This window comes from Equus caballus, chromosome 20, assembly GCF_041296265.1.
Source record: "Equus caballus isolate H_3958 breed thoroughbred chromosome 20, TB-T2T, whole genome shotgun sequence".
Taxonomy (NCBI): Eukaryota; Metazoa; Chordata; class Mammalia; order Perissodactyla; family Equidae; genus Equus; species Equus caballus.
The window spans coordinates 51,126,896-51,198,984 of record NC_091703.1 but is presented as its reverse complement, the minus strand read 5'-3'; the positions used below and the strand labels follow the sequence as shown (position 1 = coordinate 51,198,984).

The window sequence follows — 72,089 nt, the reverse complement described above, 5'->3', positions numbered from 1 at the left end:
GCATATATAAATCACTGGTCAGAAAATCTTCAGGTCTTAGACCAAGCCATTAGCAAATAAAGGCTTTGGGTGCACTGTGGAGAGATGGTTTGTCTTACCAGGAGGGAGAAGATAATATAGCCTTGCCTGGTGAGAAATGCCTAGTAGTTGAGTTCTGAGAAGCTGGGGATTAAGAATATTTACATCACACAGACTAGAGGCCTCAAGATGATGCCGTAGAACAAGGTTCTCAATGTCTTCTTCCCAAACCAGCACCACCCAGACTTGTTAGAAATGCAGATTGTTGGGCCATGCACATGACCTGCTGAACCACAAACTCTGGGGGTGCAACCCAGCAATCTGTGTTTTAACAAGCTATCTGGTGTTTCTATTTCAGTTAAAATTTGGGAAGCACTGGTACAGAATAAGACCACTTTGAAGGGAAACAGGAATTAGTTCTGGTGACAGTCATGTCACTATCTATATGTTTTCACAGAAGCAAATCATTTCATTTCTCTGAGCTCCTTATCTGAAAAATGATATATTATCCATATGTTATCCGAGGTTCCTTCTAGCTCTTGATTATATGGCTCTGAAACCCTGATGGGTATACTTGAGACTACTAGCTGCAATTTCCATCTAAGACTTGACAAATAGGAAAAAATGACCAAGAACTAATAGGCACATGGCATAGTGATGTAAACTGAAAGAAGGAAAAAACATCAGAACTTTGGCTCTCCAGCTATAAATTCCTTTTGTAATCTGGACTCTTACTTCTTATATTTGAAAGTAAATTTCTCCCTAATTACAATGTCTGAGGATGTAACGAAATATAAATAGAATAAAATATAATGAAATAGATTCAATTACTCTTTGCCTTATTTGAGTCATTTATATAAGAAGAAGTGAGTCTGAAGTTCATATCTCTAAGAGAAAATTGATAGTTCAGAAAATACCTGTACATGTAAGGTTTTGGTTTGTTTTTGTTTGCTGTTTAAAGCCATGATTTGGTTGTTCGTACAGACAGCAAATATTAGAGTGAGAAAGAGGCTTAGTTTTCATTGTAGACTCTCTTACATAGTTTAAATTGGTGCATTGATCATCTTTTCAATTAGGAAAAATCATCTAAAACTGGGAAGAAAATGGATTTAATTGGATAGGCTCAGAGATGACCCTTGGGAGAAGCTGAGCTTGAACTTCCCCCTGCCCAATCTACATGCCCAGATGAATGGATCACACCTTGGGGTATTTTGTTGTTTATGCAAACCTCTTGTTTTACTCTTGAAGATTATTGGGACTTTTTGTTTACCTACCCATCTCCCCTGGCTCCTGAAGGTCAGAGACTATATCTTACTCAATGCCCTACTCCAGGGCCTAGCACAGTATTTCGCATATAGGAGGATTTGTTGATGATGCAGTGTTTTATAAACTGAAAGTATAATGCACACGATATTCAAGGGTCGATGGCAAAATGCAAGCTACACAATGAGAGCAGGAATGTAACAATGTCCACGGTGCTGCATAACAGGAACTTCATTCTCACAACCAGAAAGTCTCTTTTCCTGTCAAAAGAAACTGAATATTCCATTTAACATAGTATGTTACGGAAAAGAAAGCAAGCTGGCTAGGATACAGGATAATCAATCATTAACGAAAAGCAGAAAGCTGAATTCCTACATAACCAGCAAGAAGTCATTACTGAAAGTCACAAGAAGTTCATAATAAATGTTCTGCATACTTTAGCAGAGGGAAGACAAATGCATCTTCAATTTCTTGTCTACAAAATGGAAAAGATACAGTAGGGATGTGTGTGTGTGTGTGTGTGTGTGTGTGTGAAACCATAGGAAACAGTCTTTCTAAAGGGCTCACCACAATGTTTGGCTGTGAAACTTCTAAATATGTAAGCACTTATACTAGGAGAATAGTTTATTTATACTACCACTCTGAAGGGTTAAGAATATTTTCAAAAGATCAGAGTTCCCTTGGAAAGATCAAGTATTTATAGGAAACTGTATATATTAAGCAAATATATGGGCCAAATTCATAAACTGCCTGTCAATCCCCTTGTTCACCTGCAGACTTTCACTGTCCTTGGCAAAGTTAGGTTGGATATATTCTGAAAGACTGAAGCATGCTCTCCTTGAGCTCGAGTCATTTCCTCCGTGTTTAAAGCCTGCTTGGAATGTAGAAGTTTTAATGTGTCTCGTTACTTAATGACAAAACAGACCAATGTATCACTACTGAAGTTTTGACATGCACGATTTTCCTGTCTTTTACATGCTATCTTGTAGGAACAGTACAAGTTTCATTATTCTGTAGCCATGGAAGAGCAAGGGCAACTCTTGTTCAGTACACAGCCGCTTAAGTGATATCTTGCTGTGCACTTAGTCTGTTTTTATCTGATTTTGTATATATTCCACACTGCACTTTTTGAAGAGGAGAACTATGTCTTATTCCTTTTGGCATCTGCAACAAATAAAAAAAAATTATCTTGGGGGCCGGCCCTGTGGCTGAGTGGTTAAGTTCGCGTGCTCTGCTTCAGTGGCCCAGGGTTTCACTGGTTTGGATCGTGGGCGCGGACATGGCACCACTCATCAGGCCATGTTGAGGCGGCGCCCCACGTGCCACAACTAGAAGGACCCACAACTAAAAGTATACAACTATCTACTGGGGGGGATTTGGGGAGAAAAGGCAAAAAAAAAAAAAAAAGGAAGAGAGAGAGATTGGCAAATTGTCAGCTCAGGTGCCAATCTTTAAAAAACAAAAAAAATCATCTGACACATTATAGGAGCTCAAAAAGTTTTTATTAAATGAATCAACTAATTAAATGAAAAATTATAGCTGCTCTTCCTTTTCACATGGGATAGAAACAGATGCCATTTATTAAGAACTTACTTTAACCCCTGGACTAAGCATTTTACCACTGGTATGTCATTTAATCCTTATGACTATGCTATAAGGTAGAGTTATCCTATTTTACAAATAAAACACCTAAAGCAGAGAGAGAATGAGCACCTTGTCCAAGGTTGAGTAATGGAGTTTCTTTACAGTGTGTTCTAACCATTAGAGAGCACTGTTCCGTTGGATCCTTTCTGAATTCAGGCAGACTAGAACAATACTTCAGAAAGTATTTCAAAGACGTCATCAGAGAAAAAATTAAGAAGCTGTTTTCTTAGATGTGCATACTTTGGTTTTCCAATACTGTGCTATTAGTTTTAGTAATAATTGATCACTTTTGTTTGTATGGATCCATTGAAAGAAAGATTTTATTTTTTATTCTGGAAGAAAAAAGGGAAAACACCACCTAGAGATTGCTGGTACATTAATAATTTTTGAGGATGGAAGCTTTGTCTATGAAAAATATGTTGCCTATTAAAAAGAACTTCACAGACTCATCCCCTTTAGGCTAACAACTTTTTTTTTATATGACTACATAACTGTGGTCAAGAAACTTATGCCTGAAATTTTTGAAAATGTAATGATGAGGATCAAGGCTGCTCCAGGGAGAGAAGTCCAAGGCATCCTGCCCTACATACCGATCTATATCATCCTGGGGCAGGGAGGTGGGGGGGGAAGCACAGGACGTCCTGACTTAATCCGATCTGACTCCTATCTAAAGTTATAGGACCATCCGATAACCAGACCTCACCTATACTACTACCATTTTAATGATTTTTTTCATGATCTTTCCTTTGTTTTCTAAAGAAATAACTCACATACCTATGCCCTATAAATTTAGCTCTAACCCTCAACACATTGCAGCTCTTCACTGTCCATGGGTCCTGTCCCCATGCCAGCAGCTCTTACTGCCCTTAAGGCCTGTCCCCATGCTACTCCATGCTATTCTCTGAATAAAAGAGCACTACTGTCAGACCTTGAGAGTCCATGAAATATTTCTTTCTACTCTTTGACTCACCGAGCCCACATTATTTCTTCTGGTGGCCTGTACGGGGATCTTGCTTCATTGGCTTGTGACCTTAAAGTTCTGGTAAGTGCTCTTTTCTTCCTTGTGCCTTCCTCTTTTTCAAGGATAGATCTAAAATCATTTCTCCATCGGGAACTTTCTCAGACAGCTGTATGAATCCACCTTTGCTGTCCATGGCTACTCTATGGGGCAAATCATGGCATTCAGCTTGAAGAAAATCAGTACCTTAAGCCTCAGGGTGATGAAGAATGAATTAATCCATTCCTTCCTGACTCTGTCTCTAATATATAAATTTTACATGGGCGCAGGTCGACCACTTAAGTCATTAGGACAGTCGCCAATATCCAAAACTCCCGTGGCAGGTTTCTTTTCCTAAGGCTGGATTGGTGTCCCTCCCTATAGCTCCTGACCATGCTCTGAACCTCGGGAAAGTCCCAATTGGGACTCTGGTTCAAGGAAAGTACCAAACTCTAACTTTTGGTTGAGTATGGGAACCCCTTCTTGGGAGAATGGCTCCAGGATGCAATTGAATAGAATGTCCCCCAGACCGGTAGAAAAGTCCTCACTGTTTTTCTCTATTCTTTTACCTCTGGGGCCAGTCACCAGGCACCTATTACTGCCAGGCATAATAGGGAAGGTACACAAGGGATGCACTGCAGGGGGATGCCCCCATCACCCCTTGCTATAGGAACCCCACAGGAGGAACAAGGGGTAGGATGCTGCCCTAGGTTCGGGGGGATTTTCAAGGTAACGCACCCTTTTCTTTCATCTCTCTTAGAGTTACAGTGGTCATTTTGATCTCCTTTCCAGCTTTGCAATGGAGAAACAAAGAAATCTTTAAAGAGTCAAAGGCTCCAGCCCTGGGAGCCCCAGCTTTGTGTTTCTGGGCCTGATCACCATGACAACCCCAATTGGGATGCCCTCTCTTGGTGGTTGACTCGTTGAGTATTTTAGTCACCTACTGAGTCAGTTATGAAGATAGGAGACCTGTACTCATTCTGTGAACTGTCCTACTGGGGTTGTGTGCCCTGGCATGGGAACTGTTGTGTGACTCTTATCTTGATAACCCTCTGGATGAGACCATGAGGGTGATGCCTGATCTCTTCTTTTCCTTTCTTTGTCTGTTGCATTCATCACCTTTTCTGTTGTCACTAAGTTGAAGTTAAGTTCAGGCTGGACCTGAGCAAAACCTGGACCTTCTGTAAAATCAAAAACTTGAAAACCTTTTGCCAGGGACTTAACTCTCAACCCCAGCACTGGGAGTCTCAGCCACCAGCCAGTTCCAGGCCTTTGCTTCCTGCTTCCCTGGCTCCCCTTGTGCTGGCTCAGGGACTAAGTGTCCCAGGCTGAGCAGGACTTGACTACATCTTATAACCATATTGACACCTGCAATAGGGCTCTGTACCCTTCTCTGGTCCACTATCAGTTGGACACTGGATTTACTGCCATGGGGAACACCCTAAGCATCCCCAGAGACTCACTGCTTGGGTGCATTCTAACTAATTAGAAACATTTTCAATTGGATGGGCTATGTCCTAGAAACTCCATCTTGTAGAAATCTTGAGGGGTTTCTTTGTGCCTTTATGATGCAGTTGGACAGGTAGATCAACTTATAATGTCATTTGAGTTACAACCCAGTTTCTGAGAAATCAAGAGCAACTGTCCTTGGAAAATCCTTGTAAGGCTAGGAAAGCAGCTCTAGAGGCATTCAGGTTCCACCCATTCCCCTTATCTCAAAGAGCTTGCAAGTCCTCTGGGGACTATCCAGCACATCACTAATTCCTAGACTGAAGAAAAAAAAAGAGGGAAAAAGAGAAAAACGGCCATAAGTGTGCCCTTGCCAAAAAATCTAGCATCTTGAGTGTTTTCTCCACAAATATTGGTAAAAAAGGCTCAAAACAAAATTTGGATTCATAACTGGTGAGTTTTGACAGCAATTTTTAGAACAACAGCTCTGGAGATTCTGTGTATGTGTGTCTATATGTATGTTATATGTGTGTGGTATTTTACCTCCAGATGGTATGGCCAAAATGAAGAGCTCTGTTTAATTGGCTTAAAGTAAGCACTTACACAAATTCTAAATGTAGTATAAATTAACCCAGTGTCTTTCAAAGTTAATGTGATATGAATTAGCCTTTGGTAAGTGAACGCTTGTTTAAGTTTGTTGGTTTGATTAAAATAGTCTTGTTGTCAGAGTTGTCGGTACTTGGATGTGATGCATGGAGCCTGGGTTTTCGAGTCAAATAAACTCATGTTATCTGTTAGAAATTCATCAGCAAAATGATAGCCTTAAATGATAGCTAATTTTGTCTAATATCTCATGAGGCTTTCGTGGGTAATCTGAGCGTAGTTGTTGGAAACAAATGGTTTAAATAGATAAAAATGGATAAGAGTCTGTGGGTGCAATAACTGTTTTATGGTCTGTATATTTGGGAAAAAACAGCTTCCAAATTCTTTTTGGTAACAATCTTGAGTTTTGCCAAGTTAAGTTAAATGATAAAAATCTGAGTATCTGGGTCATTTTTGGGTTGGATAGAACACTGAAACGTTATTGCTAAACATATCTCAGTTATCTTCTTTTGGCTTCTTATTGCAGCAAGGCTAAAAGTGTTTGGATCTATTGCTGTAAAGTGGCATGTTTCTAGAAATTATGAAGTGTTTAAAATGCTGAGATAAAAGACAATTTATAATTGTTTACCTTTTTAGTATTTACTAGGGTGTGTTAAGGGTTAAAAGTTCTAATTAACATATATAATTAAAGTCACCGGAAATTAATAAAGAAAACAGCTCTGTATACAAGGAATTAAAATGTATAGTCTTCAGTAAAGAGAGTATAAAGAATGGAAGTACTTTTGTTCGTTGGGTTAAGAAAGACAAATTTGTCCTAATGTACTAGAAGGGAAGAAAGCAAGCATGGGACAAATTCTGAATATAAAAAGAAAGTTGTAGAAGGTTTGTGTAAGAAATTCAGAAAGGAGTTTTATGCCTGGTCAAGTAGACTAAGATTAAAGTAAATGAGTTTTAATATTAAAAATAAGCTGGTGTAGAATTAAAATTTAGTTTTCTCTCAAAGGATAATTTTCTTGAACTTTTGGCCTGCTCTAACTCTACCTAAAAGACAGAAAATCTATGTTTTGTTAAAATAATTTCCTATATTCAGAAAGAAAGAAGTCTCTTCTAAAATTTTTTGACTGTTTCTGTAGTCACTTTGAATGGATACCTAAGCATTGTTTCACAGTGAGTGTTGTTTCCTATATGAACAAGTGTTTTAAAAACTTTTGATATTTTTGACAAGCTTCTCCCTCAAAAATATTCAAATCCTGAATGAAGGCATTCTTTTGACCTGGTAGAAGGAAGAAAAATTTCTCTGAGGATTTTCAGAGGGCCCCTGAGACTTCTCAAAGAATTTGCTCTCTCTTCCTATAAGGAGGAAAATACTAAACTAATTAGGCTTATTCGGTCTATTAAACTATATGGGAAGCATTGTCAAATAAGTGGTGATAAACTTTATTATGTAGGTAAATGATATAGGTGTCTTAAAATTATATAACATCCCTAAAATTTTTATCTGTCCTGGTTATCAGTCATAATTCTAGTTATTATCTAGAAGTGTTGTATGTTACAGAAGTAGCCAAGTTTCTTTGTCAATTGCCCTTTTGAGTCTTTTGTCCATTTGCAGATAGTTGCTATTTTACTCTGATGCTTTTTGCTTTTGCAAATATATTTTGTCTTCAGAGAAATTTCTGGAAAGGATTCTGACACAGGATTCTAGAATACAGGTTTCTGACAAACTTTCAGATTGTAAAACTGAACTGGATAAGAAATTACAGGATTCTAACAGAGAAACTGAGCTCATAAAACTGCTAACAGAAGATTAAGATCAAGAATCGATTATACAAGACTGTGTGAACTGATGAGGATGATTACAATTTTTATGACTTTTGTTTGAAATATTATTGAGTTTTTGGTGTTTTGCTTTGTTTTGTCAGAATTAAGGAAATCTTTTTCTCTTTTCTATTTTGCTAACTATGACCTATAGCAATTTGGTGAAATTATATCTTTATGAGCAAAACTGAAACATTTATCTTTTTCTCCCTACCTGATCCGTCCAGAATTTGGAAATTCTTTGTGAGCGAGTATGGTTATTTCATGGCAATATAGTTATTTGGATAAGTTCAATAAGAATCTGTTCTCCTTATAACAGGACACATTGGTTATATTACCAAGGGTTTGATTGGAATGTCATATTTGAGAGAAACATACAGGCTCAGATGTGACAAGACAGCTTTTCAGGAACAAAGATTGGACTTTCTAGAATAAAGCCACTTGGAAATACTGGCCTGGTACCCTGTTTACAGAGATTCTGGCAATCTTACCCAGTAAGTAAGGAAGCTCGCTTATCTTGCGGGTGCAAGAAACCTTGAAATATTTTGGGGGGCCTCTAGAAGAAAGGAATCTACCCAAATCTGTAGGTATTGCAGGCAAAATCTGATGGCAAGTCCTTGGTTTGGCTTTTCTGGCCTCAAGAGGCTGTAAAGTTCAATCTGAGATTCCTCACAAAAATTCCAGCAAAGCAGATTGAAGAGCCTGTATGATCAATTGCTATTCTTGTTGCGCTTATGTTGGACCAAGTTTTATTGAAACTACACTTATTTGGCAAACCAGTTAATCTTAATTTGGCTATCTTTTGTAAAAATGAGGGTGATTTTAGAGAGAAAAGTTGTTTCAGCAGAAACTATAGTACACATTCATGGATATTAGATTCTAACTTTTCTCTTCTATGAGATACATCTCTTACTAATCATAATGTCTCCTTGTGGCCATCCGTCTCTGATACCTCAGAGCTCCCTGGCCACACCAAACCTTTTCCTTCAACTCTACTGCCCAAATACTAACTAGATTTGCCTTGTCACAGGTGGATCATAAACAACGAGTTCCTAAGGTGAAGTCCCCAACCTACCAATACACACAGGATGGACTATAGCAAATTTGGGATGAATATATTTGGCTCACTCCTACTAGTGCTCAACTCAGTCAAAAGGCCACCCGATATTGGGTAACAAATCGATCATACCTGTGATACTTGGCCTAATAGCACCTGACCTATGGGACAAATTCCCTGTAACATGTGTTCTCATATCATAGCCTTAAGAAATACTGATTGGTTTGGGACTGCCTGGGATAGACAGCTCAGCATACGTTGGTTAGCCCCTAACAGCACTCAATGGCTATATGGCTCCAACTTAGGGCCTTGGCTGCCACCTGGATGGCTTGGACGATGCACCCTAGGCTTTGAATACAAGGTAGAACTACATTTACTATATCTCCTCACACTAACCTACCCAACCTAAGACAACGCTGAACCCGTTCTGTCTTCCACTGGTATGATCACCTTGCCCCAATTTTCCTTCCCCAATTAGGAATCGAAAGTGTCATCTGGCACATAGAAGTCCTAAACAAATTTACCATATGGCATTAAATGATATAAAACATAGCCTTTCACTCCTCGATTTAGAAGTATCCCAAATGCGTAAGGCAGTCCTCAAAAACCGAATGTTGTGTCTATGTTCCTGACTACCATCAAAATATCTCTGGCTTCCTATCTGATATGAACTATCAAATTAAATCTGACCCTACCCCATCCCTAAATGATTGGTTGGACTCCTGGTCAGGTCTTGATCTCCTGAGTGCTATCAAAGCCTTATTCATTGGGTTAATCATGTTGCTTATATTTCTTATTATAACTTATTTATTTTGTTGTTTGTCTTCTGCATGTCAACAAAGTTTCACCTCCGAATCACTTCTCATCAAATGATTCTCTCATCTCCAGAGGGTCTGTGTACCTTGTCAGTCTTGGATTTTGTGGGCACAGGCTTTCAGTCCACTGAACTTCCTACTTGTACTCTTATGGCCCCATTTAGGGACAGCTCTATGACCTTGTATAGCCAGAAGTAGTTACAGAAGATTGACCAGCGTCCAAAAGATTGACCCAAAGATTGACCCAAAAGATTTCAGGGCTAAATGGGTTGGGGGGGGGGGTTATGATTAGGATCAAGGTTTCCTCAGGGAGAGAAGCCCAAGGCGTCCTGCCCTACATGCTGATATATATCATCCTCCGGGAGGCATAGGACGTCCTGACTTAATCCGATCTGATTTCTTATCTAAAGTTATAGGACCACACAATAACCAGACCCCACCTATACTACTACCATTTTAATGATTTTTTTTCATGATCTTTCCTTTGTTTTGTAAAGAAATAACTCACATACCTATGCCTTATAAATTTAGCTCTAACCCTCAACACATTGCAGCTCTTCACTGCCCATGGATCCTGTCCCAATGCCAGCAACTCTTCACTGCCCATGGGTCCTGTCCCCATACCAGCAGCTCTTACTGCCCATGGGTCCTGTTCCCATGCTACTCCATGCTATTCTCTGAATAAAAGAACACTACTGCCAGACCTTGAGAGTCCAAGAAATCTTTCTTTCGACTCCTTGACTCACTGAGCTCGCATCATGTAGTATTTTTAAACAATATTTACAAGTATTTAATACTTGAGTATAAATATTTAAGAATATATAAAACTCTACTTCCATATAGATTTCCTTTACTCTAAGATATATAGATCTTTTTACCTCTTCCTAATTGAAACCATGCAAAACATGCTATTGAGACATCAATGAATGAGCATGCCCCCAAAGCTCTTCCCCGTGAAAGTGGTAAAAATGGAGAAGGGACAAATTCATTGCAAATCAGTAATTCACAGCAGGATTTTCTATGAATATTTTTTCTTTAATTCTAAGATCACCATGTAGATGAGTAGAGAAATCTAGGAGACTTGCTGTACTTTTTCACCTAGATTTCAATATTTCTTACCAAAACTTTCTTTCATTGTTCTTCAAGGACTCTCCTACAACAGCAATGCATTTTTTGACAATAGCTGAAGGATAGAAGTCACAAAAGATTGTTGGAAAATTGCCATCATTCTCACTACCTCCACTCCACAATATATCAGAATTCAGAACACTGCAACATAGCCTAAATAGCTGTTTCTAGTACTATGGTTTACTCTCAACAGAATATGTATATGACAAGGACAGATTTAAACACCTACCTAGGATTTTGGTGCCTTCTTTAAAGAAAGCTTCCCCTGATACCTTTAATTCAGATTGACCCTTCATTGAGGCCTTAAAAGTTTTACATCCTGAGGCAACACATCATTCAAGATATGCGAGAGGTGCTTTTCTTTCATAAGGGGAAGGATGCAGCGGTAAATGGAAAGTCAAGAAAGAAAAATCAGCGTGAAGTTTCAGTCAACACAAACTCAAACTATAGATACATTTTCTGAAAGACCATTTTCAGGAAAGAGTACACACATGAAATTGGAGGATTCCCATAAAACTACCCGGCTCACATTTCCCTCAAAATTATTCATGTAGTCTTGTTACGTTTAATGCAGTTGAGAAAACACCACTGTAATGAAACGAATTGATCTATTTCTATTTCATTCATATGATTATATTCATGTGTATCAGTGAATGTTAATAAACTGCTTATTTAGTTTTAAGAATTTAGATGCAGAAATGACTGCGAAATGGTAGAGGAAAAACTATTAAACAGAAGAGTCTTGGACTTAGCACTTAGTGAGGAAGCTGAAAATCTATAGAGCACTTCTAAGTGGAACTAACCAAACAAAACATTGTGTTCCTCCCTCAAAGTAAATAAAGCAAAGGATTGCAGGAAGTACTGTTAGAACTAGCCTAAAAGTGGTAATCAGAGAAAAAGCACAACTCTTCTCAGGAGAAGGTGAAGATCGCCTGAGAAATTAGAATTATTCCCTAAAAACTGAAATAAGCTATTGCTACTTAAAGTTTTTGGAGAGTGATAAAGTGCCTAACGTAAATAATTAGTTGTACCCTAAGTGTACCTCCTGTGGTCTTGAGAATTTTATGGTGATTGAGGTTTCCAAGGTAGGAAAGAACACTAGTGCTAATACAGGCTAGATTAGAGGTTTAAGAGGACTGAGAATTTTAAATCTGGAGGTGAGACTTCCTAGAAAACCTTGCCAACAAGACGGAAACAGTTTGAAGGAATGTGATCTAGAATTATTGTTTTGCAAAAATCCATACTTATCCCTTACCCCACACAGGGAGAGTGGTCAAACTGAGAAGGTGAATCAAACTTCATTAGCTATACTGGGGCACTGCAGACAGAGCAAAGATGTCAGTGGAAAAAACATAAAAAATATCTAGGAAACTGGAACAATATGTCTAAGAATGAAATCAGAGCATTTACTCCTAACTTTTCAATATTTGGGTTGTGAACGCCCAGTAGTATTTCGGAAACTATTCTTGCAGTGGCTTATAATAATATAAGCAATTGCTTCTTAGTTTGTATTCCAACTGTTGATACATACATATCCATTACACTGTAATGACAGTAATACACACATATAAAGTCATTAATGCTGGCACCATTTCATCCCATTTCTTAGGTATGGAGATAGTCTACATTTCAGCAGTAGAATCCAAGTGGAACTAACTAAAGAAAACACTGTTCCTTCCTGAATCAACCACACTGGTTAAGTACTTGCACAATGATTTTACAGAACCACAATATTACTCAAATCTGAAAATATGGTTATGCTAAACAAAGAAACGCCACGTATACTTCCTTTCCTTCCTTCCATATGATCTGCATTACATACCCAAGGCTGGAATGAACTAGATGGCGTAATGTCAGTTCCATAGTTTGAGCCAACATTTCTGTCTGCAGAAATGCAGCTTACTTAGAATTGTAGGTATTTTCACCCGCTATACTTCTATCTCAACAGAAACAAAATAATCTACAGAAGGAATCCCAATAGTTATTTAGAGAGGACATCAAACTTGAACAGTCCCAAAACACCTGTAAAATTCAGCCAGATTCACTAACACATGGGAAAAGCCAGAAGGATTTATAAAATTGTATTTTTGCAAGAATAACACAAACTGTTATGCATGGCCAATAATTAATGCTTGTGATCCAAGAAATCACGAGGATGCCAGGCTGAAGGACATCCTCAACAAGTGGAACATGAATGAGGCTAGGGCCCTATTTACCCTAAATAGAGACACAAATCAGGCAATTTGTCCAGGTCTTTAGATTGACATACACCAACTACCCTTTATTTCATTTATTTCCCCACAGAACTTTCAATAACTAGAAATTACATTTATCCAATAAGTAAAATAATTAATGTCATGAAGATAACTATGTCCTGAAGAAAAAAATATCTTCATTTCTCTTTTGTGCTCTCCCACTGGTTCTTAAGATATTTTCATTTGGATGAGAACAAATCATGCAAACAAAAGCAGCTTTTTTCTCATTATAAAAATAATGCGTGTTCTTTTCAAAATGTGGAATGAGCACTATACCTTAATAACATGCTACTTATTAAACAGTACCCAGGAAAGCTCAGGATTTAACAGCAAAATATAGAATGGTTTAGTAAACTAACTCTGCGTTGGGCATTTCTTCACTAAATCTCTGATTCTACTATCCAAAAATGACAGACTGAGCAAGAAAATTGGAGATATTTGTAACTTTGTGCCATACTACTGTAACCGAAAGTTCGGTGTCTGAACCCAGTGCTGCTCCAAATAACAAGAATAGAGTCTTGAGTGGAGAGGAAAGACAGCTTTACTTTCTTTGCCAGGCAGAGGGAGCAAAGCAACGGCTAGTGCCTAAAAAGAATTGCTAGCTCCCCATTAAGAAATGACTAAAGGTTTTAAGGGTTTGTGAGGAATGTGGAGAGGGAGAGATAAGGAATTTCTTCCTTGGCTGTTTGTCTCTGTGGTAGACTCTGGCGTCAGGAAGCCGAGGAGTGGGGCCTGGAAAGCTTCAGCTTTCTGGTAGTCTCTGCACATCAATTTCCCTGTAGTAGTCTTCAAGGATGTGAACTAAAGCTAAAACTTTAATGTGAGCCCAGCACAAGACCACTTGGGCTTTGACAATTTGTAACTTCTATTTGGTTGTAAAGCGCAGGGAGTCAAAGGTTAAAGAAACAGATATTTACATAGGAGTGTAGCTAAAGAAGCAGGAAACTGGGAATGCCTGCTTTTAGCTTTTAAACCCATACATGCTGGGTTCACTGTAGGGGAACTGATATCAGGGCTGATATTAATTAAGAGCTGGTAACACTACCTCGACTTTGAAATTATCAGCCCCTTCCAACTTCCTTATCCCACAGCACAAGCAGTCTTCTGGGGTCAGGGATCATATTCAACCTGATTTGGGTACTGTGTTAAGCAGTGTATCACACGAGTCTTCTATAGCCTCCTGAATAGCTGTTTATTTTTCTGGCCTGTCCTATAGTCCCCATCACCTCTTCAAGAATATGGTCTCCATGGTTGTTTTAATTACCAGAGACTAAAAACATGCCTGGATATGTGCTGGGATTTCAAGATAAAGTATATACTTACTGTGATTATTCATTAATTCCACTCCATATGTAGAGGATTGGAGAGCAACCCAAAGAATTCAAATGAGTACTGGGACCCATGGAGGTCTGGCTTAAGCACTTTTCCTGGATGGCACTGTGGACTCTAGTTCATCCCAGACACAGGAAGGGGTCTTAGAAATCTTCATTCCAAAGCACAAGGACCCTGTGAGACCCATATGATAACACGAGGAATTATTTTGACAATGAATTTATAAATATTGCTGAGCTCATTTACAAAAAGTTCTTACTTCCTTATTCCTTCAATTCATCAGTCTTTAATTTGCCTTACCATGTAATGCTAAATTCCTTTAAGCTTATTTTCCACTTTCTCTTATTATACACAAATATGTCAGGTCCCTAATTAACTATCCTAATCTTATTTTTTTCTAGTGTCCATCTGTACCTCTGTTCTTTCACTTTCCTGTACTTCCTGTACAGAATGGCTTATGATTTTCATATTCTTTTATTTAGTTTTTTCTACCCATATGAGCCCTTTATTTTTTTATTCTTCTATTCTTTTATTCTTAATGAATACAAATGTACTCATTAAAAGAGGCTGCAATCATCTGACAATTTCATTGAGTCTTCTGGCATAGTCACGCACCAAAATTTTTGTATTGAAATATATGCACTTTATTATGAATCACTTTCATTTTATTTCCTTATTACATTATACATAGGCTTTATAAATATCAATCTTTTAAAAACTATGTGTACATATAAGCTATGTTCGATACTGTCCTTAAACATGGGCAAGCAGTGTCCCAGTCCTTTTCCTGAGTCTCAAGAGACTCCTGTGTTTTGAAGTAAGATCCTTGAAAATATCTAAGACCCCCCAAAGGCTACCCCAACCCTATGTGTGTGGGCCTGAGTCCCTGCTACTCTTCTATGGGCTGCTCTCCAACCCTCTGCCCCATACATGGGGTCTAGATGCCCCTAAAAGCATCCCAATTGAACCTATAGGGTGCCTCAGGCTTTGTGGCAAGGCCTTAATTCCAGGTGGGCTGCCTCATGAATGGATTGCTTTCACTGGTCTGTGTTTTTTTTCTTTTTTTTTTTTTTTGATGAAGACTGGCCCTGAGCTAACATCCATGCCCATCTTTCTCTATTTTGTACATGGGACACCTACCACAGCATGGCTTTTTGTCAAGCGGTGCCATGTCCACACCCAGGATCCGAACCCATGAACCCTGGGCCACCAGGAAGTGGAACGTGCAAACTTAACTGCTGCACCACTGGGCCAGCCCATCTTTATATTTTTACAGAATCAAATGATATTGGGCCACCAGAATGGTGTTTACATGCTGATTTTAGGTGACCTAAATGTTTTACACAGAAAGAGGTCCAACAAAAAGTATTTTCTCAGGGCTTTGCAAATTATTCCCTGAATTTCTTTTCAGAATAGTAATGGAGGTGTTAAAAACTTTTACGATAAAAAGTAAGCATTAGGTATAAAAGGTACAAACTTCTAATCATAAAACAAATAAATCTTGGGGATATAATGTAGAAAAAAAAGAAGCATTGGGTTTGATAGGGTTGAGAACCACTATACCAGACTAAGCGTTGCTGAAATTTTTGTAGGGAGGCATTGCTTCTTATTTCTGCAAGCTTATTAAGGATTTCAGGAGAGGTCAGAGAGTGAGGAAGAAGTTTCTGAGTGTAAAGTCTCTAAAGAAAACATAATCACTACTCTTCCCTTCACACCAGGAATCCTAGTAATTCTTTTACAAATGGGGCTGAGTCTTGGAAACAGACCAAGAGTTCTCTCTACTACGTACAACATTGACATCTGCCAGTAGACTTTAATATCCTGGTTGGGGACCACAATATTCAAAATATAATTTGCATGTTAGTAAAATCCATGAGTGAGATCTACTTTGGAGCAATATGAAGAGAGAAAAGTAAACACATCCCTACTAAAATAAATTATCAGGAGTTACAAAGCCCACACTGTATCAAATAATTCCAAATGCAGAATCTTTCTCAAGTTTCTGTGATTACCATAAAGGAATACAAAGGACTGTGTGTTTACCCATGCTAATGGATTGCGCTAGAAATCAGATCATATTTAATGTCCTTCCAATCATTGAAATATTATGATTTTACTTAAGTTCTAACGTATTTCACAGTGAGGCCTTATTCTTTTGTAATTTATAGTTTCATATCAAATCCAAGATCAATTAGATACATCCATACTTGGAATTCCTGTTTAGGGCTGGCTGGAACCTCAGAAGAAAAGTGCCAAGGATGAAGCCACATTCAACCAGAGGTCTAAAGATTAAAAATAAGGAAGAACCCTCCCTCCGTGCAATTAATGATGGAAGTCCTAAAAAATTATTTACAAATAAAAGTCATGTATTTTTTGCTTTTAGTATTCTCTTGAGGAGAGAGAAGTTCTTTAGTAAACATGTAAAATAATGATACTGGCCCTGATATCATTTCCCCCACATTAAACCCAGCATGTTTGGGGTTAAAACCAAAACACTCTTTCCCGGCTTCCTCTCTGGCTCCCTGGCTCCAGCATCCACTATCTGCCATGGAGACAAACAGCCAAGGACAACCACCTGGATTCCATATCATCTCCTCCTCCTTCCTGCGAGCAGTGCCCCAAGGCCTAATGCAGGCTTGGTAGGAAAGCTCCGACCAGCAAGGCCACTGACTCCCCCTGCCTCTCTACAAGCAGCCACATTCCTCACAAACCTTTAAAACTCTTCACTGCCCCTGTTTCCTGGAGACGAGATGAAACGAGACAAATTTGAGGGCTCACTCTCATCTCCCAGCTGATATCACCCGAAATAAAACCTCTTTCCTTGTCATAAACCTGGTGTTCCAGTTTTTATTTGACCCCTCTTGTGTGGTGAGTAAAGAATCTATGTTTGTAGGTGGTAACAATAACACTAACAGCAACAATGGCAATGATCATGATGACAGTTTTCATGTATTAACCATTAGTCTGTGATGGGCAGTATTCTAAAGCTTTACACATATAAATTACTTTAATTCTCACTACCACCCTATGGAATATATACTATAATTATCCTCATTTATAGGAGAGAAAATTAAAGCATAGAGTTGTCAGCTGGTGATACAACTAGGAAAAAGAAGGTAAGCCAGAGGCAGCACATAAAGCTGTACATAAGGTTTTTTTGCAGCAGGAAGGATATTTGAATATTCACAAAAGTGTTCTACTTGTGATAATTGTTATTCACATAATGTTGCTGATATTTCACCTAGAAACTTTCTCTCAAATCTCAAATTTAAGTCAGGGGACTCCAACATGTCATGGAGGACAAAACATTAAATTTGGAGATGAGAATATAGTTTAACTTCAAACTTCTCCTATTTACTAGCAGTGTGATCTTGAGATATTATTTTACTTTTCTAAGCCTCCATTCTTGCAAAATGGAGATAGTAATAGTTTTCTATAACAGAATTCAAAAATTCAAGTGATGTGCGAAGTTGCTTTTTACTATAAAGTGCTAAACAAATATGGATAGCCAATATCTATTTCTGGCCCTCTCATCTCATCTGTACATTTCCAATACTGTCAGAATCTTTTCATTTCTTCAAATATGACATGTGTAATATCAGATTCATCTAGCTATTTATTTAACAAATTTGTATTGAGTCTATATGTGCAGCACAGTCTAAGGGAGTGAAGAAAGGCCTATTTAAAAAAAAAAATATTTGAGCTAAAATCTGAAAGATGTGAGAAAGCTAGCCATGAAGCTATTAGGGTGGGGGTGTGGAATAGAGCAATCCAGACAGAGTCCAGAAATACAAAGTCCCTAGAGTGGGAATGAGATGTCAATGAGAAGTGGTAGAATTCCCGTGTGGCTGGAGCACCAACATCCAAGTTTGGAGCTGGTACAGGGAAAGCCTAAAAGAAATTGGCAAGAAAGTGAAGAGGAGCAATGGGTGAGTTGAAAGCTCTCTCAGAACTAATCTTGAGACCCATACATATAAAACTAGTATTCTACTTTCAAATATGTCCCTAGGCTGAGGGGGAGCGTACCCTTCTAGCAGCAGAAACACTTGGATAAATAACCGAGAATAGCTAGAGACTCAACTCAAGACAGAGAAAAATTTTGAAAACTGGAGGACAGCATGTGGTAAGTACATCTGAAAATTTTCCAGCAGGCAGAAGAGAAGTTTCTTGACCCCATATAAGAAAGAAATTTGCCAAGGACAATATCACTTGACTAAATAACGTGATCTGACACCACACAAAGAGATCAGCACTAGTTATTCACATGGACTAATCTATAATTCTAATCTGTTTTCTATCCCAAGCAGGGATCCCAATATCAGAAAACTTTACTTTTGCTTTAGATTACAATAAAGTGAACATAGGTCATTTTCAATTTTGTGTAACCTGGAAGAAATAATAAAACCCCACGCTATAATTTAACCTGATGATGGCTAGATTGCTTTCACCCTATAAGTTTTCTAGAGATAACTGTTAACCTTAAAAAGGTAGAAATAGTAATAGACAACTTTCAGTTAATCTGCAAATTTCATATTAAAGGCAGATAAGATGTTTTCCTGAGTGAGAGGCAAGAAATACAGTTTTATAGCCACAAGGATTGGCTTCTATGGAGTCACAGATGACCTTTGAACGCCAGTGAATTATTAAAACTCACATAAAAAGGTCACATACCAAAAAGCAAGGAACCCCCGGTGCCAGGTGTAGCAACATCCACAGAAATCACTAAATGGATTTCTTTATTCCTTTGGCCTTAATTTAAGGGGGATTAACATTAGAAAAAGAGCCACATGCGTAAAGGACAATGAGCCAGCAGGCCCAAGCAGCCATCAGTTGACCTTTGAGAGAAGAACATGATGAGCTCAGGGAAGGTACATGCACAGGAAGATTAGTGAATGCTTAACATAGATTTGCATCTTTCTGAGACACAGATAGTGATATTGTATGAAGTTGGAACCAAGCCCCAGGGAAGAACAAACTGCCAATTGTTACAAACCCTAGGCTATTGTGAGGAGGTAAAGCTCTGGATTTACTGGTTCCAGTAGCATAGCTCTAAACCCCTCAAACTGGCATAATATGTGTTTAGTTCCCTTCCTTCTATATCATTCACTTACTAATCCAATATTGCTGTTCTTCATTCACCTATGCTCTCCTTTCTCTTCCTGAGCTTTGTTTTTGTTATTGGTTTCATTAGGAATGTGAATCGCTCTATTTTCAGTCCACCGGGCCCATTATTCCTTCAAAGTTCAGCTCAAAACTATCACATTCTTTAACCCCTCTCTGGCTAATTTCAACCAACTTTCTAAAAAAATTTATTTACTCTTTCAAATAAACATCCTTTATTCATTTTATTCTTTATTTGTCTCATGTCAATATACAATGACATATACTACATGCAGGAAAAATGCTAAGGACTGGGGATGAATATACGTGAAAATCTAGGAATCAAGAATATTAGTGTTTAGAAGTGCTAAAAAACCAAAATTTAACTGAGCAAATATAAAGGTATAATTGGCTTTATTCAATGATTCATGAGTCTGGCAACATTCCATCTAGCAAAAAGAAAGGAGCTCCGAGGAGCTGTGCAAAATGGAAGACTTTAATAAGCAGAGGAGGCAAGAGAAGGAAGTTATTCTAGCAAAGAGCGGATTGTTTCAGACAAGATCACCTTCCTTTGTGGGACAGCAGAAGGCTTTCAGGCAGCTTTCCTTGCTAGTGTTTATCAGGAAATTCCAGACTGATCAGTTAAGATTACACTCCTGGGAGACACTGAAACTGCGGTTACGTTAGGTATTAAGCCTTGGTTTGGCGACGTGGGCCTTAGCACAAGTGACTCCATTTGGGGCCTGTTGTCTCTTTTTTAAAACAATTCCTTCTGTTTGATCAGACTCCAAGCTTATCTGAGAAATGTGAACAAAATTTGAGGCATTAGCAGTACTCCCAGCTACCACTCTGAAGTTCTCCAGTTTTTGCTGATCCTCTGTGTGGTCATGGGACTTTAGGTTTATAATTTTTAATTTGATTATTCTCTTCATTCCTTTTCTGATGTTCTAGTCTAAGGGAGATCATTTGCTTGGTGGTTAGCAGCTGCAAACTTGCATTTAGAGCCTCTGAGAGAATACAGTGTGCCAAGGAGACTACTATGATTATTACAAGTGGGATAATTCCCAATGTTTAAAGTATACTTCTGAGGCATGGTTCCCAAGACCCAAACCAATCAAATTAAATCAGGGTCAAAGAAAAACCCATTGAAGGATTCACTTTCTTAAGCCAACCAGCTTATTCAGTGATTTTATGTAGCTGAGTTTCAACCACCCTGGAAGTGTTAATCCAGGTACAGCGAATGGTGTTGACCACAGCACAGACACTTCCTTGTTTGGCTAAAGATAATCAAGGGCTATCCTGTTATCAAGAAAAATATTTGCTAGAGAGTTGAAGGATTTTTCTTTTCTAACTCAATGATGTAAATTCAGAGGAGTTGACCAATGAGGTGTCACAGTTTGTGAACACTTAGGGGTACAGTTACGTAACCTAAGAGACATTGCCTTGATATGCACCAGCCATCTAGGCATTCACAGGCCCAAGAGAATGATAACCACCGCAGGGAAAGATAAACCCTGTTGAGGCACAAACTGCTCCCACTAAGATGGCACTGTTGATGGATTCATTCACAGGGATTGTTGCATTTGTCCATTTAAGCCAGAGGTCAGTTAGGTTTTTAGCACACTTGGGAAGTAAAGCTCCTATCCTGAAATAAAAAGTTGTTCTAAATTCCTTGCAAAGATAGGTGCTCCTGGTGAGATCTTTTTGTGACTGAGGGCAGATCTGATTTAAATAATTATAATTGGGCAAGTACAGTTATAATCAGAGAAAGGTAAGAAAAAAGAAACTCAATGTTCTGGCCATAAAAGTTGGCCTCTGTAAGTGACTTCTAAGGGGAGATGATTGTAGTTTATGGTGACATTGGGAATAGAATAAAAATTGATTATAGGGAGGACAAGAGGTTTTCTAACATCATGGACCGATCAGAGTTTTTGATGACAAATCCAGCAATCTGAACGGTTACCATTCTTAGCAATGGCCTGGGAGACACAGATGATAGTATTATCTTTGCAGGCCAGTGCTAGAGTAAAGGAAAGAAAGAGAAGAAGAAACAGTTTCGTTTCAGTTAAAGTTTGAAGTCTTGATCTGGCATCTTGGGTGGAAGCTCTCCACATCAATATCAGCTACTTCTCTTCATCATCAATTTAATTTGAAGGTCTCCAGCATCTGGACAGGACCAAATTTTAGCTGGCGCGTTCTTTAGCTGTGAGATGTGTACCAAGGCTCAATGCCTTCTAACTCTGCAGCAGTGTCAGTGATCAGGAGAACTTGGTAAGCTCTCTTAAACGGGCTTTGAGGACTGTCTTCTGCTGATAACGTTTCCAGAATACTCAGTTACCACACTCCAGGGTGTGACCAACAGGATCCTTTGAATTGGGATCTGGGAAAGCTTTCTTAACCTGTTGATGATAGGCTTTAGCATAAGACATTAAAGAATTAGAGTAGCTGGTTATATTAGTGTGAGATAACAAGGAAGGCATCAGCAGAAAGTTTTATACCAATAAACATTGGTCTACTGGTGACTATCTCACGTGGAGTGAGTTTATGTTTCCCAAAGCTGGTGCTGCAAATAGTCAGCAAGACCAGAGGCAATACTTTAGGACAGGGAAGTCCAGTAGTTTCAGCAAGTTTAGATATTTAAGTTCAAGGGTCCAATTGTCCTTTCAACCTTGCCTGTTGATTGAGGGTGATAGGGACAGGAATAATTCCAGGAAGTTTGAAAAGCTTTTATTAAGGCTTGTATGATTTTCCCGGTGAAGGGGGTGCCTCAACCACTGTAGACTGTGAAAGGTATACTCCAAGTGGGAAACACGTTTTCCAACAATTTCTTTGTCACTATGAGGGCATCAGCCTTGAAGCAGGGGAAGTCTTCAACCTCTCCGGAAAACACACACAACAGCAAAAACATATTGATAACCTATGCTAGGTGGTAGTTGAATGAAGTCCAGTTGCAGGTGCTCAAAGGGTCCAGCGGGAGGAGCTTTGAGGCTTCTGGGGACAAAAATAATTTTTCTAGGATTATAGACCTGACAGGTCAGACAGTGGTGGTAAACTGTTTTTGCAATTTTATAGAAATCTCTCCATCGATGTTTATTCATAATTTGAGTCATCTTAAATGCACCATGATGAGTGAAAGAATGCAAAAACTGAAAAAGGGTTTGTCAGGGAGCTGGGAAGAACCAATTAGCCATCTTGAGTTTTCTGTAGCCCTGACTGTTTATTGAATTGGCACCCACTGTTTGCCCATCTTAATTTCTCTGATTCAGGAGAAGACTGCTGCCATGTAGCAAGGACATCGGGATGGCAAAAGTCTGGCAAGAGAGGACCATTTTTTGTTGAAGCAAAATGAACCTCATTCACATGCCACAACCTTGATAGATTTTGCTGTTTCTGCCTTTGCATGAAAATCAGCTGGGGAATTTCCTCATTTTCGGATTCAATCTTTTGGGTGTGAGGCTCAGTTTTGATGACAGCAATTTCAGAAGGTAAGAGAAGAGCGGTAAGAAGGCCATTTACTCGTCCATTTTTCATTGGGGTCCCAGTGGATGTAAGAAAACCCCTTTTTTTTCCACAATATCCCTGAGTCATGGATGATCCCAAAGACATACTGGCTTTCAGTATAAATATTGACAATTTGTTCTTTTCATAACCGGTATGCTCTGGTACAGAGCTTAGAGTTATGCTTATTGGGCTGATTTAGCATCGGGGAGATTTCCCCTCTCAAATAGTTCATATTTGGTAGCAACAGCATAGCCAGCTTAGAAATTTCCTTTTCATCTTTATAGTATGACCTATCAACAGACAAAATTAGATCAGGATTAGTCAAAGGGGTGTCTCATAAATCAGGATGCCATGTTACAACGTGGGACATTATTACCTCATAGTCATGGGGCTCGCCTTTGTCAGTCAGGAGCAGTAACGTAGCAGGATTAAGAATGTTGCAACGTTTAAGATGTAGATTAGTTGGTGACAGCAGAAGGATCTTATAAGAGGTTAGTCTGCTTGCAGAGAAATGTTGAGTCAGTTTAGAGATAAGACGACTTTGGACAGCATGTAGAGTCTGTAAACTTTGTGGAGCTTGCTAATTTTGCAGCTGCAGCTATAACCTTAAGACAGTTGGATAGACACAAGTTACTGAATCGACATGTAGGCTATAATAGGCAATAGGCCTATGTTTATTGCCATATTCCTGTGTGAGCATTCCCAGGGCTTAGGGCTTTTTCATGCACAGTGTATTCCTAGAAATTCTTTCATGCACAAGTAAGGTGAAAGGTTCTGAATAGCTAGGTAGCCCTAAGGCACGCATTTTTTTCAGCACTTGTTTTAGTCTTAGAATGCCTGCTCACGTTTATTTTCTCAAGGAAGGAGTTCAGAAACTGAAATTTTGTAAGTTCATAGAGTGGGGAAGCCAAGCGAGAAAAATTAGGAACCCATAGTCCACAACAACCAGCCAGGCCTAGGAATCCACAAATCTATCACTTATTTGCAGGCCTAGGAAATTCTTGGATTAGCTTAATTCTTTTTGGAGATAGCTGGATTTCTGAAGAGCTTAGATTATGACGTAGGTAATGAACAGTGTCTAAAGATAATTGTAATTTTTCCTTAGAGACGTACTGTCCTTTTCCAGCTAACTATTGCAGCAAATGAATGGAATCTTTTATGGATGCTACTTTGGTAACCAAGCACTGCACAGGTTGTCTACATATTGCAAAAGGTTGATTGCCCAGGGAACTGGAGGATGCTTGAATCTTGGTGGAGTACTTAAAGAAATTAAGAAGGGTCCTCAGTGAACCCCCGAGGCATGACTATCCAGGTATATTGTTGATAAACATTGGCTGTTGGGGTCTACAGAGATGCTGAAAAAGGCTGAACAAAGATCTACAACAATGAACCATTTTAAGTTTGATAGAAGTTGTTTGAAAACAGTGTTCAAGTTTGGAACACCTGGAAATGGGGAATAACTATCTTGTTAATAGCTCTCAAGTCCTGGACAAATCGCCATCCTCGCCCATTAGGAGTTACTTCAGTCTCAGTGTTTTTTGTTTTAGGTACATCTTGTGTCTTTAATTTTTCATCAGCTTTTTGTAACAAATTTTTTTTGTAACAAATTTTTTAATGAAGTAATTTTGTAATCTTGAAGCCTTTTAGAAGCTTCTGTATACCAATTAAAATAGGTGTCCCATTCCAGTTGTTCAATTTGGGAACGTTTAAGTGCACTTCTTAAATAAACAATCTTGTCTAACTGGAATGTTCCCCATAATGGCCATTGTAATTCTAGGTAGTTTTTAGTAGGATTTTGCCATTTTTATACATATTTATAGCTTCTGGGACCATAGTTCTTAGACATAAAATAAGCAGATATGCAGGAAGGTGCTACTCTCAACTCTTTGGAATTTAAGAATCCTGTTCTTTTTTATTAACTAAGCCTTCGTATCTCTTGGAGTTAAACTAATACCTAAGGGGTATGTGCCACTGGGTTGGAGATTGTGTGGTGTTTTACAGTGTACCTTGTTGCACAGAAATTTTCCTGAGGTTGGCAGGTGGCTAGTGTCAATCTAACCCATTCCATGACCAACTTATCTTAACACAGGAGTTTTAGAGTTAGGTGGAGAGTACTCGAACAGCTTTTAAGTGCTCAACTCAAGCCCACCAGTTTTTTTGGCTTTTTGGCTTCCAAGGTTCCCATTCACAAAAGCCTTTACTTCATGTGCACCTTAATACACCAGCAGTAACCAAAGATATGTTACCTCAGACTGGCCAAGACAAGGCGCTGTGCACAGCACCAGCAATTCTTATGGAACTGAGGACTGGGGAAAGGACTGAACCAGTGACCTCAACAAATGAGGAGTATGAAATGTGGTTCCATACCAGTGGGGAACTTCAGACCAAACTACCAACAGTTCTGAATGTGGAATCTGTGGATTAAACTAAGGGTTGAGGTTCCCAGTTAAATGGGGAATTGCAAACTGGAAAGCTTATTAGATCAGGAGCTCACCACAAAGAGAGTGGAGCTCAGACTGAGAGGAACTTAGCCACAGCCCTCAGAAATGGCAAGAATGACAGAAAACTCAAAGGTACCATGCCTGTTTCTCATTGTCTCCGAAGGCATCAGAAGTCTACTTTGGTCCCACCACTGCCACCAAATCTGTTGAAAATATAAAATTCACCTGAGTAAATTTAAAGATCTAATTGACTTTATTTAATGATTTGTGAATCCAGCAGCATCCCATCTAGCAAATATAAAGGAGCTCCAAGGAGCTGTACAAACTGGAGGACTTTTATAGGCAGAAGGGGGTGGGGCAAGGAAGTTATTCTAGCAAAAAGTGCATTGGTTCATGTAAAGTCATCTTTCTTTGGGGAATGGTGTGGGTCTGTTATGCAAATTTCCTTGCTGGTGTTGATCAGGAAATTCCAGACTGACCACTTAAGATCACATTCCTGAGAGAGGCTGAAACTCCAATTAGGTTAGGTATCAGGTAACTCCTGGTCTGGGGACATGGGCCTTAGCAAAAGTGACTCCATTTTGGGCCTATTTTCTTTCTTTTTAACAAAGGCAAATGAACACAGATATAAAAGGCCACGTTTTAAAGTTACTGAGTTAGAGATATGTACCAAATAAAATGTGAGCATAGGAAAAGTATTCAAATCTACCTACAGGGAATAAGGAAGATCATCATGAAAAAAATACATTAATTCAGCCAAGATATAAACAATAGTTAAGAGTCTAGGAGGAAGGAAAGTAGGGAAAGAGAGTAGTCAGGGAAGCAGGTACAAAAGCATGAAGACGTGGGAGAAGAAGTCATTTTTCAGAGCCATGAAGCATAGAGTGGGAGGAGTCAGACCAAGGAACAGATGACATATGAAAGAGCCAAATAAAGAAAAATCTTGTATACCGTGAAAAGCAGATTATTTATTCCAAGGGTGTATACTAAAAGTATCTCATAACCGGTACAACACAGGACTGACCTATTAGAACATTTTCAAGTGATACCACTGGTGCTGGGTCCAGGATGACACTGCCACGCCAGGCTTAGCTTTGTTTGTTGTTGGATTGTGGGAATGTCCATGCCAGTCCTGAAGGCAGGGGCCAGGGTGGTTCTGCACTGGGGCAAAGAGCCCTTGAAAGGGTAGGAGCGGTGGCAATTTGCCAACTGGTTTTTTAATCTACCAATGCACACCAAATAAATAAGAACTCTGTTCTTTTTATCACTATTTTCTTGTTTATATCAATACTATCATGATAGGCATTTATTCTGTTGTTTATTCTGTTCATTATAGAGTTTAAATCATATAGAAACATTAAATTTCAAGCATGGTAATAGAGTAATAACTTATGCATCATTCCTCTGGCATCAGTAGGGAAGAAAGACAAAAATGGAGAGAGCAAGAGCAATTATAAGGACAGCATTATAATCTAGAAGATTTATGATGAGGGTTCCATCTAGGACAATAGTGCTAGGAATGTAAAAGCTGAGTTGGTGAGGGACCAACCCGTGGCTGAGTGGCTAAGTACACGTGCTTCCCTTTGGTGGCCCCAGGTTTTGCCAGTTGGGATCCTGGGCGCAGACCCAGCATCTCTCATCAAGCCATGCTGAGGTAGCATCCCACACAGCACAACCAGAAGGACCTCCAACTTGAATATACAACTATGTACTGGGGGGCTTTGGGGAGAAGAAAAACAAAAAAGATTGGCAATAGATGTTAGGTAAGGGCCAATGTTAAAAAAAAAAAGATGAGTTGGTGTTAGCAGTAACTTGGAGGGATAATCTGCGGTACTAATTGGATATGAGTAGGGATAATATGGAGCCAAAAGTCTAGGATACATCCCAAAACTTTTAGTCTGTCCTGGATTTTGTATTCAAAAGATGTGTCCTAGTATTCTGCTCTTACTAAAATAACAATACTTTTTGGATTATCTGGGAAGTCCCTGATATACATAGGTTATCCTTAGCAATAATTTTTTAATAGTGTCCTGTTTCACTTTCAAAGTATCACAAATTAGCTGGTCATTCTAACCAGCTTCAGAAAACTTTTCAAGTGTCTCCACACATGCATGGCTTTCAAAAGAGTTCCCAAAATGTAGGAATCACTTGGGAAGCTTAATGAAAATGCTGAAGTCTGAGCTCCACTTCTAGAGTTTCTAGTTCAGTATGTTTAGGATGAGACAACACAAATAACATAAAAACAGTACAAAAAATAATTACGTTTTTTAAAATAAATCAAGTATCCTTGCTGATTAAATCATTAAATATTATATCATTAGGGGTACTATACGAAAATATCCAAATGAATTGTATACCACCTCTTCTCTTTCTCTCCACAGGAGACAGAGTAATTTATATGTACAATAAGTGCTCACTAAATCATATATTGCTTCTGTGTGTATGTGTGTGTGTGTGTGCATGTTCAGCAAAATAACCTAGAGTATTTACTCGAGAGTGTCCCAAGGGAAACTGCTAAGACCTGACCCACCATATAACTCCACACAGAAAACCTCAAGGACATTGCAATCATTCTCTTCTTACAGCCTGGGAAGATACATTGGGACAACAGAAACAATACAAGATGGGGTGGGGAAAACTCTAGGAGATGGGGAAATTTATAGACAAAGTGTGAATTACAGGCAATTCCACATGCACATCTCTTCTAGCTGACTTGGAGAAATTGGCTAGAAAAAGAAGTTCCCCTTGGGAAACTATTGGAAATTATTTTCGTGTAATTGTTGTTATAGAAATCTCCGTGGCTATAATTGTTCGTTGATCTTTGTGAACAGACTAAATCATTGGAAGAACCCAACATGTCAGGTCACCTGAGGGTATGCCTACCATGACCACTCTTCTCCAGGAAATATAATCAAGTAATGTACATCAGAGTGGAAGGACCCAAGCAGAGGAAAAGAGGAACATAAGAGTGTCCTTGACTGAAATCATGGAGGAGGCACTAATGCGACTGAGGCAGTCTGAGAGTTTAAACAGCATTAGAGAGACCCTGGGAACTCTTACTCATTGCTGTCTAAATCTCTCTATCTTAACCTAGAATGACTAGGATCTAACTGCATCTAAGAAGGATAAAATGTGGATAAATGTGGGGCCATTCAGCCAGAAGTAACCGAAAGAGGAAACACTCTCATGTCAGGATTCCACATTATTTTAATATAAATAAAGAGAATCACCTCTAGACAAAAGAGTACTCTCTGTAGGGTTTGCCTTTGATGCTTCTTTTCTCCTTTTAGGAAAAATTAATTATTTGTAATTTTTACTCTGATGGAATAGTTTCTTCTTGTGTAATATTTCCCTGAGGTGTCTACATTTTCTGACTTGAAATTACATTTTTTTGAAACATCTTTTTTCAAACATCTTTTTTCTTAGTCTGATGATAACCTGTGAAATTAGTAATACGATTCATAAACAAGTGACTTAACTACTCAAGATCAAAGGACGAGCATGGACTTAAATCCAAAAATTTGACCCATTTTTCCATGCTACACTAGTCTGAACCCAGTAGGATGATGAACAGTTTTGCTCTCTCTTAAGGGAATTTGAAACATAAGGCATGTCAAGCATCAATAAGTCAATGTATGAGATACTGTAGAGGCCCAGTTAGCTTTTATGAGTACTCCTGAAATCTCATCATATAAGAGGTTTACTACAGAATTAGGAATGGACAATCATGAAAGTCTTTATAAAGTGTTTGATTATTATGACCTACGAATTTTTAAAGATTTTATTTTTTTCCTTTTTCTCCCCAAGGTCCCCCGGTACATAGTTGTATATTCTTAGTTGTGGGTCCTTCTAGTTGTGGCATGTGGGATACCGCCTCATCATGGCTTGATGAGCGGTGCCATGTCTGCACCCAGGATTCGAACCGACAAAACACTGGGCCGCTGCAGCGGAGCGGGCAAACTTAACCACTCGGCCACGGGGCTGGCCCCAACCTATGAATTTTTATTAAGAGAAGTATGCACTCAGCAATAGGGAACCCAGATATGCTAGTGAAGGGAGAGAGGATGAACAAGCTATTTTCCTCCCCCCCTTCACTCTCTTTCTCTTCTTGGACACATAGAAATCCTCCCTCGGTATTCAGCTTGTTTATCTCTGTCTTCCTCAATATCTTCTAAAATAAGGAAAAGAGTCACTATGTTAGAAATAGATAATTATCTGGTTCCTATTTGCAACACGTCTTTATTTGTGAGATATTAAAAGCATTTTCCTAACTAGAACTAGAGAAATTCTAGTAGCTTGAAGCCCAGAAAATTAATCGCAATAATTATGTCACGGGATTTCTGCTGAGGTCTACCTTGATAACATTATTATGGCCATAACTATTAATTGAACAAAATTATGTTATTTTAAAAAAGCAAATGTCTGGTGACATATATGTGTATGTATTCCTACATAAATAAATAATCTATATTCTTTTTCAGCATTAATCATCTTCATATTAGTCCTCACCAAACTTCAAGATGAAAGGATTAGGGAAATGAAGTAAACGAAATATATTTGAGCAACCAGGAAATGGAGTGTAATTTGTGGTTTAAGGGACAGAAAGAAATCATAGAGATAAAGAACTGAAAGGAATTAAATGAGTTTAAAAGGAAACAGTCTTGACTCAGACGTATCTATCCCTCATCAAAAGAAATAATTTAGCTTTTCACAATTGTTCTTAATAGAAAACATATTAGCTTGTGTCATCAAGGCTGACTATCTAAAAATCTCACCTATTCCCATTCACATAGCACCACACTTAATACTTAAGGGCTTGCAGTATAATTGTTTAAAAATGTTTGCAATGATATGTAACGGCTCAAGAAAGTTCTCAACATTTTCAACATAATATTGGTTCTTTTCATTTGATATATTTTTTTTTTTTTCCCAGGGGGAGATTCTCCCTAAGCTAATATCTGTTGCCAATCTTCCTCCTTTTCTTCCCCACCCCCCCCCCCCCCCCCCCCCCGCACAAAGCCCCAGTACATAGTGGTGTATAGTTGTAAATTCCTCTAGTTCTCCTATGTGAGCCGCCACCACGGCATGGCTCCTGACAGACAAGTGGTGTGGTTCCACTCCTGGGGACCAAACCTGGGCTGCCAAAGGGGAGCACACTGAACTTTAACCACTAGGCCATCAGGGCTGGCTTGGTATTTAATTTTTTTGATGGAATTAGTCATGAGCAATTAAGATGTGTGCAATGACATACATCCAGACACATTTTATCAAATCTTCTACCTTACAGGTACAACTCTCATGACAATAAAATTATAGCATGTAAGGTTTCCTGTGACAGTTTTTTCTTATATCATAGTAATAGGGTCTGGTTGATAAAATATAAAACAATCCTTATAAATAATTCACTATAGCAATCATGTTATCCTGTTCCTACTAATTTTTCTGTAACTGATAATGCATATTAGTCATAATTTTCAACGCTCTCGTGAATTAAGCAGCATGTACCATTCAATTCCACTTCATATTCTACACCCCTCCCACTGAAAACCAACCTTAAGTTCCAAACAATCTACTAAAATCAAATATCTGAACAGCACATTCCCTGAAAAGGAAGAGGCAGGAGGTAAAGAAATGGCATGGCAATTCTTCCCACTGTTTTCAAGTATATTAACTCACTAATTTTTTATGGAGAAACAGAATATGAAGTTTCATATCCAGCATCTATAGACTAAGAATGTGGTCTTTAAGGACATACTTAAATCTATTAGGATATTTCCATGTTTTTCCTATGAGCATAGGTTTTTGCAAACTCCCTGTTTCAGTTAAACCTGATAAGAGATTCACAATAGCTTAACATGTGTCAAATCCTCCCCACTTCAGGACGTGTGGGACAAGCCTCTCATGAATTTGACAGTAATTAAAGAAACTTTCCCATGCCTTGACACTTGAAGAACAGGAAACGTATTACTTTTAAGAAAAAAGCATGCAAGATTTTGCTATCATAAAAGATTTATTTGTTTCCATCTATCCACCCACACTTCCCAAAAATACCAGAAAACCAAAAGGAGCCTCCTTACAAATTGACCACTTGATGGATGGAAGGCCCAGCTCCACAGCAGCTCTGCTCATGTTTTGAGCCTGCTCAGGCTCCTGATGCAAGTATCTTTGTCCTCCAGTATTGAAGGAACTTGCGTGCTCTCAAATGGACAGTCGTGGCAGCGTTGGCATAAACAGGGCCAGTATCCTTTGTTTACACTGAAGTTTGTCTGTGAGATTAAAATGGCCTTCTTTTGTTTGAAGATTTTGATGATTCCATTTCTAATGTAATTTATGCCATAGATTGAGCAAGCCACGTGGATTCCAGTGTGGCAATGAGATTTTAGACTTTGGAATAATCTTTTCTCTTGCTTGGACGATGAATTTTGATGATGAACATGAAATACTTTACAATAATTTGGTTTTATTTTCCTGACATTTATATACCTAAGATGGTCATTGCTATTAAATTTCATTCATTGCTACTCCTTGGAATTTACTATTTTTCTTTACCAGATTTAAATTTTTGAGTACTCTGATTACCTCTATGGAGTTCATTAAAATTTATTAAATCTTGGGGCCAGCCCCGTCGCTGAGTGGTTGAGCGTACAAGTTCCGCTTCAGTGCCCCAGGGTTTCGTCAGTTCAGATCCTGGGCGTGGACCTAGCAGTGCTCGTCCAGCCATTCTGAGGTGGTGTCCCACATAGCAGAGCCAGAAGGATCTACAACTAGAATATACAACTATGTACTGGGGGCTTTGAGGAGAAGAAGAAAAGCAAAAATTATTAAATCTTGCTACTCTCCTTGTACAAATGTTTTCCAATATATTTACATTGTCTGACTATACAAGTTGGTCATGTATAATTACACATGTATAAGTTGATTCAATTTAGTTTAGATTGTCCTGCTTTTTCATTACTAGTGATCCCTGAAATACACTAGTAGTAATTGTTTCTACAATACCATCTGTGTGACGTGGCCTTTCTTTTACCAGTAAATTTTCCATGATGATTTTTGACAGCTCAACACCAAGTACTCAGTGATATCAACATATTTGCTTTTTTTAATGTGATTTTAATATAATTTTCAGGGTTAATAGAATGTTAACTATATAATTGTGATTTCTGAATCCCTATTGGTTACAAAGACAAGCTAGGTGTGCCATCACAGGTATTTAGAAGGGCAGAGGGAAAGAAAGGGCACCATTACAATGACAGCTAAAAGGATAAAATTGGAAATAAACTCAGTCAGGAAAATTCAAAGCTACTTGAGGAAAAGTTTTAAATACTCCTGGAGAATCTAAGTACTTCAGCAGAACTAAACAAATTGGAAAACATAACATGGCCTTGTATAGGAAAACTCAATAGTATAAATCTGTTAATATTTCCAAAGTTAATTTACTCTTATAATATGATCTCAATAAACAGCTCAACAGTTTCCCCTCCCCACCAGGAAAAAGCTGATTCAGAAGCTCTTATTGAAATATATTGTAAAAGATATATAAGACATATAAAAAGACATATAAGACAAGATATAGTTTATTAATTCTTCTGACAGAAAATTGCCAAATGAAGTAAATTAATCATCTATATCAATTTAAATTTTATTTATTCTTCTTTTTAAAAAATGTAGTAGCAAAAGATATTGTGACTTTCAATGAAAATAAAAGAGGATAATGCACCATACCATTTTTTGTCATTAATATGGTAGATCTCTCAAAGAAAAAGTTATCACCACTTGAATGGATAGAACAAGTACTTTAAACCTCAGTAAAGAATTGAATACACGGGAGAACACAAAACATACTACTGATAACTATAAAAATTTCAATTTATGGAAATCAACTAGCCACGAGTTAAACTCATGCTACAAATACGAAAGTTGAGAGTGAAAACTAACTTTTCTTTCATGATAAGTGTATCCTGAAATGTTGAATGAAGAAGGAAAGATGGATGAGAACAGAAAGTAACCACTATTTAATTGTAAAGCATTCTCATCACTTGTAGGATACAAAGCTTTTTCAAGGTCAAGGATACTCAGCATTTCTTGTTAGGTAACATTACTCAAGACGGCATTAATAAGTTTAAACACGGCCTTAGGGAGAATAGCATTACTACAAACATCTGTACAAGTTGGCTGTACAGATACAGTCATCTTTATTGGAAAATATTGCTTAGATTCATAGAAAAACATCACCAAAAAGTTTGTTTGCAAAATATTTGCCCTGAATTTCTGATTTTTTTCTTGCTTTCTTCATTTGTAATCACTGCTCTGTTTATCCACCAAAGGTGAACTATGTCATCCTTACAAATTATGCCACTCATCTTTTAACTACTCATAAGATTCCCAATCTATAAGCTTCCTCCTCAAGTAACAAAAGATATACCTTCCTTCCTCATAGTTTTTCAGCAACGATGAAGAGTTCAAACTCTATTCATAATTTGTTTATATACACAAATATAATGATCCCAGATATTTGAAGATAACACCATGGACGGTATTAATTTGCATATATCTAACCATTTGCTGCAAAACTAATCCTAGTGACACGTATATCCATACCCAGATTATGGGCACAGTCCCATCACATGTGTCCAGATTTACAAAGGAATGATCAAATTAGTTTTTATTTGTCATAAATTAGGGCTTCAGTTTAGTATTGCCCTTCAGATGACTTAGTTCCTAAGCCTCCATTATTTCTAGCAACGATTCACTGCTCAGATTTAAAAACTTTGATCTACAGCAGTGAGCATAAACATAGCTCTAGTTTTAAAAATTTATGAAATGATGGTGTTATGCATAGTCCTATACAAAATAGGTTATATGAATATTTTATTTAAGAAGGAAATTGTCACAGACTGATTAAACCAAATAAACATATAGACTGAATGACTTAATCCTAAAAATAAGCCAAGAGATATGGTGTTTCTATTAGCTTAAGGTACATTGAAATTAATTAATAATGTAAGCAATGTCATATTTTGTCATCTCAACTAATTTACCATTTAAAGATAGATAGAATAAGCCTCCAAGCTCTAGAAACTGTCTCTCCTCTGAGTATACCTATAAAGAAACTGGAAGCAGAGAGTATATTTTCTATAGTAATAAAGACACATCTCTCCAGAGGAAATTAAATATAAAATCCAAGGTGTTTTGTTTTTTGGGGAGAGGGGTCAGATATATCTATTATCTTGATTGTGGTGACGGTATCATGGGTATTTGCATATGTCCCAACTCATCAAACTGGACATCAACTCATCAAATTGGACATCAAATTGCATTAAATATATGCACCTCTTTGTGTAGCAACTATATCCCAATAAAGCTATTTCTAAAAAAATCCAGTCGGATTTGGTAATTTCATTAGGGCCCAAAAGCTTATTCATTCTTTAATAATAACTCACCTTTAACTTTCTGTATGTATACATATTCTATTTACCCACAAACTGTATTCCTTTTCTTGAATTCTTAAAACCATTGCAAGGGACACTGCACATATTGTCATGAATCATGTGCACTAGTATATTGTTCTATATTTGTTTCACATGCCAGTCATACTCCTTTAACAACTCAGCGACAGAATTTTTCACATTCCTCACAGCGCTCCGTGCTATGTACTGGGTGTGTCATGGATACTCAACAAATACTCGCTGAGTAACTGATTCAGTTTTCCAGTGATTCTATTCTTTAGAACAATGGTTCTCATCCTTGACTTCAACTATAACAATCTGGGGAGATTTTAAAAAACCACTAAATCCAGGACACACCCCAGATAGTTTAAATCATAATCTCTGTGGATAGGACCCAGGTATCAGCATTTTTTCAAGCTGAAAATTCAGTTTAACTATTTTTTAAAAACCACAATAATAAATTCCAACGTCTACAGAATTTTTAGGGAAGAAAGAGTGTATTTGAAGAATTTTATTTCAAGTTATAGTATTTTTAGTGTTCAAAGGCCATAGAAAAATAGCTTGAGGTATGCAAGGCATGGTATACCACTCATTTTTATCCTTTCAAAACTTCTTTGGTACTGAACTCAAGCCACCTAAAAGAAGAATAAGATTAAGAAATTGAGTAAACAGAAATCACGGTATATTCTCATTTGTGAAGTTCTCTTTCTCACTGTGAATTCCCAAATTTGTAAATTCAATTATACGGATTTTGCAGGTTCTTATTTTGGCTTTTCTTCTCCTGCTTGTATTTCTTGCCAGGATATGTGTTTCTTGAACCAAATTCTTCAGACCTAGAGCTCATGAGATAACTACCACTGTATCTGTACTTTAATTCTCTAAAAATACTAAAACAATTTTCCTATTTTGGACACTGCTGGGAGATTACTAACTAAAGCTTCTCTTTTTTCCTCCTAAGCCTCAAATGCAGAACTACAAGGAGCACATAATGATCTTTATTATTACTAGATAAATTTGAATCATGAGTTTCTACATCTTTAAAACTTATTCTGAACAACTTGAGTAGCTGTTACTTTTTTTAAAAAAAGAAGAAACTCATTTTAAAAATCATTCAGTGGCAGCTGCTTTTCAAACTCTTGCTCTTTTTATCATCTTCCAAATAGGTTATGTACTAATTGTATTAACTTTAGAGAAAAAGTCTAAGTCTATTTTGCAGCACAAAAATAAAATATAAAATACACAAAAGAGACTGTAATAAACTGCTCCAAAAAATGTCTACTATTTTTATTTTTGGGTGGTAAGATCTTAGGTGATTTTTTTGTAAAGTATTCTTTCAAATGCATTTTCAGATTGTGGTCTCTGTGATCATAATTACAACCACAATGTTAACTTATAACTTTATAAGTGAGGATCTTGAGCAATTTTAAGGAGTACTTGCCTAGAGGAAATGTACTTCCATCTCTTCTATTGATCCTACTTTTTACTTAGAAATTTTTCAACAAATATTTGTTAAATACTTATTGTATCTCTACAATTATGAGTTGACATACAGGATTCAGCCCTTGCCATAAAAAAAAAAACTAGTTTTCTCTTTGTGAAAAATTTGTCCTGTATGTATATATTATTTGCTGACACTGAATTTGAGAACATCAAAGATAAGGCTTGCTTAGTAAAATACAGCAATTCTCCCCAGTTTTGGAAACTTCTTCACTAACTTCCTTTCTGCAGAACTGCCATTTCAGCTAAATACCAGGGAATCTGCACTTAACTATGTAATCCCTAACAAGTTATTAACAAGTTCTTTGTACTTTATAATGATGAATAACAATTTTGCTACACTTAAAATGAATTTTACAAAATCAAAAATCCTGCGCTGAATAGATCTTTTAATACTATTTATCGCAATCTGGCTGTCACCAATGAATTGCCCCCAGGAACTCAAGGGTGGGTTTGGAAGCATTTAAGTGTTTCTCCAAATTTTTTTTCCCTTTTGTTATGTTAAGGAGATGCAATCATCAACCTCCCTGAACCAGACCTAGCCTCGCCAGAAGAGCTAGGCCCATGACCTTTGTCTTATTTTTAATGCTAAGATCTCTCCAGGAGATTAGGCTTCATTACCATCGCCTGCAGTGTATGTGGAAGCAAGTTTTCCAACTGAGCCTGCACAAGCGAATACCACCTCTCCCTTTTGAATATTCATTGCCCATCCAAAATAAATGTCCCGGTTTCCCTTTGTTCAGGGACTCCATGACTCTGAAAATGATTCCGCTGGTCTCCTACTTGCTGCAAATATACTTTGTGAGACAACTTACTTCTGCTGGAGAGTCTGATTTAACTTGCCAGGAGGGAACTCACTTTGGTTTTGGTAACATCACCACTTTACATATACTCATAATTGCTAATATTTATGGGACACATCACGTGTAAGATGCTGTTACAAAATGTTTTCCATACATTAAATTTATTTAATCCTCACAACACTAGGTATTGTTTTTATCCTTATTCTACAGGTAAGGAAACTGAGAACTGGATTAACACCAAGACAGGCAAAAGTTAGTGACTTAGCAAATAAATACATCCAGGTAGTGAAAGAGAGAAAATAGAACCTTGTTTTTTCTTTTCCTAAAACAGAGACTCACAGAATTTGGAAGTGGGAGCTTTTTAATTTATTTAGTCTGCCCTCTCATTTTTCAGATGAGAGAGCTGAGACATGGAGAAGATAAATGCCTTCACTATTGTAGGGGAGGAAGACATTCCCTCTACCCACTCTAGGTCCTTCTGGCCAGACAACGAATTAAATTCACATGAGACAGAATAAAGGAGAAAATTAAATAAAGCTTTATAACATGTATACATGGGAGAAACTCAGTAAAACTGAGCAACTTGCCAAAATGGCAGAGGTTCTCAGCTTAAATACCATCTTCAACTACAAAGGAGGATGTTGGGAGATGCGGGGGAGGGGGGGTCAGTTATAGGAGATTACCAGAAAAGTACAATAAAACGAGAGTAAGGTTATTATGCAGATTTAAGTTCTTGCCATCTTCATCGTTAAGAGTTTTTAGAGATAAGGTCAGCCCACTTCTTCCTGGTAGAAGGAGATGCCTTTACAGATGGAGATTTCTCTTACAAATGTAAATGTCTCTTACAAAGGGTAACTTCTACTTTTCAGTATTTCTCTCATGTCTGCAGTTTTTAAAAGTAACCAGCCCAAGATAACCCTCATGCCAAAGGGATCTATCTTGAGATGGCCAATTCCAATTCCCCACACTATTCTTCACATCACCTTTATAATATCCAGTAACTATAATAAGGCAAATATTGTCCCGTAGAAGGTAGATGTTGTTTAGATATGTTGACCAAAATAATCCATAACCAATCTATAAATGAAAATTTTGGAGAGTTTATTCTGAGCTGAAATCTGAGGACCATGGCCCAGGGCCTCTCTTCCCAAATGAAGAAAGGGCACCAAAGAAGTGAGGTATACAGAATGGTTATATACCCCCATACAGGACGTTTCACATATGATTGAAATGTCCCTCCCACAATAGTCACAAGATTGCCCTGTCGGCACAGCGCTTGATGGACACAGCAGGTAGTGGGTCTGCTCTCTTGGAGGGTGTAGCAGGAGGCAAGTCTATTGTCTTGAGCTGGTGGTCACAGGTGAGCGCAGCAATCAGTTTCTAGCCTAAGGAAAGATGCTTAGTCCTTAAAGAAATGCCAACATTGGGAGCAGGAGGGAAGTTGCACCTTTATCTCAAGGGCCTTTGTTCTTGCCATAGGGAATATCTAAAGCAGATATACAATGCATGCTCAAGGGCCACGGTCAGGCCCTTTTGGAAAGACAAGGTCAGGCCGAATTAGGTTTACACAAAATGGCTTCCTCATATACCCCAATATATCCTATTACTTGCCATTTTTATTTGTCAGATATCACACAGAGATTCTGTCCCAGTGGCAGTGCCCTGACCCCTAGTTGCTGAGGGTGTTGGCTACTAAGTGCCCACAACTGCCCCGCTTCTCAAGAGAATTGCCTGTGGTTGTTGGGACCTTGCCAGGGAAGTTTCATCATCTCACCACAGCTAATGACTGACTGATTCACAGGTTAGAAAAGGCTGTCTAGAGCTCTGCCCCTGTTGACCGGGAAAAGGCTGGACTACCTGAGATTGCATCTTTTCTTAGCTCTTTGCCCTTCCCAGGCTTAGTTCACTCCATCCCTTACAGCTTTTTCCTGAAAGGCACTTCCTCAGTAAACCACAGGCAGTCTAATCTGTGTCTCAGGTTCTGTTTCTAGAGAACCTGACCTAAGATAAATATATGTATATATGTATGTGTATACATAAATGGCTTATACACAAGGAAAGAACACATAAATAATATACAGATATTTTATTCACATAGTTAGATATGTGAGTGATAAGAAGGAATTGGAGAACATGTGGTGTATATATATACACAATGGAATATTGTTCAGTCATTAGAAAGGAGAATGTCCTGCCATTTGTGAAAACATGGATGGGCCTTGAGCACTTATGCTAAGTGAAATAAGACAGACGAAGAAAGACAAGTACTGTATGTCATCACTTATATGTGGAATCTAAAACAGCAAAACTTGCAAAAACAGAGAGCAAAATGGTAGTTACCAATGGATGGAGGTTCGGGGGATATGACAGATGATGTTTAAGGGTACAAACTTGCAATGAGTGGTAAATATGTCCTAGAGATCTAATGCACAGTATAGTGAATAGAGACAATAACATTGTATTGTAATCATCAAACTTGCTAAGAGACTAGAACTTAACTATTCCAACCACTAAAAAGAAAGGATAATTACATAATGGGATAGAGGTGCTAGTTATCAGTACAATGGCCATCATATTACAAGACATAAATGTATCAAATTAACATGTAAACCTTAAATTTACACCTCATTACATGTCAAATATATTTTAATAAGAAAAAAAAAGGAACTGGAGGCTTACCTGTAGGGATTGGAGAAAGGGGAGAACACCACAAAAAATTCAAACTGCCCTTTTCCTGGAAATTAATGTCATAAAATTAAATTATTATATTAAAGAATAATTTTTAAAAATTCATTTATAAACATGCTGTTTATGTATGAAGCCAAGGTTAAATCAATGCTAATTCTAAAATGTACCTAATGCGGGGCTGGCCCCGTGGCTGAGTGGTTAAGTTCGCGCGCTCCGCTGCAGGCTGCCCAGTGTTTCGTTGGTTCGAATCCTGGGCGCGGACATGGCACTGCTCATCAGACCACGCTGAGGCAGCGTCCCGCATGCCACAACTAGAAGAACCCACAACGAAGAATATACAACTATGTACCGGGGGGCTTTGGGGAGAAAAAGGAAATAATAAAATCTTTAAAAATAAATAAATAAATAAATAAAAAAATAAAATGTACCTAATGCCCCACAATTTCTTGATGAGGATACAGAGGACCAGAGATGATCAACATTTTACTAAGGTCACCCTGACAGTCTCTAATAGAACTGGGCCTGATGCTCAAACTTCTGATTAAAGTACACTGATTCTTTCCTATGACATCTAAAAGGAGAAAAAGATCTTGTAAATACTACTGCATTACCAATTCACTCAAACAAAATGTATTTATGGAAACATTTTATGTGCTTAGCAAACACCAGGCTTTGGAGAAGATAATAATAAAAATGTTAATTCCGTTTATTGAAACTCGTATGTCTTATTTTTAGCATTTTATTTACAATAAACTTTTCAATCAACAAAGCGAACCTACGATATGGAAAGCCACATTTTACAGAAGAGAAAACTGAAACTTGGAGAGGATTTCCCAGATCTGACAGTTCTCAAAGACTGGACTCCTAACCAGTAGGTACTGGGTACCTGGGAAGTAAAAGTCATAGAATACTGGGCCACGAGAGGTCAGCTATAAAGCAAGGATCCTATTTACCTTTGAATAACTACTTAGTTCTGGGTGGTCAGTATAGAAATGCCAAAAAGGTGGCATCTGGTTGGTACTGTGTCTAAGAAGAGAGAGATTCTAGTTAGGGAAGGAAGGAAGCTTTCCTTTATTTATTCATGTTGTAGCCAATCTGGCTAGAGTGTGCTGGTTAAAACCCAAGAATAGAAGATTAATTTCAAGGAGTAAGAAGAGCAACATTGCCTAAACAGGATGTAGTGATTAAAAGTAAAGGTCACCAAGATACTCAATTACAAGTTCCATTAGAGTAGTTGGAATTGATTAAAATATGTACACAGGAGGAAACTATTTTCTCTTTTAACATAAAATTTGGATAGACAAATAAGAATAAGCTAGAAGATACTTACTGATATAATTGGGAAGGATGGGTCATGAAGAACCAACAAAGACCACGGTAGACGTAAATTCAGAAAAAGACAAACTTATCATGAGAAGTGAGGGAGCAAAGGTGGTTGGAAACAACCATTTTGGAAGATTAAGGTCAATCTGTCAGTCCACTATGCGTCTGGTATTTTGCGAGCCAAAGGAGACACATATCTTTTATATTTGTTTAACTTAATAATAGTGGTGTTGATATTGACAAACAAAATACCTTATCTATCATGGTGCACACAATGATCATTTAATCATCACTATGAATATAAAGTTAGAAGAAATCTATTAAATGTCAACAATGAGTCAAAAAAATTCTTTCCCTTTTTATACCATTTTACATATAATTCTTATGGTACTTTCTCATAGAACCACCTTTACCTTAGTAAGTCAAACAATCTCTCATAAAATTCAAGCGCAACCCCATAGCTTACAAATGTTAGGGGCAGGTTCATCCAGACACAAATGAAAAGAAGCCATGATATGGGAGGAAACTAACACTTTAGAAATTGTTACTACATGGCAGGCAACTTACACATATTATCTCATTTTATCACAGTTCAATAAAATAATATTATTCCCATTTATAGATGTAAAAACTTATGGACAGAAAAAATAATTTCCCAATATACATTGGTACAGAAATTTAACCCATGTCCTTCAGACCACAAATTCCCAGCTCTTAACAATATTCTACGTCATTAAGTAGAAAGGAGGATGGGCCCTGAGTGGTTCTGGATCTGATCTTGCCCATGAAACACATTTTCTCACAGCAAAATGATTGCATAGATGGAGATTCCAAGGTGATTTTCTCAAGGTGGCTGATTCAGCTTATTGAGAGCTCCCACGTCACATCTACATGGGGTAAATTACATTTTAGGAATTAACCAGAGACATGGTAGCCGAATGGTTAGCAGTTTTTTTATTTTATGGTAAAATCCATCTTGAGTTCTAAACTCTGTTATAATGAACATTTAGAAGAATATCCAATTATTTAACTTATTGATTAACTATAATTAAATGATATATCTATCGAGCAGGCACTGGTCTATTCTAGTAGATTTTTTGCCACATAACTCAATAATGGTAGAATACACATGAAAATGGATACTGTTGAATTATGCATCACGTTGTACAATCACTATGCCTACATGAATACCCAGAAATGCCCACCAGTGTTATGTATGTGCTGCTTATGATTTATTAATTTATACTCCCTCATTTATAAAAACTCAGTATTTGAAATCATTACATTTTAGAGGTAGAAAGAATCTGAAATCATTAGTCCAAGCCTCTTCATTATCAAGACGTGGAAACGAGTCTGGAATGATTAAATAAAGCTTTCCATAGATGAACAGAATCAAATGATGATCACTGAGGAGAATCACAAGATACTGCCAAAACTGCAGTTAGACAACCCGCAATGAAATTTGAGACTATTGGTATGACAAATCCTGTTTCAGACCTGTTGACTTAGGCTTACTTGCACAACCAGAATTTGCCAAAACAGGAAATAGGTGTAATGTATATATACCTCTCTAACCTTCTCTCTCTCCACCTTTCTTCTTCCTACAAGTAAAGCAGATGCTTCACCTTGCTCTGAGAACCAACTGTAAGTGATAGCTCCTTTATTTTACCATGAACATTTCATTATGCTAATCTATTTATGCTATGTCAGTGGTAAAATGATATGTAGTAAATGAATCTATGATTTTCAAAACTCTGTTAATAACTTTTTTGAGAGTAATAATCTTACGTTATTAGACTCTTTTTAAGCTAATAAAGTAATATATAACTCTATTATTCCAAAAGCACTTTTATTGAATTTAATATTTAAATGAATAAGTTTACCTTTCATTCTAACATAAGAAATATAATTAATTCCAATGTCTGTGACTTTTAGAAACAATTATACTAGAGCTTCCTTTAACAGAAAAATGGAAAACTGTAGTTATATGTGTGTGCATACTTCTATATTGGTAACTTTAATATTCACAAATGTGGATATGTGTTAATACAGACATTATTAAAATAAGGACAGGAAGTTATTGCTAATAGGTTTAAATCCATCAAAACAAAATTATAGCACTGACCTTGAGATAAAAAATATTCTATTAAAGATTATCAACATAAGATACAATTCCCCGCATGAAACGTACTCAAATCAAAAAGAAAAAAAAGACTTTGAAAATGTTTCCAACCAAAAGTCAATCTACTCAGGCAGCTACATGCATATAAATAATTTAAGCATAATATACTGTGTATATTTTATATAAGGAAGCATTTCCACATAGAACTTCTACATTTTTAGCAATAAGAAGTGATTATGGATAAAAAAGATATTAAGAGACAGCAGAACTATCTAATGACAACATATAAAGAGTTATTTACCTCGTAGAGGGACGATTTTACTTTCAAAGTATTTTATTAATGCTTTTCTCCTCTATGGCTGAATGCCATTCAGGGAACTTAGGCAGAACTTACAATATTGCCAGAGATCAAGCGTTGCCTCTTCTGCTAGTTAAAACCAAAACCAACGTCTGCCTGTATGACTAACCAACCCCCTGGAGGGGAATCAAAGGAAATTAAACTGATGATGCGTTTCAAGCTTAGAGGGGCTACTCTATGATGATTCATTGTAAGGTCAATGGGACCCCTGCACTGAGCTCAGATTTCTAAGAGGAGGAGGTAAATTGAAAGGAAGAATGCCAGAACTCTCCAGTAATGTTTAAATCAGATGCTTCCAAGAATTCCAATGACATTGTTTAGCAAACTCAAGTAAAAGGAAGGTAACTCATGCCTGGAAAGCAAAAAAAAAAATGCTTTTTGGGAACCGTCAAGGCAGCTATTATATTTAGATATCTTTACAGATTTCCTACGTCACGAAGTCTAGAAGTTTTGTGAACTTCGTATAGTGCTTTCTGTCTCAGAGACAAGTGGTGAGATGAAAGGGATCAGAATCCAGATTAAATATTACATTTACAGGTTGAAAATATTGCATCAGATACTTTTCTGGTCTGTGATTGGTATATAAATGTGTCTATACCTATAATGCACACTTTACACACATGTGTGGTAATACTGTTAACAGCAGCTTTTCTGGTCTGTATAATCATGTAAAGCATGTCCATCCCCTTCTTTCAGGATCGAGCGCTGTGAGGCCAAACTGTCTGGCCTTATCCCTAGTTCTTCTGCTGGTTTCTGGAATTTCATTACTAAATTGCTGATGTTGGGACTGCTCGTCTATAAACTGGAGTATCGAGCAACATCATTTACTACCTAGATTATTAGGAGTTTTAAATGAGCCCATAAAGAGTGACACAGTGCTTCCCACAAAACACAAGATCACCATAGAAAGGTATTATGTGTGGCTCACTTAGGGCAAAGATACATGGCCCTGAAAAGCTGCATATAAATCATTTTTTCTCTCTTTATAAATTTAATCCTTCTACATTCATCACTATAGGTAAAGCTTAAAACGAATATGGTTTTAGAGGGCCAGGCCTGTGGCTGAGTGGTTGGGTTCACACACTCTGCTTCGGTGGCCCAGGGTTTTGCCGGTTTGGATCCTGAGTTCAGACCTAGCACCACTCAGCAAACCATGCTGAGGCTGCGTCCCACATAGCACAACCAGAAGGACCTGCAACTAGAATATACAGCAATGTACTGGGGGACTTTGGGGAGAAGAAGAAAATAATAATAATAAAATTTAAAAAACTGAAAAAAACAATATGGTTTTATTTTTCTCCATGTAATGAGCTACATTTTCTAATACCATATACTAGATAATCTGTTCTTCCTCTGATGCTTTTTTTATGCTACCTTGTTTGGTCTGTCTCTTAAATTTTCTATTTACCTCCATTGGTCCATTCGTCTCTTCCTACAATAATATCAAATTTTTGTCAAAGTTTGAAGTCTATTTTAATAACTAATATGAAAAGATACTGAAATTAATTCTTCTTATAAAACAGTTACGTAGTTATTTGTGGGTCAATTAGAATTTTTATTGGAATTATAAAGAATTTTTATATTAGTTTAATTAGGATTGGTATCTTTATTATACTAACACATACCATTTGAGATCATGAAAATCTCTCAATCTATGAGATCTTCTTTTATGTCCTTTACTAGAGTTTTAAAGTTTTCCCCAAAAAGGAACTTTTTATTCTTTGTTATTTCATAGATACTTTATAGTTTCTGTTACTATTATGAGTGGTATCCTTTTTTTTAATCTTGTTTTCCAGTTGAGTGTTGCTGGTAATGGCAATGGTATTTTTTGTAGGTTGATATTGCATCTAGAAAACTTGTTGATTATGTTGTATTCTCTAGATAGATGATCAAATCATTTGAAAATCATAACAATATCACCTCTTCCCTTACAAGACTTGCAAATATTTATTTTTCCTTTATTGCTTTGGTCAGGACATCCCAAATAAGATGTTGAACATTACCACTGACATTAGTCCTTCTTTTTCTGTCCTCAATATTAAATGGAATACACCTAGAGTTTCTCCAATAACTATAATATTTTCTATAAATATTTAGCAATAGTGCCATGACCAAATTAATGAATTCCTCTGTTCTCTTTTTTTTGGCTCTAAGTAGAGATTGAATTTAATAACATTTTTTTGCCACATGATTTTTTTATTCCATTAACGTGGCGAATTAGACCAAAGAATTTTGTAATTTTGAATTATCCTTGCAGTCCTGATATAAACTTTACTTGATCATATTTTAAATGTATTTTTGAAGTTGGTGAATTAATATTTTGTTAGGATTTTTGCATTTCATTTATGAAACGGGCATCTATATTATTTACTATTATCCTTATCTGTTTTAGGAATCAATTCCAGAATCACTTCCATTCGCTTCCACTCCTCAGGTTACGCTTTAGGAAGAAACAGCATTGAGAGGAAGTAGTCACACTAATTTATACTCACATAAACTTGGGGGGCCAAGGAGGAAGAGAGGTATGACTATAACAGCAACATAGAGTGGTCCATATGTCTTTTTTTTTTTTTAAAGATTGGCACCTGAGCTAACATCTGTTGCCAATCTTTTCTTTTTCTTCTTCTTCTTCTTCCCAAAGCCCCCTAGTACATAGTTGTATATTCTAGTTATAGGTCCTTCTGGTTGTGCTATGTGGGACACTGCCTCAGCATGGCTTGATGAGCAGTGCTAGGTCCGTGCCCAGGATCAAACCAGCAAAACCCCGGGCCGCGAAAGTGGATCACATGAGTTTAACCACTCAGCCATGGGCTGTCCCCCCACATGTCTTTATTTCATTAATTCTTCACATCTGATGAAGGTTTTTATGGTTCCATGAGGCTATCTTGCTAACATATGGCACAGGGACAGGTGACTCATTCTGTTGCTGTAGAATTTTGCCGTAAAGGGGAAGTAATAATTATCTTGAAGCAAGAGTAGGAACTAAAGAGCTTGTTCTGTTGCTATAGAATTTTGCAATAAAGGGGAAGAAAGGATTATCTTGAGGCAAGAGCAGGAACTAAAAGGCATTACCATCACTACACCATCAGGCCAGGCACGGCCCCAGGATGCAACACCTTCCTCCACCTCACACTCACACACACACACATACACACACACTCATCCATATACACATACAAGGAGTCACGAGAAACTAATTCTCCTTAGATTTTTTATCTATTTGATACTTTTTGGAAGCCATGTTTCCCTTTTGCTTCTATCATTCCTTCAGTGTTCCTGTGGGGCAATCATAAGAAGCCTACCTATTTTGATGTCCTGACTGGAACAGAACTTAAAAGCTTACTTTTCAAATGGACTCTTTTATGAATTCTTCTCTTAGGAACTAAGCAAATTCTCCCTAGTCTATGATTTGAAAATCCCTATTTCCACAAATCGGACTTTTAAGGAAAGGTATGCCAGTCTAACTTTTGTACGTTTATGTTTTTTATCAGTTAATAGGCAGTGATGTTACGTCATTAGAGAAAATAACTTATTTTCTTTTTGAAATGAGTGTTTTAAACTTAGTAGTGGTCCTAATATCAATGTGAAGAAGGAGGAATATGTTACAGTTTAATTGTGTCATATACATTTATGCTTCAAAAAGACACAATTTGCTCTGCTGCCTGTAATTAGCAGTAAACCACCAACACTTGGAATTACAAATCTTTGAAATCCCTGGATTTGGCTTTTCTCTAGTCCCATTTAGGAGAAATTACTAATCTGTTTGTAAAAGGAATATTACTCCTGGCAGAGCAGAAAATCATATAAAAGGAGAGACTGGGTGACTTGCACATAGCAAAATAACTTTTTTTTTTTTTTTTTTTTTTGGTGAGGAAGATTGGCCCTGAGCTAACATTTGTTGCCAATCTTCCTCTTTATTGTATGTGGGATGCCACCACAACATGGCTTGCTGAGTAGTGTTTAGGTCTGCACCTGGGATCTGAACAAGAGAACCCTGGGCCGCCAAAGCAGAGCCCAGGAACTTAACCACTATGCCAATGGGCTGGCCCCCAAAATAACTCTTTCAAGACAGATAATTTAAAAGGAATCTAAAGTTTGTTCCTAAGGAAACAGCAGAGGAAATGTATGACTACACACATTTAGAAATTGTCTGCATGCATGTAGAAGACCAGGAAGAGGCGGTTATTTTTCCTAATGCTTTCTGTGTGACTCTGCCAAATGAACGTGCAAATAAACTCTATCCTAGCAGCACCTGCTATTTAGGGCGGCCCCTGGGGAAGAGGGGTGGGGTGGAGCTAAGTGCTTTGGTCTTACAGCTAATTGATCTTTATCATATTTACCTCATCTGAAATATTTAATTCAAGAGTCCTGGGCTATGTTAGGCCCTTCCCCATTCTTCTCCAAAAGCCTCAGAATGAGTCAGGGAAAAGAAGATAAAAATTTATTCTCCACTTTTGCACACATGGGAAAGTCCAAGAAACTCACACTCTGGTACTTAAATGATGGGCTCCCCTAATAATATGCCAAGACTCTGAGGGTGGGTGGGAATCACATCCTGTTCACTTAATCAGGTTCAGCTTTATCTAGCATGCTGTCCTGAACAGAATGTGTGAAACTTGATGAATGTTTGTTAAAGGAAAGGGCAGTACCTGATTGCCAATGACTTGCAAAAAAAGAAGGATCTGTCTTTCTCTTTTGCTCTCAAACTCTCCAGGAGGCCCACTTGAGGCCATTGCCAGAGGGATGTATGTGCCCAAGATGCTAGCCTAAGAGGGAATCTTCTGGAGACTTTGAAAGCTCCACCAAGAAGCAAGTACAGAGTGAACCATCTTTAGCCATTAGGCATTTAAAAGAGTATGAAGATGATAGTCTGCCTTTTCCCAACTCACAATCTAGTTATGGAAAGAAGTCAAACGTACATGAAGCAATGAGAGAAATAAGTTCCTGCACATAAATCACAAAAATTGAACATAATCAAAGTGTACTGCGTGGGTTTTAAATACTCCTATCCAGGGACAAGATGAGTGTTTCTGGAGTTAGCCTATGAGTTTCTAGGGAGAGACAGACTCAGAAATGTTCTCGAAGCATGTGGCTAGAATCCAGGTTTGAGGATTAACATGATCAAAGGCATCAAGGGCATATGATCAAAGGATAATGAAGGTATAGATAGCGATCCTATTTGACTAGACTTACGGAAAAAAGATTAATGAATGAAGTCACTAGTTGGGCTCCCCAGGTGAGCCAACAAAATCTGAGACATAGGAAGTTTACTGAGGAAAGCACTTGGGAAAAATTTCCTACGAAGGGAGGGGAAAGGAACGAGATTAGGCCAAGGTAGAAATCAAGCTGGGATGCAGTCTCATTGGAGGCTTCAGTCGGTCAACTACTTCAGAGTAGTTCTGAAGCTGGGCTGATTTGTCAAAGTTGCCCCTAGTTGGAGCAAAGAGGTCAGCCTTTATAGTCCATCTCTGACAGACAGAGGATGAGGGTGCCCTGGGAAGGGAGCATGATCTTGGGCCCAGCAGCTGTCTTCAGAACAGCCAATCCCTGAAGGCCCTGAGAGCTGAGAGATTTCTGGCAACAATCCCCGCTGAGGCAGCAAGCAACTCAAATGATAATAAAAATAGTAATGCCAATGCCAGGACTTGTACGTGTATGGTGATTTTTTATGTTTTCAAATTGCTTTAATATTACTTATCTCCTCAAACCTCATAAAAATCCTATGAGGTGACCCTATGTCACAATATTCTAACTTGACAAATGAAGATTTTTCAATTTCATATTGCTAGTTAAAGAAGAGCTGGATAAAAGAGCACCAGCGACAACAACAACAAAAACCCAGGCTTCTGAACAGTCACAGGGCTCTCTTTCCTTTCCCATAATACCAGGTGCCAAAGTTTAGGTTTGCTCAATCTGGGTCCAGGTAGTCGAGAAATAAAAACGGCTCTTTTTGACACTAAATTTATGTATTTGCTTTATACAGAAATACATTCATTTTTCTTTCTATGCTTTTTCTTTTCTGTCTTCAAATGTTCATTCTGCTCCCCCATCTCTTCCTCTTTTCCACCTAAAAACTACAATATAAATGTAGGGGAGGAAGACATTTCCTCTACCTTCTCTGGGTTCTTCTGGCCAGAGAACGAATTAAATTCACATGAGACAGAATAACAGGAGAAAATTAAACAAAGCTTTATAACATGTATACATGCGAGAGGCTCAGGCAAGCTGAGCAACTCGCCACAATGGCTGAAGCCCCCACCTTAAATATCATATCCAGCTAAAGACAAAGGATGACGTTGGGGGTGGGGGGAGTCAGTTACAGGAGGTTACCAGAAACAGGAATAAGATTATTATAAAGATTTAAGTCCTTGCATTCTGTATTGATAGGAGTTTCTAGAGATAAGGTCATCCCCCTCTTCTTCCTGGTACAGAAAGGGAGGCACCTTTACAGATGGAGATTTCCTTTACAATGTAAATGTCTCCTAACAAAGGGCAAGCAAGTTCTACTTTTCAGTTGCTTTCCTGTGTGCAAGGTAATCAGCCCCAAATAATCATCATGCCAAAGAGACATATCTTGGGGTGGCCAATTCCAGGCCTCCACATAAACAAAATCAACCTTTTCCTATTCCTGTGAAATTTCAATGGCATAGAAGAGCTTAAATTTCCAGAACACTGTAGAAACATCTGTATAATTTGTATTCCTTATAGAACCCTTATAGCAATATGCTACAATTTTGTGGTTCCTGTTCAATTCCCTCTCTTCCCATTCTAGTTATTAAACGGACAAACACACTTCATTAACACGCCAACACAGTTCTCCAGTATTTCAACAAAGTTACATAAAGTTTGTCATAATAGGGTATGTTTTCAATTCAAGATGGATATCCTGAGAAAATATTGGGCTCTTTTAGTCTTAGGAGTTTTATTTTATATTTGAAAGAAAACAGAAAAGGATTGACTTAATCGTTAATACTGTGTTAATTTTTTTTCTAATTTTATCAAACATGTTCAGTAATCTACCAGATATTTATTAGCTGCAAAAAGATTTATAGTAACAAACAACTACTTTCGTCAAGGCAGAAATTCATGAAGAGCTTTCTTTCTTACCCAGGACCCCATGCCCCCAAAAAGTATAATACAGTTATTGGGGAATAGATATTGAGATTAAAAGAAATCTTAGACCTGTCCCAGTTACATACTAACCAGCAGTGAGACTGTCAGAAGGTCACTTAATATCTCTGTGCCTCCATTCTTCTCTTACGAGGACATCATAATGCCTAAACTATTGGCTACACCAGGTTGCAAAAAAGCAACACAGATGATAGGTTCGATAAAGTAAGAGGCACTTTTCCAAGAGTTAATAATGTCTTTGCAATAAAAGTCTTTCCTTTTTCTAATTACTGCAATTGCGATAATGTAGACTCATTATAGAAAATGCAGAAAAGAATGTCTTACCACATGAAGATAAACTCATTCTCTTGTGTTTCTGTCTAATCTCGCATGTTCCTTGCCTGGTTTTCTGTCTGATCATTAATTTTGTGGGAGAAGAGGATGAGGTTCTGTTTCTGTTACTGTCCTCCAGGAGAATCATAACGTATGCATTCCCGGATCTCCCTCCGCATCAAAGTCACTATGCAATATATCAATACCACTATGCAATAAAATTTCTTCCATTACTTCAGCTTAAAATTGGCCCAAAATACCTATGTCACAGAGTTTTTGTCATCTATCCATGAGAAAAACAAAACTGTATTAAGATACGGATGCTGGATAATAGTCAGAGGTAACGTGCTATCACAGTGCCTTGTTCTCACACACGCACCTCAAGGCAGAACCGTAGCTCCAGAAGATTTCCAATCACTACATGTATGGACCTTGGAACTCACTCAGAAATAACCTCACCCTCAAATATTAAACAGGAGAATGTGTATGAATCTGCTTGGGCTAACATAACAAAATATCACAGACTGGGCAGCTTAAAAAACAGAAATTTATTTTCTCACAGTTCTGGAGGTTAGAAATCTGAGACCAATGGGCCAGTATGGTCAGTTTCTGATGAGACTTCTCTTCCTGGCTTGCAGACAGCCACCTCCTCACCGTGTTCTCCCATGGCCTCTGTATGCTTGGAGGAGAGAGAGAGAGAGAGAGAGTACCCTCTGGTGTCTCTTCTTATTTAAACACTAATCCTGTTGGATCAGGGCCCCTCCTTATGACTCCATTTCACCTTAACTACTTCCTTAGAGGTCCAAATACAAATGCAGCCATACTAGGGGTTAGGGCTACAACATGTGAATTTCAGGAGAGCACAAACATTCATCCATAACAGAAGGCAAAAGATCTCCCATATACTACTTGGTGTTTTGGGTTTTTTTACTTAACTTTGAAGCATAAGCATTTTCCTTGTTATAAAACCATCATAAACATAATTTTATGCCTGATATACTATAACAAGAGGGTTTACTCTAATTTACAGTCAGGCATCACTTAGCAATGGGGATATGTCCTGAGAAATGCATCCTCAGGCAATTTCGTCATTATGCAAACATCATAGAGTGTATTTACACAAACCTAGATGATATAGCCTACTACATACCTAGGCCGTAAGATATTAACCTTATGGGACCACCATCGTACATGCAGTCCGTTGTTGATGAAATTTCATTATGTGGCGCATGACTGTATTTAGACATTTTATCTCCCTGTTATTGAGCATGTAATTGATTATGTTTTTACCTTTATAAATATTAATGTGATGAAAAATTTATGCCTAAAGTTTTTCCAGTATACATTATTATTTCCTCAGGATTCCAAGAATTTGAATTAGTGAGGCAAAGGATGTGAAAATATTGAGGGTACTAATACAGATTTAGTCAGCAACCCTTCAAAAGTGGGAAATCTACCTTCTGTTTTTACACCCAGAATTTGGAATTTGAGGCATTGTAATAAAGAGAAAAGTTTGATGTGAATGAATGAAGACACTGGTTGCAGGGGGAGAGAAGAGGAGAATGGTTGAAAGGACTAAAGAAAAGCACTTGCTTCTTAGTAGATTTACCTAGAGTTCTAGGAATAGCAAGTATATGAGCCAGAGTCCTGGCAGGAAAGAAGTGGCACATGCTAACTGGTCATTTGAAGAAATACTAGTAAGGGGATATTTATAAAGGATTAAGCAGAGTTAAGGAAATCAGCAAGGACTAATGCAGTAGTACCCCAGTAATAGTAACAGTTGGGAGCTATTACTACTCCTGAATGGGCAACGTAGGAAGAAACCATTCCTGGAACCTAAAGAGAGTAGCTATGTGGACAAGACTGTGGGACTAGAGTGGAACTGGGTAGTATATCCTTAACATTTATAGGTGTACTTCAAGGGCCTTGGTCAAGTACTTCTGTTCATTCCTTATTGTCCCCATTGGAGCCTTGTTTCTGAGGCTGAATCTATTATCATTCTACTGGCACCAGGTGGCAAGTCTTCTCTCATCATGTTGCTGATAAATTTGGGATAACTGAGATCAATACATTGTTTTGTTTTGTTTTTTCCCTTTGCTCCTCAGAAGTTCATGCACTAAACATTCCAACGCAGGTCTCTATTCCTTTTGTCTTCCCAGCAATGGCATTATTACCAGTGTTGCTGTTTCTGGCTGCCGTGTTGCTTCCATTCTTTCCTGCAAGTGGACAGGTATGGTTGAGGTTGCAAATCCTTTCAGAGCAATCCAAGCAACCTTGAGGGATAGGATAGGAGCTTCTACGAGGAAGAGACTAGATCAATTTTTGAAAGTAAAGGGGCTAGACTGTCCGGTACATTACAAAGTACTCACCAGTTGCTCAAGGTCCTCAACATAATTAAGTCTAAGGCTGTGGAGAGTAACATGGTAGCTCTCAGTCACATGAGGGTATTGAACACGTGAGGGAAATATGGATAGCCTGAATTGAAGTCTGCATAAATATAATACATAGAAAACTTCAAAGACAGTAAAAAAAAGGGACGGAAAATATTTCATTAGTAATTTTAATACTGATTGCATGATGCAAACAAAATATTTTTAATATATTAATTAAATAAAATACATTATAAATATCAAATTAATCTGTTTTTTTCTTGTATAAAGTGATCACCAAAAAACTAAAATTACATGTAATGCTTTGATTATATTTCAGTTGACAGCACTGGTCTATGGTTTCAAAAACTAATGAAACTCTTTCTGTCTCAAGATCTTTCCTGATTTTTTTAAATTTAATTTACTCACATGTGATCCCCTCAGAATATTAATAATATGTTTGTATAATCTCAAATTAGCAAAACTTCCTCACATACATCATCACATCAAATTTTCAGTTACTGTGTGAGAATAATTATACCTTTTTAAATTAAAAAGAGAAGTCTTACTAAAAATATTAAGCACTGGGATTTTTTTCACAGTCTTACAATTAGTACATGTAAGATAAATTGCTTTACTTATTGCTAATATGCTGTGTCATTTTCATAACCCCAAGAACAGGATCAATCTTCCTCTTCAATGACTGGTGGGCAGGTGCCCATGTAAGGTGCTGTCTCCTGATCAGAAAACCTCTGGATGCGAAGAGCTTTGGTCATTGCTGCCTGTTCCCACACTCTTCTTTCACTCTGGGCGTATAGGAAGAGCTAGCACACCTCGGACCAGAGAATTCTGAAAACTGTGTCAAACCTCATTTGGCATTCGGAAATACAGTCATTATGTTAGCATAATCAAATTTCAGTCTGAAGACATTTATTCACCACCTAGCACTTCATTCAAGTGGTTTGCTATCTTCCCAATTTCTTTCCTAAAGATTTCCTTTCACGGCCTTTTGTAATTCCCTATTATCTCTCTGGTCCATCTCCGAGTCTTTGTTTACACAATTATTTAAAAAGGAGATATCATTTGGTCTTTGGCACCACTAAATGTTTGTTGATCAGATGCTTTACATACTCTCTGCCCAGAAGGTTTTCTGTACTTTCTTAAGATGACCAGAAAACACTATTCACCCTTCAAAACCCCAATCCAGACCATCTTTTGTGAAGCCTTTCCTAAGCTCAGCCAAGGGGAATGAACCCCTCCTTCCCCTGTGTCCGGTAGATCCCGCCTATCGTTTCAGTTATGTGGTGGTGGAACTAGTTAGTCATTTTGCCCATCTGGTATAAACTCTCCAAGGAGAGATAGATACCATATTTGATCCATTTCATTCTCAACGCTTTTTATATTTCCTGACACCTAAGAAAAGCTTAATTGATATTCATTTTTAAAAAAACCAACAAGGGCATGTTTTCTTTAGTAGAATTTTTATCTACAAAGCAAGATGGGGTAAGGGGTAGAAAATAATTAGTTCTTTCTCAAGGACCAAATTTTGATATTCTTTGAAATGAAACTACTTCACTTTAGGCAGGTTTTTGGAAGTCAATAGGACATATCCAATGTTTTTTACGCTTTGATGTAATTGCAGACATTGACCACTACTGCTATTTCACGAGTGCATCCTTTCTAACTTAGGAATCAATAGCTGAGAATGTGCTGAATCTGTGGGCACAATGGCGTTCACTATTGGCCCATGTCCTTTGGAACACACAAACAGGCAGGAGAAATGGGCACATAGGTAAATAGTGACAATAATATGCGGTCAGACCTGTGTTCACAGTATTCAGAGAGCTCTGAGGGAACTCAGTATGAGGAGAGGAGAAAATAACTTACCCAAAGGTATCAGGGAAAATCAACACAGGGCCTATCTGTTTAAATTTACACTTCATACTCTTGCTCATGTTCATATAACATCACACTCTTGTGTAAATTTAGGTCTTCAAATTGTGTAAGCCTTATGGAACAATTCACACATTATTCTATGCCCAGGCTTAGACTTTCTGCACATACATACACAAAGGTACACCAAAAATATCAGCACCCAACTGAATCCCTTATCAGTTACATTTCTATTACTAAAAGGAACACAGTCAGCAACAGTCCATTAATTGGATGGTTTTACTTCCTCCAAATTACCTTGGAGATTTGTTTAATATTATAAAATTGTTTTTTGAGCAACCCTATAAAATCTGCTACGTAGTAGGTAGACTCATTTACTACAGTACTGAACGCACTTGGACTGGGCTTAAATGTTCTTTCTCTAAACACAGGTGCTACGTCAGGTCAAAGTTCTTGTTACATTCTAGAATGAGTCCCCTGCCCCTACCTTTACCACTGCCTTGCTGCAGCCCGATCGAGTGTGAATGAGGATGGTTCCTATCTTGTACCTTTGTCATTATGTTAGCACTCATATGTCTAGAAAAATCACCTTAAGATGTCTCTTAACACGAGAAATTGGTATCCGTGGCCTCAGAGGTGTTTTTAATAGTCATGCCATGAATTACATCCTCACTCTCAAAATGTAATACAATTTCGTTCCTATTTAAAAATGATAGCTTTGGCTCAGATTTATTGGCAATGCTTAAAAATTAATATTGGGTTGAACTGAACACTTTTTAAAATAATCATTGTTCTCTTGAATGTAACTTATTCACTCATCTATGCAATCTTCCAAACTTTAAAAACATTCTAATTTGACTTTCCTTTAGGATCCAGGTTTTGCTGCTTTGTCAATCACCAAAAGCGAAGTCCAAAAAGAGATTGTAAATAAACACAATGACCTAAGGAGAACAGTCTCTCCACTTGCCAGTAACATGCTAAAGATGGTAAGAGGCAGTAACATAAAGAAAGTGGCTTGAACCAGCTGTGATAACAGCAGGCACCTAGTAAATAACATCTCTTAAGAACTTTGTCGCTTGGGAAGTTCTGTCTCTGTTCTATTTCATATGAGCTATGTTATGGGCAAGGAAGAAATTCTGTTTTTAATTCCACATACTATTCTTGCTTATAAATTGTATTTCCTCCTATCATTATATGTTCTAAGCACTAGAATAGTAAAATCTGTCAGAAACTACTCCCTCTCATGCCCATTTCAGACTTCCCCATCTTTGTGAAGGGAATTTCTCTTCTCAGAAAAAAAAAAGGCATGCAACTTGAATACAATTTCAGGGTGTCCATGGAGCTCCTGAACCCCTTCCATGAACCCTGAGTTAAGATCCTGGCCCTGAGGTTAGTATGTACCTTCTGACCTTGATAAATGGACTTTCAGACACTTTCACCAGGACTTTTCTGTTTATTTTGATCCAAAACAATTTTCCAATAAGTTCTCTGGGCTGTGTGCAGCTCTTCTTTCCAGCCCCTCTCTGTACAGTCATACTTACAATATCATCCTCCTCCTCCTCATTATTAATGTCCCCTCCACCTGGGCTCCACCCTATATGCTAGATATTTTCCAGGAGGCATCTTAGTAGGGGAAATCCAAGTTTTGTTGACTTTAAGCTTAAAGGAACTCTCTTAAAGGAAGAGAGCACAAAAATATCTTACCATTGGAAGTTTTACAAAAAGAAATGGCCAAACATATTCTGAGGTTCCCTACCACAACCTGGGGAAGGGCCTATGCAAGCGAGGGGCCCAAAGCTTCAGCTTCACTAACTCCATGGGGCAGGGCAGAAATTCTTAATTTCACTTTATAATGGTTAAATGACTTGTTCAGTTTACAGGGCAATTTAAGTTGCGGAGGCAGAATGAAAACCAAATCTTTGGACATCCAATGAGAGGCTGTTAAGTTTTTCTGCTCACTCTCTCTCTTAATCTAGGATCAAGAAGACCTTTCCCTATAGGATCAATGCCACTTGTGGTAAATAATAACCCACTTTGCCAGGCCCAGTACTAAAGGCCACATGTCTCCCAAATGTATTCAGTAAAAAAAAGGAACTGGGAATGAAGTATGCCTGCTCATTATTATAGGAAAAATAACCTCAAAACCTCCATGTGTTTGTCAATAATTAGGATAGGACCATTACTAAAAATCTTTAGATGTGCCTACTCTGCTATCATAAATAGATCCTTAACTACTGTAGATTTTTCAGTTACTTAGGGCAGAGATTCAATCTATATTTCTTTGTGGAGCAGAAAAAGGCACATCAAAAAATATATCTTTGATTATGATGATAATCAGAAGATGCATGTACAGCAATTCTTTAATGATGTAAGTCAACCTAGCAACCTCATTACAAAGCTTATGCTCCTTCATGGTTTGAGTCAAATGCATATCTTTTTTCCCCCTCCTTGATTTTTTAGCAATGGGACAGCAAAACAGCAACAAATGCCCAAAACTGGGCCAACAAGTGCCTTCTCCAACACAGTAAAGCAGAAGATCGCGCAGTCGGTATGTAAATTCATACATATTTGTTGAGTAAATGAACAATTAAAATAATGAGAAGGCATTTTTTGATGTTTCATTAAGAAATATTTGAGAATAAATGTCACTTCTAATGCTGCCTTTTTCAAGTGAAAGTACCTCTGTGTGAGCAGTAACTCTGAGAAGCACCACCCTGTGCTTATTGAGTGTTTTGCATTTTATAAAAACTGTCTCACACAGTATCACACTTGTACCTCTACACCATCTCAAGAGTAAAGCAGGTCATATATCATCTCTTTTCTATTTTAAAGACTAGAAAACTATCAGGGGAAAACCGTTTGGTAATTAGCGTCATATATAGGAAATTTAAACTTAGAATTTCTGACTCCTTAGCCAGTGTTCTTTTCATGTTATGCAGCCTGTTTGTGTTTTGAAAACTATTGTTTTTTTTATTTATTAAATATGTTGAATTTTGTCAAATTTTCTGAATTTTACTCAAAAATATTTAACATTAGCATCTATTTTTACTATTTTCTTTTTAATTTTTGATGACAATAAGTTTTTGGTATGTCCTAGGTACCTACAATGCATGCAATACTATATTAGACCTAAAAATAACCTATAAGACATGATCTCTAGATCAAGGAACATAAAAACAATGAGATAAAATATCATATATATGAATTATTAGATAAAATTTTTACAGGCACACTTCAGAGATATTGTGAGTTCAGTTCCAGACCACTGCAATAAAGTGAATATCACAATAAAGGAAGTCATGCAATTTTTTTGGTTTCCCAGTGCATGTAAAAGTTATTTTACACAATACTGTAGTCTCTTGTGTACAATAGTATTATGTCTAAAATACAATGTACATACCTTAATTAAAAGTACTTTATTGCTAAAAACTGCTAACCATCATCTAAGCCTTTAGCAAGTCAATCTTTTTGCTAGTGGAGGGCTTTACCTGGATGTTGATGGCTGCTGACTGATCAGGGTGGTGAAGATTGGGGTGGCTGTGGCAATTTCTTAAAATAAGACAACAATGAAGTTTGCTGCATCGACTGACTCTTCCTTTCATGCATGATTTCTCTGTAGCATGCAATGCTGTTTGATGGCATTTTACCCACAGCAGAATTTCTTTCAAAATTTGAGTCAATCCTCTCAAACCCACCACTGTTTTATCAATGAAGTTTATATAATATTCTAAATCCTTTGTTGTCATTTCAACAGTCTTCACAACAGCTTCACCAGGAGTAGATTCCTTCTCAAGAAACCACTTTCTTTGCTCATCCATAAAAAGCAACTCCTCATCTTTTCAAGTTTTATCATGAGAGTGCAGCAATTCAGTCACATTTTCAGGCTCCACTTCTAATTCCAGTCCTCTTGCTATTTCCACCACATCTGCAGTTACTTCCACTGAAGTCTTGAACCCTTCAAAGTCACCTATGAGGGTTGGAATCAACTTCTTCCAAACTCCTGTTAATGTTGATATTTTTATTTCTTCCCATGAATCACAAATGTTCTTAACAGCATCTAGAATGGTGAACCCTTTCAAGAATGTTTTCAGTTGACTTTACCCAGATCTATCAGAGCAATAGCTATCTATGGCAGCTATAGCCTTATGAAATATATTTTTTGAATAATAAGACTTGAAAGTCAAAATTACTTCTTGATCCAGAGGCTGCAGAATGGATATTGTGTTAGTAGCCATGAAAACTATATTCATCTCATTGTACATCTTCATCAGAGCTCTTGGGTGATGAGGTGCATTGTCAATATTGTCAAACAGCAATATTTTTAAAGGAATCTTTTTTTCTGAGCAGTAGGTCTCAACATGGGCTTAAAAGATTCAGTAAAGCATGTTGTAAACAGATGTGCTGTCATACAGGCTTTGTTATTCCATTTATAGAGCACAGGCAGAGTAGATTCAGAATAATTCTTAAGGGCCCTAGGATTTTCAGAATGGTAAATGAGCCTTGGTTTCAACTGAAAGTCACCAGCTGGATTAGCCCCTAATAAGAGAGACAGCCTGTCCTTTGAAGCTTTGAAGCCAGGCATTGACTTTTCCTCTCTAGCTATGAAAATCTTAGGTGGCATCTTCTTCTAATATAAGGACATTTTGTCTACACAGAAAATCTGCTGTTTAATGTAGGCACCCTCATTAATTATCTTAGGTAGCTCTTGTGGAGAACTTGCTGCAGTTTCTCCATCAGCACCTGCTGCTTCACCCTGCACTTTTATGTTATGGAGATGGCTTCTTTCCTTCAACCTCTTCAACCAGCCTCTGCTAGCTTCAAGCTTTTCTTCTACAGCTCCCTCACTTCTGTCAGCCTTCATAGAATTGAGGAGAGTAAGGGCCTTGCTCTGGATTAGGCTTTGGCTTAAGGGAATGTTGTGGCTGGTTTGATCTTCTATCCAGACCATTAAAACTTTCTCTGAATCAGCAATAAGGTTGTTTTGCTTTCTTATCATTCATGTGACGGCTGGAGTAGCACTTTTAATTTCCTTCAAGACCTCTTCCTTTGCATTCACAACTTGACTTACTGGCATAAGAGGCCTAGCTTTCAGCTTATCTCATCTTTTGACATGCCTTCCTCAGTAAGGTTAATCATTTCTAGCTTCTGATTTAAAGAGAGAGACATGTGACTATTCCTTTCACTTGAACATTTAGAGGCCATTGTAGGGTTACTAACTGGCCTAATTTCAATATTGTGTCTCAGGGAAAAGGGAGGCCCAAAGAGAGGTAAAGAGATGGGGGAACAGCTGGTTGGTGGAGCAGTCAGAACACACACAACTTTTATCAGCTAAGTTTGCCATCTTATATGGGCATGGTTTGTGGTTCCCCAAAACAATTACAATAGTAACATCAACGATCACAGATCACCATAACAAATATAACAATGATGAAAATTCTGAAATATTGTGAGAATTGCTAAACATGACACAGAGACACTAAGTGAGCAAACGCTGTTGGAAAAATGGTGCCGATAGACTTGATGCAAGGTTGCCACAAACCTTCAATTTGTAAAAAATGCAATATCTGCAAAGCACAATAAAAGGAAGTGCAATAAAACAAGGTATGCCTGTCCTTAGATTATTAAAAATGATGTAGATATAGGCAAGCCCAATTTGAAAGCAGTAAATAACTCATCTGTTTTGAGGTAGGGCTGCCATTGTTATTTGTATTTTTGATACTATAATTTAATTAAATTATGAACAGGGATGACTATACTCAGTAGAAGATTGAAACAAATGGTCTTGAAAATCCCAGTCTACTGCTACAATCTTAGCTTCGTTTCTTCCCCTGTTAAAGGAGCTATCCAAGAGTAGTTTACACTCCCTGTAAGTAGCATGTAGATAATACATTTCAAGTCATCTAAATATAAATATCAATTTCAAGGCTTGAAAAATATATTGAAATGTTTCTGGGCTGCAAGGCACTTCTTTCCTAATTCTTTGAGGAGAAGGAGAATTTGGCCTGTGATGTTCTGATTTGCTGATTAAGGGGAGATCCATAAAACTGAAAATCTTGTCCCTCCTAGTGTCATGTGCTTCATGCTTGGGGCTCTTAACAACTGAGTATAAGATTTTTTTCAAAATCCACAGCAAATAACAATCTTAAACATCTATTGAGGTTCCTATATAAGAAAAATTTCTAGTGAGTGTGGGTGTGAGTAGGAGAAAAATCATGAGTTGATATTTGCCTTCAGCTGGCTTATAATACAAAGCTGAGAACACATGAGGCATACACTCATGAAGAATTTAATGTGTAAATGAATGAATCTAGGGAGAGTAGATATTAAAGAAAGAGGACTTCATCTACTTGAAATTTCACATGTTGAGTCCAGCTTCATGTGTTAGGCATATCTGACTTCTTTTCAGCATATATAATATACATACACACACACACACACACACACACACACACATTAGTCATTGGATGCTTTAGTATTGCTTTCACCGTGAATGATCTGTTTCTTCTTAGGTACAATGAAATGTGGTGAGAATCTCTTTATGTCGAGTATACCTAATTCCTGGTCAGATGCAATCCAAAATTGGCATGATGAGGTCCATGATTTTAAATACGGCGTGGGGCCAAAGACTCCCAATGCAGTAGTTGGACATTATACCCAGGTAAGGGGAACAAATGAAAAACCCTCTGCTGCATATGCCCTAAAAAGAAAGCTTCTACAAATTTTGACTGATTCCAGTGTTGAATTTGGCAGAAGATCAAGTGAGTAAGGAATGGTCTTGGTATTTTGTGGGTATTTCAGCTGTGAGCTGTTATTTGTCAAAAGCACGCAGGCTCTTGGTAGGGAAACATACTCTGTATTTTTCTAATAGTCTAAATAGATAAAGTAGTGACTTTACATGGAAACACAATGTTTTAAAAGATTTTTACTTTGATTCAACAATTTAACTAGATATATCCATAAGCTATATGGAAACAAAATACATCAGTAACATTCTTTTCAGTTTTGTATTTCCTCCAATTTGTTTTTTGATATATCCTTCTTCCCTAATGTACTCTTGTGTCTTCACTTACGGATTTGCAGGTTGTTTGGTACTCATCTTACCGTGTTGGATGTGGAATAGCCTATTGTCCCAAACAAGGAACTCTAAAATACTACTATGTTTGCCAATATTGTCCTGCGTAAGTATATACTTTCGAATTTGCTGTCTATAATGCCACCTGCAATTTAATATTTTTAAATTATAATAAACAAATGAGACTAAAAAAGCATATTTCAATAAAGTGGGGGATAAAGCTTTACAAAGATTTTCTAAATTTAAGACACAATCAACTTCTCAGAAAGAAGACTGACTTCTCAGTTTCAACTATAATATTCTGAAGTTCTCTTTCTTCATGTCTAAAATGATTTGTCTTCCCTCTCAATTGCCTCTCCAAGGCTCAGGGTTGCTCCATGAGCATGTGTAGAGTGTAGTTCTCTGGAATTGGTTTTGTGGTTATGATTAAGTTCACACACTAGAAAGTGAAAGCTTGATGGTTTGGCCAGGGATGAAGGTGAGGTAGCAAATGGGATGATATTTTACTGATTCCAGACTTTTGTACTCGAATGTTCCTACTCCTGCCTATCTAAAAATGCCTACATTACACCATTAAGAATTGATTAAATCTTGGGCCTCAAAGGCTTTTCAAGAGACTCATATATTTCAAATTGTCAAGAAAAGGTAATATCTTAAATCTTTGTTTCTCAGAATTTAACATAAAATGCTCTGAAGGAACCACCCATTAAGATCTTGATTTATAGCAAGAAATATACCCCTTCCTTAAGCAATATGTTTGAATTACGCACAGAAAATCCTATGAATCTATTGAAGATATATTCACAATATATCTGTTAGTTTTAATTTATTTTTAATATTTGAAATTCCTTCCACTGGAGAGAGAGTGTCACCCCAAACCAAGCTTCCTACGTGATTTATTTTGAGGTAGGGATCCAGTTTGAGAAATGTGACCTTCAGAGTCATTTTCCTGTAGGTGCCTATTAGGGTTTAGTAGAAAGAATTGAAGGATCCGAGGAGAAAGCATCCAAACTCACTGCCTGGCTGTGAGTAGGCGCATCTGGAGCCAGGCATCTGAAGTGAGAGCTGGAGCGAATAATGAGGGAAAGAAGGAATGAGAGAACTTCCAGAACACTTTTATATATATTTCACGGTTTTCCAAGGGCTCCCACACATCCAGCCATGTTCTGTGCAGGGAGACTGAGATAGAAATGCATTGCCTTGGGATCTTGGCGCACTTGACACTATTGAGATTTGGACTCCCATATATTTTCAAATGAACAAAATGCCAATAAGATAGTGATCATCAGTGAGTTACAAGTTAGTCACTCTAAGATGATTACAACCTAGATATTGGTATTTATTGAAATGTTTTTTAATTAACATTTTTCTTTTGTTAAATAGAAAAACTTCTTACACACTACCTCTAGAAACTCACAAACCTTCCCCAGCTCTCCCTGCCCCCACCACACATCACTAACTACTTAAATATCACTAACCCCATCTAGAGGTCAAAAATATGTATACTGGAGCTTTATCGTCCCAGGTTCATATTAGAGAAATTATGGTATTTCATCATCTTTAAAATATAAAATGGTGTTGCAACGTAATCTTTTCCATACAGCAACCCCTTGCCCCTAGGAGCTTCTCCTGTCTTTCTAGGGGGTATGTGCTACCCCTAGCCAGCTAGGGGTGTATTGCCTTACTGATTTGACCAAGTGTATTGGGAGATGAAGAGAGTGTCGCCACATGGAAATACACTCTGAAAACCCTAGACTTTAGTTATCCCAATTTAGTTGCTCGGCCTGCAGAATTATAGTCAAGGAGATGGGTCAATGTGGGAAGTATTTTCTTAATTTGTATGTTATCCGCAGTGAACATTGGAAATTGTAATTTTTCAGTTTTGTTAACGTAAGTAAAAGCATTTAACAACCATATATATTTGTGATTTATGCTGCCCTTAGAGTAGAAACTAAACTGCAAAGTGAAAAATATTTGACATTATGTATTTTAAATTCCAGTGGTAATTATGTGAATAAAATAAATACTCCTTATGAACAAGGAAAACCTTGTGCCCGTTGCCCTGGTAACTGTGACAATGGACTATGCAGTAAGTTTGAAGTGATTAACTTCCTATTTTAACAAAGAGTTGATGTTGTTTTTTCTTTTTATGGATAAAGAAATCTCCTTAAGTAATCAATTTAAATAATGTCTTATGCAAAACAAAAATGATTACTTAACAGAGTGTGTGTTTAAGTAAACATTTTACACACTTCAATAACCTACACATTATTTGTAATGAAAAGAATATTACTATATGTTAGATAATAAAATATCTACCATCAATGTGTTTTTGTGACTATGCAGAGCTCATAAATATTAACAATACATGTTTCTGGTAAATAGTTCATCTCATTAAAGTTACTATCATTATACCAAAGGTTGTATTTTGAAAGAATCAAATGCATAAATCTAAGGATAGAAGACCATGTTATAGCTCAGTCTAGACAGGCAAAGCAAATATTATGTCTCTTTTCTGTTAATGAGTTCATCATGCTGGTCATCTCACTTTTTTTTTGTAATTGGGATCATAGTGCATAATTCAATAAATGATCACTTGCCTTACAATTTGATAGTAGTTTTGTACATTTTTAATGACAAAATCTAATTTACGTAGAGTATTGGCTCACACAACTCACAAGGACATTGTTGCCAAAGGAGAGAATTAAATAAATGTCATATATATCATTTCTAAAATTGTCATGAATAGAAGTAAAAATAGCTGTTGGCTTTTTATAGTTGGGATACTTTTATTAAAATATTGTGAACAATAGAGTTGACTCAAACATTGAGATTTTTTTCTTTCATATGCATTCAACTTTAGTCAGCATTCTTTCTGACTGAGTTGTAATTCAGAATATTGATGATATCAATTTATAAATCAATTAAAGAGGGAAAAAGTTAAATATTTATACCTCTGCTGAATACTATTTGCTAAGGAGCTTGGAATTTATCCTATTAGCAATAAACACTCAATTGAAAGATTTTAAACAAAAAAGTGACAAGGCCAGAATCATGTTTTATAAAGAGCTTTCTAGCAATAGTTTGTGGAAACAATTGGAAGGAAGCCAGCTAGAAAACTGCTGAAAACCATAGGTTGAAAAAAAATGGATGTCTTTACTGCATTGCTGACAAAATGAATGAAGAGAAGTGGACAGGGATGAGAGACAAGAAGTAGAATAGCCAGTGTTTTTTACCTGTGTTCGTTGAGTGCTGGTCAGAAGCAGAAAAGAGGAGTTCAGGCTGATTCAGTTCCTGGCCTAAATTACTGAGTAGTCAGAGAGCCATTTCACTGAGATTGTGGGAGGGGCATAGGGAGACCATACCCATGAATTGTGAGCCTTGTGGGTAGTGTGATGAGTTTAGTTTGAGATTTGTTGAATTTGGGGCCCCTGGGGAACATCTGAGAAGAAATATGAGAAGGAAAGGGGACATATTATCATTGTTTTACATCTTTATCTTCCCATAGAAATCACTTTCTCCAGAAAGAAAGCACTGGAGTCTAAACAGTGCTGCTCAATAGTGTGACATGATGGAGATGTTCTCGACCAGCATGTGTCTTACTAGTGGCCACTAGTCACATGTGGCCTTTGAACACTTGAAATGTGGCAAGTAAGAATAAGGAACTAAATTTTTGATTTTATCTAACTTTTAATAATCTAAATTTAAATGTCTGCATGTGGCTAGTGGCTCCCATATTAGACTCTGCAGGTGTAGAGAGTTTTCTTATATTCATTTTACTCTCTTGCTGAGGTAAAAAAGTAGGTCAATTCATTTAGAAACATATCACCAAGTTCAAAATAAAAAAAGTGATGGATTAATCAGTGAATTCAACCAAGCCAAGTCATATGTCCCTCGAGAAGTGAAAGGCCCATCATAGTGTAAGTGACGCTGAGCTTTGTCCAGTCCTACCGCACCTCATGCACTTTGAATGTATGGAGTATGTTGCTGTCACTGAGGAAAATGATAATGACGTAACTAATCTGTTTTTGTTACAGCCAATAGCTGCGAGTATGAAGATCTCGTTAGTAACTGTGATTCCTTGAAGAAAATAGCTGGCTGTGAACATGAATTGCTCAAGGAAAACTGCAAGGCTACTTGTCGATGTGAAAACAAAATTTACTGAAGTTCCAGTGTGCATTGCGCAAGACTAAGTGGAGAAGGGCTGCATCCTTTTGTTGACACATACCAGAGGGGAAATTATAGGCATGCTAGTTGCAAAGCTGATTCCAAACCGTAATGCATCTTTTTCTCTTGGATCTTTACAGAAATCTCTTCCACACAATGATTTACAAAAGCAGAGTAGTCTGTGATGACAACTTTGGGCTTTGATATAAATTTGGTACTTTAAATGTAATAAATTGAATCAATTGGAGATTTTGAAAGTTGTATAACCATAAGACTTAGGTCCCTAGAACTTTGGATTAAAACGAAGAATTACATGTTTCCTGAAACAACATGCCCCCCCAAAATTTACAGACTAACAAATCATTGTTATTCCTAATACATGATTTTTTACCTGTATAAAGAATGAATTCAAAGATTGACATGTACCTTTCTCTTATGGCCTCCTCTTTAAACAAAAGTAATCAGTAAGAATAAAGAACTTACCTAAGCAACCACGTAGATGTGATTCTTGTGCAATATTTTATAGTATTCATAATTAGCCCTCATTAGATTCGGTTCAGATAAATGATTATACAGAGCAAAATTTCCAAAATATTTGCCGACGAAATTAAATTTTAACAAAATGGAATCAATTCTATTTTTACTTGCTTTTTGACATTTTGAACCCCTTCCTACTGGTTTAGTTGATAAAGAACAAAAACGGAGCATTATCTGACAGCATATACAAATACAATTTTCCAAGGAAAAAACAGAGAAATAATAGATACTTTAGAGAGATTTACCATTTATAAGTCTTTGTATACATTCTCATTTAGGACTGATAACAACAAGGTGAAGTAGGCCCATTTCTGGATGAGAAAATATACTCTAAAAATCTAAAAATAGTGAAGGAGGTGTTGAAAGTAGTCAGGATATAGTTCTGGTCAGACAAATGGTGAACTAGCATGAGCTGAAGATGCCTCTAAGATAAATAGATCATTGAATTATCCTATACTCATTAAAGAAATTGAATTCATAATTCTAAAGGTTCTAAAAGGGAAATTTCCAAGCTTAGGTGGTTTTACTGAAGAATTATACCAAACATTTAAATGAGTTAACATTCAAAATCAAACTTGTGTTTTACCATATTAGCCGACGAAAGAATAAAACCATTTTGTTTACCTCACTATATGAAGAACAAGCATTTGATGAAATCTAATATCCAATCCTGATAAAACTCTTAGCAAACCAAGAATAGAAAGGGAGTTTCTCAATTTGATAACAGGAAGGTATAAACAAATGTAAAGCTAACATCATGCTTAATAGTAAAAGACTGAATGTTTTCCTTCTAAGATCAGAATAAAGGCAAAGATGTCCACTCTCATCATCTCCATTAAACATTGTACTGGTTATGGCCAGTGAATCAGATAAGACAAACAAAAGGCATCCAATTGGAAATGAAGGAGTAAAACTATCCTTGTGCACAGAAGAAATGATAGACATGATCATCAATCTAGAACTAGACATACATGACACGGACACTTGATTTTGACAGTGGTTGAGAGGCACCACAATGGAGAAAGAATCATCTTGTCAACAAATAGTGCTGGAAAAATTGATATCCATATGTTAAAAAAAGAAAAAACAACTTTGAGCCAGACTTTGCACTGGATCCAACAAGTAACCCCAAATCTATCAGAGACCTAAAAAAAGAAGGCAGAAGACATTCAGAAGAAAACATAACATCTTTGAGGCTTCTGGTTAAGCAAAGATTTCTTAAGTACAATGTCAAAACAATCTATAAAGGAACAAAATGATGACTGGACTTCATCAAAATGAAAAAAATCTGTTTTCCAAAAACACTGTTAAGAGAATGAAGAGGCAAGGCCCGCCCCAATGGCCTAGTGGTTAAGTTTGGTGTGCTCTGCTTCAGCTGCCCGGGTTCAGTTCCTGGACATGGACACACACCACTGTCTGTCGGTGGCCATGCTGTTACAGTGGCTCACATACAAAAAAACAAAAATAAAAAATAAAGAGGAAGATTGGCAACAGATGTTAGCTCAGGGCAAATCTTTCTCAGCAAAAGAAAAAAAGAGAAAGAGAATGAAAAGGCAAGTCAAGGATTGTGAGAAATTGTATACAAAGGATCCATCGAGAAAAGAATTTGTATCGGGAATATATGATGACTCTTATCAGTATTGATAAGAGATATGAGATTGATAATCATTATTATCAATAATGATAAAACAAGCAACCCAATAAAAATGGGCAAAAGCCTTGAACAGAGACTTCACAAAACACTATGTACAGATAGCAAATAAGAATATGAAAAGATGTTCAACATTATTAGTCATTACAGAAATGCAAATTAAAACCACTATGAGATACCGCTACACAAGTATTAGAATGACTAAAATGAAAAAGATTGACTATACAAAGTGTTAGTGAAGTTGTGGAGGAACTGGATCCATAGTACACCCCTCCTGGGAATATAAAATGGTGCCATTGTTTTAGAAAACATGTCTGCAGATTTCTTAAGAAGTTATATCTTAAGTTATATCTACCATATGATCCAGCCTTTCCATTTCTATATACCCAAGAGAAAAGAAAACATATCTCCATTCAAAGACTTGTACATGAGCAACCATAGCAGGTTTATTTGTAATAGCCAAAACCTAGAAATAATTGAAACGACTGGATAAACAAATTATAGTATATGCATATAAAGAAGTATTACTTAGCAAATAAAAGGAATCTACTATCGATATATCCAACAATACTGATGAATCTTAAAAGAATTAGGCAGAGTGAAGAAGACAGACATCGAAGTGTACATACTGTGTAATTACATGTATATACAAGTAGAAAATGCAAACTGCAGTGACAGAAAGCCGATCAGATTTCAACCTCTTCATTTAGAAAATGAGTATAATCGTTACATGTACCTCATAAGGATATTTGGTAAAATTTGATGATATAGGTAAACATTTAAAATATCATAGTGTTGGTTGCAGGGTGATGTCAGCAAATGGCGTCATCGGAATTTCCAGCACTCATCCCCCCACCCAAAAACATCATTTTGCACAAGAATCTGCACATGAAAATAACTTCACAAGAGCCAAGGCTTCCAGGAGAGGAATTGCATGATCTAGGTGAGGCACAAAAATAAGAAAAGACTCAGGAAAGAGGCATACTACCTCATTTTCTTCCCTCAAACCTGAGCAGCTCCCCATGGAGAGAAATACCCTTCCTACAGGAGAAGTAGAGTGAAGTGAGCACCTGACTTCACCACAGACCTTAGAACCAGCACAGGCCAACTCCTGTAGCTCTAGGGGGCTCCGTGTGGGCTCCTGCAAACCCAGGCCCCAAGCTTACCTGGGTGCCTACAAGCTTCAGAGGTCCCAGGCAGCTTCCTCGGCTCCAGGCAGCTTCCTCAGCTCCAGGCTCCCAGTGGGCCCCCATGAACCTAGCTGCTGATGTACCCCAGCATCTGCCTACTTCCACAGCCCCAAGCAGCTCTTAGAGTTCCAGGATCCTGTCAGGCTTTTGTGAACATAGGCTCCTGACCCACCTTGGCACCAGCCAACGCCCATGGCACCAAGCTTCCAGCGGGCTCCCGCGAACCCAGGCTCCCAACTCACCCCATCTCCAGCTGTCTCCCAAGGCCCTGGGCAGCTCCTGCGGCACCAGGTGCCCCATCAGCCTGGACTCCAGGCTTTGCCTTGTCTTCAGGGAGTTCACACTGTCTTTGTCTTCAGAGAGTTTACATTCTAGTGGGATCTGGTCTCTCTTGTTCACTTCATAGCTGTATTCCCAGCACCTGAAAACATGTTTCGCATATAGGAGGGCTTCAATAAATATTGGTGGAATAAATGAATTATATCAATGAATAGGCCAACAAATAAATAAACAAGATATTGTATACTGTGTCATAAAGAAAAACAAAACAGGAACATGTAACAGAAAAAAAGAAAAGGTGAGCTATTTAAATATCATTCTCTCTTTGGAGATGTCAGGAGCAATACTGGGCTACGTAACTTCACATGTAGGATGCGTATACTCCATTCAGACTCCAGCTACCTCATCTCATTGCCATACCACATACTAAAACTGAGATAATCTAGAATTAGCAGCAAAGGTGAAGGTTAAATTTTAAGTTTACTTCTGAATTTTGTGGAGATTAATGTAATATATAGGCATGGAGTGAGACTATGGCAAGTACAAAATTGGATTAAATATGTAAAACATAGAAAATTTTTTCTTGATTTAGTGAAATTATTTAAATGAAAAATTTCCCTAAAAACATAAAATTAAGCCTATTGAGTTTTATTTTTTTTAAACTGTCTTGAAAAAAGATAAATTACATAAATATATAAATACTAGACTGGAAAAACATAATTATATGAATACTAGACTATATAAATAGTAGACAGTACAATCAACATTTAGAATAACAAGATTATTTTGTCTGTAGAAGCAAACTACGTCTCTTATTTTCAACTAAACTATATCTTATGGTTTCAAAACACAGTGAAGAAGGATGGTCAAATCATTGTATCTTGTACTGTGGACTTCCAGGTCAAAAGCTAATTTTTATTATATCTGTAGAGTTAAATATTGTTTGGAGAAGAAATAAGAACAGAAATAGATAGTGCCTGCAAAATTAAAAAGCAAATCTATACATCATACACTTAAAGAAGTAAATCTACACAAATGAATCCACAAAGTATTCAAGAGAAGTTGCCTAAAAATGCATCATGTCATGCTTCCAGTGATGTAAAAACAATCAGAAAGAGTCAGATAATATCACCTCTGGCAGAAAACAACATAAGAAAAAACATATATTGGTAACACTACAATGATTCATGGTTTTTCAATGTTTTTATCACATATACAATATTCTATACCGTCAGTCAACATATTCAATATTTTATGCATTAAATTTTTAGTTAAATATGTTTAAAATAAAAGTTAGAATTTTATGGACTGTAAACTTACAGTCAGTGCTGATAATTGTATTTATAAATGAAATAAAAGCCTTTATTGCTATTTTCATTTTGAAAGCAGAGAGAGGCTGGCAAAGTAATTTCTGCTGGAATTATTCAGATCCAGAATGGAGGAAGAGAAAAGTAGAAGAAGCTCTTTCATTCTAGTGTAGTCAATAATTGAGAGCTAAACGATTCCATTAAAAGCTGAAAAACTCACCAGGAAAATAGTAAATAAAACATGATTAAGGGCACTACAAAAGTATAAGTACAAAGGTAACTACTAAAAAGAAAAGTAAAGGGACCGGCCCCATGGCTGAGTGGGTAAGTTTGGGGTTCTTCTTAGGTGGCCCGGGGTTTCGCAGGTCCGGATCCTTGACGTGGATATGGCACTGCTCATCAGGCCACATTGAGATGGCGTCCCACATGCCACAACTAGAAGGACCCACAACTAAAAACATACAACTGTGTACCAGGGGGCTTTGGGGAGAAAAAGGAAAAACAAAATCTTGAAAAAAAAGAAGTA

At 37.4% G+C, this 72,089-nt stretch overlaps 1 protein-coding gene across 2 annotated transcripts; it reads left to right on the top strand.

The window, feature by feature from the left end:
* The first annotated feature begins 22,899 nt into the window (after positions 1–22,899).
* On the top strand, positions 22,900–67,090 carry CRISP3 (cysteine-rich secretory protein 3). 2 transcript variants are annotated; one of them, XM_070243954.1, is made up of 8 exons: positions 22,900–22,961; positions 53,258–53,328; positions 56,230–56,346; positions 57,821–57,908; positions 61,870–62,018; positions 62,441–62,538; positions 64,433–64,521; positions 66,470–67,090. In XM_070243954.1, the coding sequence occupies exons 1-8, from the start codon at positions 22,943–22,945 to the stop codon at positions 66,595–66,597; spliced, it is 759 nt and encodes a 252-aa protein (XP_070100055.1). In that variant the 5' UTR covers positions 22,900–22,942; the 3' UTR covers positions 66,598–67,090.
* Positions 67,091–72,089: the final 4,999 nt, after the last annotated feature.

Excerpts from the sequence above, each read along its gene's own strand:
- CRISP3 (XM_070243954.1), top strand. Across the intron at positions 53,329-56,229 it reads TCTTTCCTGCAAGTGGACAG|GATCCAGGTTTTGCTGCTTT; the intron begins GTATGGTTGAGG and ends ACTTTCCTTTAG. Across the intron at positions 62,539-64,432 it reads GTTTGCCAATATTGTCCTGC|TGGTAATTATGTGAATAAAA; the intron begins GTAAGTATATAC and ends TTTAAATTCCAG.